Below are 60,948 nucleotides of genomic sequence, written 5' to 3'. Positions count from 1 at the left end.
AATTTATATTATATGATACATTCCCCTTGGGATGAGTTTGGCCATTGTTTCCAAGTATGAGAGTCATACTGAGAAGTGCAGTTTGCTGTGTGCACTTACAAAATGCTGACCAGGGGAAAAGTAATGAGTTTTCTGTTAAACAATAATATACACTAAGAATCTTCTTTAGAAAAAAAAGTAAAATTAAATTCTACATCCAGGAAGATTACAAATGCACAATTTTTTATAGCTGACTAAAACTAAACAGAAAAAAGTAGAACCCATCAAGAAATAGGGCCCCTCCCATCCTGATCAAGACCTCTAGACACAACTGTAACACAAAATATAATAAAATATTTTTCAACTTTCTAAGAGCAAAATATTGCAGTACCTCTGAAATAAAGTGATCGCTGTGAGCGGAAAAGACAACGTCCCAGGTTTACAACAAGCCATGAGGCAGAGTGTAATCCAAAACTCTACATTGAGGACAGAATAAAAAGTCATTTTAAAAGGTCCATGAGGCCTTCAGAAACAAAACCCAAAAAGTCACATTTAATAACAATGCAGAAATAATTTCTGGTTAAGGCATTTAACAAGTACCTAAATGGCTATGAACTAGACCTCAATGTAATATAATAAATAATTCTTTCTTTCTTTATAAAGCTATTATAGTACACACAAAAAAATCTAGCTGTTGTGTAAAAGGACTGTGTCATTACTCTCACGATTAAACCATTCAACACATGATAGTAATTGGAGTAAAAACAGTTCCAGGTCAGCGTGTGGTTTTTGAATCCCAAAGATAACATGTGAAACACCCTAAATTTGCCCGCCGCCATAAGGGAATACAGGGCCCAACCGTGCCAATTATAGCAAATGGAAACAGGAGCAGGCTTTTAATGATGTAGGCAATAGGAATTAGCCACCTAAAAAACCTAGGCACTTTTGAACATTTTACACCATTAAACTCCACAGCCAGCACAAGAAAAATGTAGAGGTCAATAATTAAAAACTACAATTAGTTTGTCCCAGGCTCAGGCCTCACTTCCTGAGCTGACAGTCTGGGGGTCATTGGGGGGGGGGGGGGGAAAGAATTCCACATTGAGCTCATGAGTGGTCAGCATCCACCAATTTTTAAGGTTGTGGTCTGAAACTGAGAGATACCACAGGTTCTTCAGCTAGAATCAAAGTTGATTTTATGTTGCCATTCTTGTCCTGCAGTTATTGTCAAAACACTTTAGAAAGCCTGTGGCAATACAGGACCGTACCAGCAATTTTCCTGGCTATTTCCCCCCCTGTATCCCCTTATTTTGTGTGTAACCCAGAGCAAGTCACGTCGCTTATCCGTCCCTTAGTCTCTCCAGCTATAAAACAAAGTTGACAATACTGCAATGATGAACCTTAATCAATTCTTTGGAAAGCACTTTTGGATCGCCAGCTGGAAAGTACAAGGGAAACAAAAATAAAAATCTTTACTGGATCATGTTGTGCTCTAGCCTGCTCTGTGAAACTACTGTCTTACTGATGTTGCCCCAGCCTTCCTCTACTATTCTCTTAACTTCACCTTGTCATGTTAAAAATTAGTATGTAAGCTCCTTGGGGCAGGCATCATATCCTCTGACTGAATTAGGAGGTGCCTTGTACACTATTAGGTGGTGTCAAAATAAATAATAATGGTGTTTCTGTGCTCAGTCAAAACTCACAGTCTCACAGCATGCCTGCAATAGCTTTATTGGCTGAGGAATTGGGGGTTGGGGGGGGCCAGTATCCCAGAGTTAGCCGTTACTCGTTCTTAAAAAATGACTGAACCAACCAGTTCAAGTGGACAAAAAGAATCCTGCTTTAGTGTCTCTGTTGCATAACCTAGTAATGAAAAACTTACAGTGAAAGCAAAAGCTCCAAATAAGTGGTAGACTGTAAAAAGAATTATTGAAAGCTAAAAGCATGTGGAAAATCCTGACGTTATATATTTCAGCGATCATAGAAATATAGGACTGAAAGGGACTATGAGAAGACATCAAGTTCAGCCTCCCTGTGTTGCGGCAGGACTAAGGAAATCTAGACCTTTCCTGACAGGTGTTTGTCAAACATGTTTTTAAAAGCTTCCAATGATGGGGACTCCACAACCTCCCTTGGAAGCCTATTCCAGAGCTTAACTACCCTTAAAGTTTTTCCTAACATCTAACCTAAGACACCCTGCTGCAGATTAAGCCCATTACTTTTTGTCCTACCTTTAGTGGACTTGGAGACCAACTGATTACCATCCCCTTTATAGCAGCCCTTAACATATTGAAAGCCTGTTAGTGGAGCCCCTCAGTCTTCTTTTCTCAAGCCTAAGCATGCCTATTTTTTTTTCATCCTTTCCTCATAGGTGAGATTTTTCTAAACCTTTTATCATTTATGTTAGCACTTGCCCTCCCCATTGTTATGTTTCTCACCCTTGGATGTATATATATACCTCCTATCTGTGGTTTCCACTTCATGCATCTGATGAAGTGGGTTGCAGCCCACGAAAGCTTATGCCCGCAGAAATTTGTTAGTCTTTAAGGTGCTACAGGACTCTCGTTGTTTTCACTGTTTCTGTTGCTCTACTCTCCCCGGTTTTGTCCACAGCTTTCCTAAACTGTGGTGCCCAGAACTGGACACAGTACTCCAAACTGGGGCCTCCCTAGTGCCAAGTAACATGGGATAATTACCTCATTTGTCTTACAGACAACACTCCTCTTAATTCACCCCAGGACCACATTAGCCTTTTTTGCAGCTGCATCACATTGACAACCTATTCAGTCTGTGGTCCACGTTCCCCCCCAGAGCCTTTTCAGTAGTAATACCACCTAGACGGTTAGTTCCCATTTTGTAATTGTGCATATAGGATAGGAACTGCTCCTAGACTGCGAGGTTCTTCTTTTGAATGCAACCATGATGGAAGTCCTGTCAGTCCCCGTTCTTGTAAGGCGACTGATTACTCAGCTGCATGAACTGAGGTGAATCTTAGTCCACTAGACTAAGCCTACAGCATTTATAGGTTCAAATCAGTTGGGATGGATGGATAGATCAAGAAAAGTTAGCTCTGAATTAACCCACTGACAAAGAATAATTCACAGAAACCTGCCCCCCTCCCCCGACACACACAAGAACCCCCCCACCACCTACCCCGCTCCTCAGGGACACACATGACCCGTTCCTCGTCCCTCAGACACATAGGAACCAGCGCGCGGCTGCCCCGCCCCCAGCACACGGAGAGCCGCCCCCGCCAAGCACAAAGGGCGGGTAACAGGACGCCTCAGCACTTGACAGAGCTAGCGACGCTCACGCGAGGGAATAGGCGTTGTGGGCGGGGCCAGGGCGGGCAGGCCCGTCCAATCCCCACCCTTCGCCCCGCCTCTGGGCCGTCACATCGACCCTGCTGCTGCTGCGAACCGCGGCGGTTTCCGGTTGAGTGGTGGCTCGCGCTGTGTTGTTCGCTGCTAGTGCCCCTCCAGACTGTTCGCCCTAGGAGTCTCGCGCCCCCGCCGCCAGCATGTGAGTGTGGGGCCGGGGTCGTGGGGCTTCTCAGCACGCGCTACTGTGGGGCCAGGGGGCTAGGGCCGCTGGGCCTGCGGGAGGCTGGCGGGCGGCGTGGCCTGGGGCTGGAAGCCGGCGGGGCTGTCGGTGCCTCCCTTCCCGTGCGGAGGGCTGCCTGGTGCCGTCGGGCCCGCCCTGCTGTGGAGCGGGGCCGGGAGCCGAACGAGAGGGGCACGGCACCGGGAGCGCCAGAAGCGGGAGAAGGCCGCTGTCCCCGTGACGGCCAGGCCAGACCGGGGCGTGGCCCTGAGGCGCGCTGCAAGGACATGAGCCTGTGGGACATGGGTGTCGCCGGCTCCCGGCATGGCTCACCCACTGCCTTGCCTGTTGCACTGCTGCTGGTGTGCCCGTGCATAACGGTCCACGTCTCGGGCTCGACGCTGCAGGGGTAGGCAGGGCCATGCCTGTGGTCCCGATCTGGCCCCGGGTTATCTCCCTGCAGAGCGGCTGAGAACTTCAGCCAATGTGGATACCACGCCGTTGCTGGCATAAGGTATGGCTATTAAATACGCTAGGTGGATTGGACGTGCTGTGGGAACGTGAGGGTGCAGCTGGGGAATAGATACTGCACTAGCCAGTGTGTCATAGTCCTGCCACAGCTAGTCTCTGCTTCCTAATGTGGCAGCTGCTCTAATTCATCTGTTGTGTTGTATCTTCTAGCTCAAGTAGGAAGGATTACATACAGCATTAATTTAATTTACCGCTGTGTTTTTAGGGCAGTGATTGAGTCACATGGAGTTTGCTAAGTCACAGAAAACTCATGCTTTACTGCTGCATGCTTCTTAAGGCTCACAGATGTGACTTCTGTAAGGCTGCCTTTACATAGTAGAAAAGAGTAACATGAATGGCATTAAGTCTTTAATTTTGGGCAATTTGTTTGGGGATTTGTTTTTCCTATCAAATCATAGAATATTAGAGTTGGAAGGGACCTCAGGAGGTCATCTAGTCCAACCACTGCTCAAAGCAGGACTAACTGCAGCTAAATCATCCCAGCCAGGGCTTTGTCAAGTCGTAGCTTAAAAACCTCTAAAGATGGAGATTCTACCACCTCCCTAGGTAACCCATTCCAGTGCTTCACCACCCTCCTCGTGAAAATGTTTTTCCTAATATCCAACCTAGACCTCCCCCACTGCAACTTGAGACCATTGCTCCTTGGTCTGTCATCTACCATCACTCCTAGCTCCATCCTCCCTGGAACCCCCTTTCAGGTAGTTAAAGGCTGCTATCAAATCCCCCCTCATTCTTCTCTTTTGCAAACTAAACAATCTTAGTTCCCTCAGCCTCTCCTCATAAGTTCTGTGCTCCAGCCCCCTAATCATTTTTTTTTTTTAAAAGAATCCTGTAGCACTTTAAAGACTAACAAATTTCTGTGGGCATAAGCTTTCGTGGGCTGCATGCATCTGACGAAGTGGGTTGTAGCCCACGAAAGCTTATGCCCACAGAAATTTGTTAGTTTTTAAGGTGCTATAGGACTCCCGTTTTTGCGGTATACAGACCAACACAGTTACCCCTCTGGAACTAATCATTTTTGTTGCCCTCTGCTGGACTCTCTCCAACTTGTCCACATCCTTTTTGTAGTGGGAGGCCCAAAACTGGACACTATTCCAAATGTGGCCTCACCAATGCCAAATAGAGGGGAATAATCACTTCCCTCGATCTGCTGGCTATTAGCCTTCTTGGCAACCAGAACACACTGCTGACTCATATCCAGCTTCTTGTCCACTGTATCCTTTTCTGCAGAACTGCTGCCTAGCTCGTAGGTCCCCAGTATGTAGCTGTGCATGGGATTCTTCCATCCTAAGGACTCTGCACTTGTCCTTATTGAACCTCATCAGACAGATGCTCTTTAGAAAAACGTTTTAAAATAGATTTAACACTAGTGAAAGTGGTCTAGAAACTAATACTCCTGTTTGTTCACAGAATTGATAAATTGTGAATTGTAAATCTTGTGTGACTCTTGCAGACAGCTTGATGCTGTGCTGTTAAATGATGAGTGCGAACTAGCCAGTTTGTATTAAATTGACAAATTAAGCAAAATCTTCTTTATTTCTAGATTATAGTGTGCTGGGATGGTAAACTCTGTGATTCTGCTTAGACTAGTGATTTTAAAATGAATGTAGGCACTCCTCTGAGTTATTCGCTAGCAACTCAGGAAGCCTTTTAAAATATACTAGCAGAAGAAAGGGATAGCTTTTTAGTTCTTTAGCCTCACTGGTTGGAAGGGAGGGGGAAGATATTGAGAGATTGTGTTCTTATTTCGTTTTGGTTTTGTACTGTTTTATTTTACAACTTAAAGGAACCTGGTTGTTTGTGCTGTTTTTAAAAGGTGGCATGCAAATAGCAATGGAAAATTAATTCTGTAAGTTGGCCACCAGAGGGTGTTTACAGCTCCAATAGTAGGTTGAGCAGTGAAAAAAGGTATTAAAGCATTTTAAAATGCTTAGAGAAAATGAGGACTTAGTTCAAAGATTTCTCCAAAAATAGATGTTATAGCAAATATGATCTTGGTCCAGAAGGGACCATTATGTTTATCTAGTCAGACTTCCTGCATTGTCCGAAAGAACTGCATCAAATCCATAATCTCTGTTGGAGCTATAACATAAGAATGGCCACACTGGATCAGATCAATAGTTCATCTAACCCAGTATCCTATCTCTTGACAGTGGCCAGTACCAGATGCTACTGAGGGATCCATCCTGTCCTCCATTCCCATCTTCTAGAGGTTGGAGGTTTAGGGATCCTGGAGCATGGGTTTGCATCCCTGACCATCTTGGCTAATAGCCATTGATGGACCTATCCTCCTCGAATTTACCTACTCCTTTTTGAAACCCAGTTATACTTTTGGCCTTCACGGTATCCCCTGTCAATGAGTTCCACAGGTAGAATGTGAATTGTGTGAAGAAGTACTTCCTCTTGTTTTAAAGCTGCTGACTGTTAATTTAATTGTGTGATCCCTGGTTCTTGTGATATGTGAAGGAGTAAATAACACTTCCTTATTCACGTCACACATTCATGATTTTATAGACCTCTATCATATGCCCCTTAGTCATTTCTTTTCTAAGTTGGAGAGTCCCAGTGTTTTTAATTGGTCCTCAATGGCAGCTGTTACAAACCTTCTAATCATTCTTGTTGCCCTTCTGAGTACCTTTTCCAATTCTAATACATCCTTTTTTGAGATGGGGTGACCAGAACTGCATGTAGTATTCAATGTGTGGGCATATCATGGATTTATATAGTAGCATTATAGTGTGGGTTTTTTTCATTTTATTGTCTATCCCTTTCCAAATGTTTACTAATACCGTTAGTTTTTTTTTTTTTGACAGCCACAGCACACTGGGTAGTTGTTTTTAGAGAACTGTCAATGATGACTCCAAGATCTTTCTTGAGTGGTAACAGCTAATTTAGACCACATTATTTTGTATTTATAGTTAGGATTATGTTTTCCAGTGTACATTGTTACATTAACAACTTTGAATTTCAGTTGCCATTTTCTTGCCCACTTATCCAAGTTAGTGAGATCCCTTTGTAACTCTTCACAGTCAGCTTTGGATTCAACTGTATTGAGCTATATAGTGTCATCTGCAAACTTTGCCACCTCGTTCTTCACCCCTTTTTCCAGATCATTGATGAATATGTTGAACAGCAGTAGTCCCAGTACAGATCCTTGGTGGACCCTGCTCTTTACCGTTTTCTATTGTGAAAACTAACCATTTATTCCTGCTCTTGGTTTCCTATTTTTTTTAACCAGTTACTGATCTATGAGAGGACCTTCCCTCTTCAGCAAACTAAGCAGTCATGAGATAAGAGCATTTTGGTGTGGAGCCTTGTCAAAGGCTTTCTGAAAGTCAAAGTACACTGTCAACTAAATCACTCTTTTCCTTGTTTGTTGACTCAGTCAGAAAATTCTAATAGATTGGTGAGGCATGATTTTCACTTTACAAAAGCCATGTTGACTTCCCCGAAAATATTGTGGTTATCTAATGTCTGATAATTCTGTTCTTTACTACACTACCAGGTACATTGGTTGAAACTAAAGTTGTGTTTACTGGCTTGTAATTGTCAGGATCTTCTATGAAGCCTTTTTTTTAAATCATTGTTACATTAGTTATTATATAAATCTGGTACAGAAGCTGAGTTAAGTGATATGTTGCATACTACAATTAGTAGTTCTGCAATTTTGTATTTGAGTTCCTTAGGTGAATACCCTCTGTTTCTTGTGACTTTCTCAACTTGTTCCAAAACCACCTCTATTGACGCCTCAATCTGGGACAGTTCCTGAGATTTATCACCTACAAAGAATGGTTCAAGTGCAGAGATCTTCCCCACACTCTCTGCAGTGAAGACCAATGCAAAGAATTCATTTAGCTTCTCTGCAGCAGCCTTGTCTACTTTGCGTGCTCCTCTAGCAACTCGATTGTCCAGTGACCCCACTGACTGGCCAATTTCCTGCTTCTGATGTACTTAACAAAATTGTTTAGTTTTTGTTTCTTTAGCTAGTTGCTCTTCACCTTCTTTTTTGGCCTGCTGCCTAATACTTTTCCACTTGACTTACCAGTATTTATGCTCCTTCCTATTTTCTTCAGTAGGATAGGACTTCTAGTTTTTAAAAAGAGGCTTTTTTGCTTGTAACCACATCCATGCTGTTTGCAGACATTTCATCCTTGTGATTGTTCCTTATAATTTCTATTTAACCAGCTTCCTCAGTTGTGTATAGTTCCCCTTTTGGAAGCATACCTCTTAGAAAGATATTCAGTCTTGATTTCAGGACCTCCAAGTGATGGAGAATCCATCCCATCTCTAGATAAGTAGTTTCCATGTTTAAGAATGCCTAGTCCCAGTTGGTGTCCTGTCCAATGTCCTATCTAGAGTTGTGTTCATAATCAATATTGAAAGGTGGTACAACAAGCAAATGATAAAGGCCAAACACAGGATATATTGTAGATATCTTGTGTATACAAAGTGTCAATGTGTCTGTTCCTCCATTGCTCTTTCTTTTGGTCCTAGAATTCTAATCCATCTTTTTACTTACACTCTCACGCTGTTCTGTCAGTTGCAAATCTTACTTCCATGCAGAATATGAAACTTATTGAGTATTAGCCAACCAATGGTATCATTCATATATGAGTAATATAGAAAAAATCAGTGGCATGCCTGACCTGGAATAAACTGAAACGGAACACAATAGGTGTAACAGAGATGGGCAAAAAAAAATTATAGGAGCACTGAGAGACTGCAAAGATTGGTCCTCCTTAATCTAGAGAGGACATGACCGAGGTATTAAAAAAAGACTTGCCGCTTCTCTTGCCGCTTTTCAGTCATACTGAAAAGACAGACAAAACTGGTAAAAGGAAGTAAAAAAAATCACACTGCTGGAGATTAAAAAGAAACCTGACCATGGGGAAACATCACTGCCTCTATATTCTGTGGTGAACTTTTAGGAAAACAAGTAGTGTGGTGCATGCTTCTAGTAACTGACACAATCTTTTTCTGAGTTTACATTCTTTTTGGAAGCTATTGAATTCCCACGTTCAACAAAGAGAAAAAAGTGCCCACAAGCTCATGTGCTTTTTATTGCAAAAGGGGGGGAATCCTTAAACCCATGTTCCTGGATGTTCAAGAGCAATTATACACTCTGCTCTGAGCTGTAGTGCTACTTTCCCTCTCTCATCTGGTTCTCTGCTGTCCAGTGGCATTGGTGGCAAGTTTGGAACAGTGCTTGAATTCTGTGGCTAATGCTTTCTGATAAAGCCTCACTCCACCATTGCAAAAGAAAAATAACTTTCTCTCTTCTGCTGCATTTTAGCTTGTTGGAGGCAGGGGGCGTATCCCTCCTTTCTTTGTTATGACTTGGTGTCTACATTTATTTTCATTGGTTTGTATACCCTTTCTCTGCAAATCACCTAGCGTACTTCTAGGTGTTGTATAAATATAATATTGTTAATTACAACTGTCTCTACACTGCAGGTCAACAAGTGGTCCTGGAAGCTTAAGTAATGCCTCTGGCAGTAATCGTCGCCTTCAGCAAACACAACACCAAGTAGATGAGGTATGGTGCTTTGTATACAGCAGCCCTACCATTCCTTTGACCTTGGGAAACCTGACAGAGGGAGGCATATGGAAATGTTATGTGGGCAAAGTTTTAAATATGTCTGCTTCAGTGTATGAACAAAAAGCTAGCATGTCTTCACCATTTTTTGTTTGTCCCTTTTGCAGTCTGAAGTATCATCTTGATACTCATTGCAGGAAACATGTGATACTTTCCAGTTGTTAACCTGCTCCTGGAAAGATGCATATCTTGTGAGCCAATGTGTTAGCTGCACGCTAACTGCTGTATGAGACTCAGACAGCTTGGTTTCTGACAGAGAATGAGCTTTGCCTTCTGGAAATCCACAATTGCCTTTGGGTTTCTAGTTGTGTATCAAAACTATGGCAAAACTTCCTGTGTGAGCCAAAAGCCATCCTTGGGTCAGAGTCTCATTTCTTTCTGGCTGAATAGAGTAGCACATAATTTTTCCTTTTCAGAAGTCATAGGTGCTTTGTGTGTCAAAAGAAATATTGTATTGCTCAAATGCCAGTTGAGGCATCCATAACAGAGTTTTTATTATACAGTGATGACCCTTCTCTAATATGCTAGATTATTAGTGGTACACTTAGGTTTCAGTAGCAGTAAGTGAATGAACAAAGTTTCTGATATTGAAACCCCAAAGTAGGCATTGGCAATCTCCAACTCAATTACTTAGTTCCACAAATAGGTTCTTATGTTAGTAAAAATAAGTTTGATATTAGCTAGTCTTAATAAATAAAGCAGAAGATATTGCCTTTTTTTAAAAACAAACACTTGAATGATGTTAATGTTCTGGAAGGCTGTTTGTTAGGATCTGCTGAATGCTTCAGTTGCTCAAGAGTGAGAACATCTAAGATATGAATAACTTACTGTGAATCTTAAATCACTGTAGGTGGTTGACATCATGAGGGTGAATGTGGACAAGGTGTTGGAACGAGATCAGAAGCTCTCAGAGTTGGATGACCGTGCTGATGCATTGCAAGCGGGAGCCTCCCAGTTTGAGACCAGTGCTGCCAAGCTGAAAAGAAAGTATTGGTGGAAGAACTGTAAGGTGACTATGACAAGTATTTCCCATATAAATTACCTTATTAAGAACTGTAAGTAGCTGTACACTACACAGAAGGGCAAAAATACATGTGACTTTAATCATGAAAACATGGCCAATTTATGCAGCCCTTACTCATGGTGAATAGTACCTAAGATTACAGCATCTGATCTTTACTGAGCATCTGGCTTAGTGAACTAGATGAACTGGCCAAAAGTTGGGTGGCCTGGCTGCATTCCTTTACACAAAACCATTCTTCAAGACAGAAATGTGACCAAGGATAAATCTTTGTACTAGTTTAAGGTCTGGAGACCTAGGAGGAAGAAATTCATTCATGTGGGTTGAATGACAACCCACAGAACCTTTAGTCTCTTACAATCATGTCTGCTAATTACAGGAAGGGCTTGGAGCATACTCTTTATCTGCTGAGCAGCTAAGACAGAGTGGAAAACATCAGTTGTAAAACCGGGGAGCAGTAGTTGCGTCTAGAGAAGAAGCTTTTGCCCTCTTTAAAAATATCTAAGTAATGTGTGCACGTGTGTGTGCGCGCACACACCCTCAGACGGGCTGTGCATGAAACTGAACAACCAAAACAAAACTTTACATGTGCAAAGCCAAATTTGGCCAATATTTGGATCAAGACTGCTGTAGAGCATGTTTTCAGTTCCTATCTTGTCATCTGAAGAGTAGCATACGTTGCAGGGCTATATTGGTATTGCTTCTTCAGTTATATACCCTAATGGTCCTATTCTGGGGGTGATGAATTGTTTGTAATAAATTATGTGCTTTTTTTTAACAGATGTGGGCAATATTGATAGCAGTTGTTCTTGTCATCATTATAATCATCATTGGTAAGTGTTTACTAAAGCACTGTTTCTTCATGTAGGTGAGGCATAGGAATGTAAATTGAATGCAAAAAGTTGTTAATGTAACATTCTCTGGTTGTGACTGCCAGTACATTGGCCAGGATATTCAAAAGTTAAGGTTCACACAGTCACTCTAACTTAGCCATATTGCATGCTTGACAGATGCAGTAGTCCAAAATAATACTTAATCTGCTAAATTGATACTTGAATGTAATGTGTGTGAGGTGGTGAGGTTATGGCTTCTGTGGAAACCTTAACTGTTGAATTTCAGACTCTTGTGCACTGAGTGGAAATGGGACCCAGCAGGAGACTGGGACTCCTGAATCCCAGTCCCAGCTCCACCAATGACTCACTGTGAGTGTGACTGGGTCACTTGACCACTTCTTTGCCTCAGTTTCCCAATCTTTAAAATGAGATAATGACACATACCTCACAGGGGTTTCTGAAGAGTAACATTAAGTGCTTTGAGAACCTTAGATGACAGGAGTTGAGGACATACAAATTTCTCAAATTATCTTCCATAATATTTGTACATTACTGAACCTGGAGTCTAAAGGATTAATCTTATGTCACGTCTCTCTTTTTTGCAAAGCAGTCTGGTCCTTCCCTGTTAGGTCACTTCCTTTTATTTAATTCCAAGATGGTTATTCCTAGCCAACCAGTCTCCCCTTGCTGTCTTCCAGCCTAGAAGTCAGGCAAAACTAACACAACAAAAGAAGTATGGAAGTTTCATATGAGAGCCCTCTACAGTCCTCAATAGTGCTTAGCTAGCAAGGTAGTTTAAGCCAGGTCTACCCATGTAAGCTTATAGTGTATAACTACGTCACTTGGGTGTAAAAAATACACACCCCCTGAGCAATGCAGTTATACCAACCTAACTCCCAGTGTAGGCAGTGCTGTGTTGACAGTAGGGTTTTTCCCGTCGACACAGCTACTACATCTCACAGAGGTGGATTAACTACGCTGATGGGAGACACTCTCCAGTCTGTATAGTAGTGTCTTCACTGAAGTAGGACAGAGTCACAGCTGCACTGGTGCCACTGCAGATCTATACTTTACAGGCAAGGTTTTGATTCGGTCCAGGCAACAGCCTTGATCTGCTTACCCTCACTTCAGTGCAGAAAACCCCACTGACTTCATGCACTAGCTTTCCTTCTGGAGCAGAAGTCTGGGAAAAGAGGAGGACTGGCAATTCCCAAGGATTCATCACTGTGAGCAAGCTGGTTTAAACCTAAGTGTATACCAGTTGAAGTTTTAAGAGGAAAGAAATTCATGCCCTCTTGCCTGATATCCAGATTTCACTTATCCCAACTTCTGAATCTTGCCAGATGCACCCTTATGTATATAATATCAACAAGCATGTTGTTATAACTGGTAACAAACCTATAAATACAAATGCAAATGGAGATCTTTCTGTTGCTCGCAAGGAAGACTATGGACTCCTACTCTGGCCAATGGAGCCAGTGAGCTCAGAACTACTTACGCTGCTTTGTGTTCAGCTGTTTGAATTGGTGATGTAGCTGTTAAAAAGCTTTCCAGTGGGATTCATTCACTCTTGAGCTCTGACAGCATATTCATTTCTCATCCTTGGGTCTGTTTGTAACCCAGTCTACAGCAACTAATGGTGATGCCACAAACAGAATTGTGACCATAGGTGAGAAATACACAGTACATGAATTCTAAAAGTAAATCCTATGCAAGAATGAAACTGTAGGAAAACGAAACACTGGAAATTATTTAGAATTTCCTTTTGTTGAATACTTTTGAGTATTCAGTAAGTCAAGTTTTTTTAAGTTGCAGGATTGTTTTATGCCTCTTTGACAACGGAGGGTGGGGGAGAAGAGGACTGTCACTTTTTCCAATCCTTACTTTTCTATTTATAGTCTGGAGTGTGTCTTCATGAGTCACAAGAAGAAATGCAAACCAGCAGAAGCCATCTCCCTCCTTCAAATGTGCTGTATTCTCAAGCTCACCTACTGATGTATAAAGCAAAATTATTTTGATTAGTTGTGTTAACTTTCTCTGATTTATAGGAAATGTGCCTTTATTTAAGAGAGACACTCCTAATTTTAAACAGCTAATAAGCACAGCCCACAACTTGCACAGTGCCTTAGTAATCTTGAGTATGAGCTCGTGTAGAGGATTTCATAAGTTCGTGTTTCAGAATCTAGAAGCAATGTATTGTTTGCCAGTGACTACAGCATTAATTTGAAGAATATGCAAGGGTATCTGCCCTCTTTGCTGTCTCCTCCCTGCCCCAGTTTAAGTGTCTCTTCTGATGCACACTAAGGGGTGGGAACCAAATCTTGAATTTGTGCCTTCTTGGAAGAAACTCTTAACCGTTTTGCCATTTGAACAGACTTTGCCTGCCTTGCCTTACTCCATTAATGCCTTCTGACTAGTTGTGGAAGAGCCTGACATCCTTGTAAACACTACTTGTTGTTCACTGCTGTTTTATGAATATGCAGTTAAATTCTAATATTGAGGTTCTGATGATTGAGCACTGAATGGTTAGTGCTGCATTGTGGTATTTGTGATTAAACATGTCTCTTAACCGCATAAGATGTTTACATCCTCTTCATAATCTTTTTGGTGTGTCAGTTTAATGTGAAAGGACACCTTTTAAAATGTTTTTTGTAATGTAGACACTTAACAAAGTTGGTTTTGTTTTGGGGTTCTTTGTCTTTTGTCAAAAAGTAAAGTTTAGTGAAGGCTTAGCCAGCAAGATGGTTCCATTGTAGAATCAGTGCCAAATGTAGTTAAATTTTTATATTTTTATATGTAATCTCTTTGCATTACTTCACAGGCTGTCTTCCATCTAAACTAGTCTGTAGAGTGAGTGTTTCCCTATGGTAACAAATGCTGCTGCCTCTTCCCTCTTATCACCAAACTTTTTCAGTATGGGTGACTAAACTGGTATCCCACAACTCTCCATGAGGAGGGAAAGAAACAAGGTGGTGCTCCACCCATTAAGGAGTCACCACTGTGTGTACCCTTTAAACTTCTGTGTTCCTAATTTCTTCCTAGTTGTTTCTACTTCTCCTTGGGGTTTTTTTTTTTTTTTTTTCTTTTCTCTTACTTTAATATTTGCAAGTAGCTACACTATAAAATTGAACCTAACCATTACAGCCAACTTCTAGAAGGCAGGGTGTTTTGTGGCGGGTGCGTTACCAAACAAAATGTAGCCAAACTCTCTTGTTGGACACCAGAAAGGGGCAGTAGATTGCTCAGAAGGTGGCTAAGTCCAATGGTTGATTTATATAAGCACCTAGGAAGAAATACTGAACTCTTTACCCTAAAGTACAAGAGGCTTTAGAATGTTTTTTGCCATTGAGTGTTTTGTAAAGTTACTCTGTTGGTTACAATTAACTGCTATTGAAAAAGTTGCTTCTTTCTGTGAGGATGAAGAGGGAGAGAAATGTAAGGATGGCTGTCCCTGCTATAACTTCTGCTCTACCTTCCATACTGCAATGCCTTCTTTAAATGTACAATGTCTAGTGGGAAAATAACAGTACTGTAACAATACACCATGGACCAGTAACCAAGCTCAATGTACACACTAAACTCTTATTTACTGACACGTTAGAAAATTTTTACTATTGGTATAAGTGTATGCTGCAGCTTTTTAAGAAATAGCACCTCCATTTACTAATTCCTCGATGGTCAGCTGTTTCCTAGGTGTGTCACTACAAGGGCATGTGTGTCCCTGTACAGCTATGATGAGAAAGAGGCCCTTGTAACATTTAATAAAGTGGCTTTTGAAACTTCTGCGTCTGTTCCTCTTCACTGCTGGGGGAGGCTGGTACCAGACACGTAGCCTTCCCTCCTGTGTCAGGCGCTGCCGTCGAGGGAAGGTGGGATGGGGACAGGCGGCGCTGGGGGCGGAGGGGGACCGTGCGCCTTATTCAGAGCGGGGCAAGGGCTCCCCGCCGTGGGGCGGTTGCTGAGTGGTGGTAGGATCCAGCCCCGCATCCTGGCGGAGGAGGAGGTGTGACCCCCGCGCTGTGTGATAGGGGCCGGGGCAACCCCCTGATCTCTCCGCTGGGCAAGGCGGGCGGAGCTGGTCTGCGGCGGTGGGAGTGACCTGGGACCCTGGACTGGTCCATAGACTCGGTCTGAACTTTCTGGCCGGGCCCGGCCCGGCCCGCAGGATTTTGGGGGCGAGGCACACTGGCAGCCACGCTGCCCCGCCGCCGAATGGGAATCCGCCAGACCCCGCCCCAACTCGCTGCCCTGTGGGAGCGCGGGGTGAGCGGCCCGGGACCCAATGGGTGGAGGGGTGAGGTCTGGGACGGCGATGGTCAGGCCAGGCGGGGACGGGCACGGGCACGGGAGTCGGCGGCTGCTGTCTGGTAAGTGCAGGGGGAGCCAGGGCGGCGCCGGTGGACCGAGGAAGCGCGAGGCCCGAAGTCTGGGAGGGGGGTTATGGTTTAAGGGCTGTTGGGCTGAGGGAAGGACTGCGTAGGCTTCAGGCGGCCCCTGGCTGGCCGCGCGCCTAGGTGCGGTTGGTCTTGCTGTGAGCAGGGGGTCGGGCTAGATGACCAGACCTAATGTATGATTCTGTGACTGGAGAGCAGCCCCCCACCCCCCGCAATGGAGGCTGTAACCCTTGGCGGGAGTCTAGACCCCTCCCGCCCGGGCTATGGGGGAGGGAGCGTGGAAACCGTAATAACCCCCCAGCCCCGTGTTGGGGTGAGTGGGGCTATATAATCCTCCACTGAGCCGGGGGGAGGAGAGGTGCTTGGTAGGGGTGAGACTGGGCCTGTGTAACCCCCCAGCACTGAGAGGGGAGAAGAGGTTTGGGAGGACGGGTCGGGCGAAGTCTTCAGTTCGTCGGTCTGGGGCTGAGGGAAAGGGAGGAGGAGGAGTGATTTGAAAGGAAAAGAGTAGGTAACACACCGGCCTAGCGTGAATAATGGGCCCAAACAAAAAAAAGCAGACCAACGTTAGGTTCAGTTTGGACAGAGACTTTGTTCAGTTTTTCTCACCAAAACAAACCAAAAGTAAGTTTCAAGTCAAACAAATGTTTCCTTTGACCTGAAAAGAATGGGATTTTGGGTGGAGGTTTTTTTGGTTTAGTTTCAGGTTATTTTCAGATTTGGAGTTTTGGGGGCGGGGGTGGTTGGTTTTTTTGGCCAAAGCTGTTTACTGAATTCAACCCAAATTTGAAAATAGTTTCAGTGCCTTGAAAAATTAAATTCTCAACCAATTTCCTATTTGCCAAAAAAAAAAAAATTGCCCTGTCCTAATATATAATCTTCTTCAGGTGGGAAATGGGAAGGGATTGTTGAGGGGAATATGGTCCCCTTGGTTGTGGCAGAGTGAGGGGGAGGAGAGAGGTATGGTGCTATATAACTCTGGATTGAGGAGGAAGCAGAGGAGTTGGGAACTATGATCATTTTCCGCCCCCCAAACCCCAGGGTCAGGACTACGTAACCCCTGAGGTTGCAGGGAAAAAGGGGGGTGGGGAAGACAAGGCAGGGTTTATATAACTCTCCTGGGCTTTGGGGAATGTTTTGTTGTTTTTTTTTTTTTTTTAAATGAGGGGGAACGTTAACCTGCCTTGAGAGGAGTAGAGAGATTTGGGGGGATGTGGGATGTAAGCATTTTTAGATATTCTCCCCTGAGGTGGTTGTCTGTTCCTGATGGTGTTGAGGGGAGGTGGCCCTACTGCACCTGCCAGGAGCTGGGACTGAATGCCAGGAGATTGATCACTCAATAAATTGCGCTGTTCTGTTCATTCCCTCTGAAGCATCTGACACTGGCCACGGTAGGAAGACAAGATACTGATCTAGATGGACCATTGGATTGAACCACTGTGGTCATTCTTATGTTCTTATGTAAAGTGTGGGTTAAAGTAGCTTTTATCATTTTGACAATGAACTAGAAATAGCTATGGTGCCGGATGATAAGGATGCACTCCATAAAGTTGCAGAATGATGTGCAACTTCTCCCTTGCTACTCATAACTTTTACTTCTAAATCTAGTTGCTGGAAATACTTATACCTGTTACATAAAAAAACTATATTAAAATCTATTGACTAATGAATTATAAGTGATTAAAACAAAGAAAGGGAATTCACACAACCAAAATGATTGAAGTTGAAACTGATAGAGTTGGGATGAGCCTTCAGAAGCCAGGACACTTGTGAGGGAAGATTGACCCTACAGTATTTTAACCAGTCAAACTCAGTATTGCAAACAACTAGTTAAGGGACAACTCATATTAGGCAAGTACTTTTTGCAAGTATGGGTGTGGCTTTGGATTTCTTGTCCCTGAAGCAGTTTCTCTCTTAGTTTATATTATAAACATACTTTTAAAAATGCTTTGTACAGAACAGCAAGTGTAAATGTAAACATGGTGAAGGTGGCAGACATCTCAGCCTTTGGGCTGTATTTGCCATGAACTGGTATACTGTATGTTTTATGGAAACCTGTGAAAATCACAAAGCTAGAGTTGGCTGGGGACGGACGTGGATAGCTTTCCTCAATTCTTATGATTCAAAATCTCTAGTGATCACCTGTCATCAGCAAGATATTGCTTCATGTCAATATTTGGAAGTCAGTGGGTGACTGACTTGACCCCATTGAAGTCACTGGCAAATGCCTATTCACTGCTAGTGATTGACTACTAGTGGGCATGGGGTGAGAGGCACTTTAAGACAAAGTGGCCTATGGATCACAGACAGGAGGGACATAGTACTATAGAACCAGCTCTCGGGCAGGGATGTTCAGAGTGGGTGGTTAGTTCTTGAGAAGGAAGGAGATTGTCTTTTTCAACTGCCAGAAGGGGACTGGAAGGTACTTTAGATTTCACACTTACTAACCAGAGACTGATATAAAAGATGGATTCCCTGGCATGACCCGGGACACCTCATTAGTAAGAATCCCAGCACCCTCCTCTTCCCAACAGTTTGGAGACTCTAGAAAGGGCTCCTTACTAGCGCTTTGACTTTATAACTTGCTAATAATTCCCTTTCCATCATTGGCTAGCCAGAGGCTGATACCAGAGTTTAGTACATTTCCAAACCTTCTTTGTACTCTGCCATTGTGCCATTGTCTAGGTCTTACATAGGAGGTTTTACATGCCTGAAGCATCTGACGTTGGCTACTTGTCAAAGACTGATACCAGATTATATGGAGCATAATAAAACTGTTGTAGTATGAAAGTGTATATTCGTATTCCTACCTTTGTGCAGTGTTTGGTTTTGGCTGGTGAGAGGTGAGTCAGGGAGGAGAATTTCAGGTTGCATGTTAATGAGGCATTTTTTTAAGTGATGTTATGTAACCAGGAGTAAAAAGACTAGAAAAGATGTCTGGAAACCATAGTGCAGAAGAGAGAGAGTGACAACAACAGTACACATAGACAGGGGGAAGTTCATAGTGCTGAGTGTCCATGCAGCTTTATTCCAGATATTTTTTAATGGCCCACAGGCTTATTACTGTTCTGGTTCAACCAGATTAATCGCAGGCAATCACGTGATCACTGCCAGTCTGTGACAAAGCAGTATCCCCTTCTAGCCTCAAGCCTCTTCAGATTGGCTGACAGCATTGTGAAATGCCTTCATTGGTAGTGTATGTTCTAAGCAGGATACTGTGTTTCCAAGTCATTATGGGTTCTTGAAACACATTTGCTCACTCACTATCATAGTAATTGCAGGTTATCTGCTATATTCTTTGTTCTATTTCTCTTTCAGTTGTCTGGTCTGCTTGAAATAGTAACTTTTTGATGTATTTCTTGAGGAGTAGTTTTTTCTGTCCCAGAGATGCCTCTATATGCAGCTGTATTTTTTAATTGAAAATTTACAAGGTGGTGAGTTGTTTGTTTTTGGTCAAACTAAAAAGCCTGTCAGCTATTGAGGTGAAGCCTGTTTTGTTGAATCTGCAATTCTTTAGAGCAGAGCTGCGTCATCTCTTGTGTTTGTACAGACCTACTCCAGGAAGGTCTCTGCGGTACCCTAATGTAAATATTAAATAACAGTAGTGGAAAAACAGTCAGCTGTGTGGTTCAGTTTAGTTATGTAGAAATGTGCAGTTTGCACAAATTCAATCTAATCTTCGTAGTTTCTTAAAATCTTTTGTGGGTTTTTTCACTTGGTACTGGGAAATCCCTGGTCCAGGATCTATTATACATTGAGTGCAACTCCTTGAAAACGGCAAAGAGTGCCATGACTTATCTTAAAGACCTCTCAAAGTGGCTGTTTCACTGTAGTCCTGTACTGTGCACGTTATCATGCTGTTTAGTTACAGACACTGAGACACAAAAAAATTAAGTGACTAACAAGAACTTCTGATGGATCTTTTTTGTAAAAAAAATAGAAGCACATAATGTCCGTCTAACTTTTAAACTGTGAAGCTGCTATTCTAAACTAATCCTCTAGTAAGTTGTGCTCCCATATTTGCCTTTATTCTCATTGCAGCTTCCAGTATTATTTGTTTGACACCTGTTTTTGTGCTTCCTTTTACAGGGTTAAAGCTGAATGGAAGATGAAGGGGATTAGAGTTAGAGAAGAATGAAGCCAAAGTAAAGAGAACTGAATAAAAATGAATGCAATCTAAAGGAGAGAACAAGGTATCTCTTCAACAAGGAAGGATGCAGTTGCTTTTTAAACTATACCCTTTCAGGTTATTTACTTTTTTTTTTTTAAGGTGAAGTGACAAGGTTTAATTCCTCAAGTAGAGTCAAGTGATCCTTTTCCCGACCTGGAGAGAAAAGAACCTGAACTCGTCAGTGTGCCAGATCATAATATTGAAAGCTCCCGTATTGTAACACTTCACTGATCAGTTATGAATGTGAACGCATTCTAAGGTGATTGCTCAGACCAGAATGAGAATTGGTCACCAGCCACTACTTCTGAGACTGGAAACCAGCAAGGAGAGAGACTTAACTCTTCTGGTTCAGGAAAGCAGGAGAGTGAACACCATAAAAATATGCAAATACATTGCAACATATGTACTGGAACCAACTCCAGTGGAAATTAGTTTAATAGACCAGAGTCTAATGAGATTAATTTCCACAGCCAAAAATCCAAGGACAGCTCAAGCAGAAGTTTCAGGAGACAGAGCAGATCCAGCAGGTAGTTCTTGTCCGGATAATGAACTAACTGATCTCTGTTATTTAAGAGCTGGGTGCTTCTACTGCAGCAGAGGTCTATGGAGTAAAAGCAGGGACCTGTTGCACCTACAGTACCTGAAATTCTCTGTCCCCCTCTCTGACAGATTGATGGAGCTTGCCTGAATTGCAAGTTGTGATGCTTCTAGTCATCTTGAATATAGTGTGGATTGCTATTACATGATTCCTAATAAATTGTTTGGGCACAGAGTACACCGTCAGCACCAGCCCCAACTCGGCACCGCACCTCATCTCCGGTGCCGAAGAAGAAGTGGAAGCAGCACTCAGAATGCGTTCACTTCCCCCGCACCATCCAAGCTGGTGGGGTCGAGCATTGAACTGCACCGGGGCCGGACCACGGAGACCCGCTCGCTGGAGCCAGCGTCTCCAATCAGGAAGCCACTCCCAACTCCTGGAAGGGGAGGAGCCCCTCTGCACCTGCCTGCGCCTTAGAAACCGGAGGCCTTTCAGGCAGCAAGAGCCTTGTTAGCCTTGCCTACATCACCTTCGCCCCGATCTCCACTGAGGGAGAAGGGGCCAGTGTCACAGGGAAAACCCGCAGTGGGACCCCCTGAATGGCTCAGGAGATCCCCGGTGCGGAGAGGAAGATCTCTGGCTGGCCGGTCGCCTAGAGTGGAGCAACGCCGTTTCCCTACAACTCGTTCCAGGTCGTGGTCATCAGGCCGACCTACGTTGAGGCGGGAAACGGAGTTGCCCTCCTGACGCCAGTTTCAATCCCCAGCACTGGAAGAGGTCCTCCCCAGGAGGCGGCACCGGTCATGGTCACCTGCAGGGCACCACTCCCCAGACAGAACCCACCGTTCCCACTCTCCGGCACCAAAGAGTTCGCGCACACAGAAGTGGCACCAAACCTGGTTGCAGAAGTCCAACTCGACATCGAGAGGCAAGCGGCGCCGCAAGTCCTCGGTACCAAGACAACGCTCCAGAACATCCGGCTCCTCGGAGCACGGTTCTGTGCACCGGAACCACTTGCAGCATCAGCATCAGACCTCGGCGGTGTCGAGGTTGGCGTCGTCAAGAGGACGCTCTACGGAACGATGGAGCACCCGAGGATCGGGGCACCGCTCTCCCCGGGCTTGGTGCTGCACAGTGGGAGCCTCTGAGACTGCCCCACCATGGTCGTCTGTTGGTGCCTCGGTGTCCTCCCAAGGGGGTAGTCACAGGGTGAGTCATCGTCTTTAAAAGGTGCCAAAGCCCCCGGCGCAGGTAGCCTCCGGATGGCCTCAAGGGCAATGGCCACCCCAATGGCCGTATTGGAGCCCCTGGGGTTTCCTGGTGGGTCCAGGACCACAGTCCATCAAGTCCTCAGGTGTGCAGTCAGTGCCACCGGTACCGGGGAGGGGCCACCACTCACCCTCGGTCGACGATTCGGACCTACAGAAAGGGATTTCTGTGGGGATTGCTCATTGGCAGGAAGGGGTATCGCCTCCCACTGTGCCCCTCCAATCTTCCTTCTCCTTACCGGATGAAGCAGTCTTCCAGGGTCACTCCACGCCACCGGATGATTTCAGAGCACACCAGGAGCTGCTCAACTTAGGGCTGGAGGTGGAGGAGCTAAAAGAGGCGTTGGACAGCCTCTTTAATGTCCTAGCAGCGGTTGCCCCAGCTCAGGTAGCCCTCCCTGTCCATGAAGGGGTGCTCAAGATAGTAAAGATCTTGTTGCAAACTCCCTCTTTCATAGACCTGACATCTAAAGGGTCCAAGAAGAAATATTACATCCCAGCCAAGAGGTTTGAACTCCAGTTCAGCCGCCCCTCCCCTGGGACCCTGGTGGTGGACGCTGCCAACCAAAGGGATAGGCAGGGGTAGCCAGGGTCTATTCCAAAAAAATAAGGACAATAAAAAGCTGGACTTGTTTGGGAGAAAGATTTATTCCATGGCAAGCCTACAGTTTAGGATTACTAATCAGCAGACTCTCCTGGGAAGCTATAATTTTAACCTTTGGATTCACTGAGAAGCTTCGCTGATGCTTTACCCTCGGACCAGGTGCTGGATTTTAATGCCATTGTGAAAGAGGGTACCACGGTGGCTAGAGCAGCACTCCAGGTATCCTCGGATGCGGCTGACTCGGTGGGCAGAGCCATAGCCTCCACCATCTGCATGCGCAGATGCTTATGGCTCCAATCCTCTGGGCTGTCCCAAGAGGTACAGCAGTCCATCCAGAACCTTCCCTTTGATGGGTCAGCCTTGGTCTCAGACCAAAAGGATGTAAAGTTGAATGATCTGAAGGACTCGGGCCACACTGCCGCAGTCCTCTAGGCATCAGTCACGTTCCCAGAGTCAGCAGCAGCAGAGGTATCAACCTCAGCCATTCACGAACTATAGACAACAGGATAGAAATAGGGGGTCTAGGAGATGCCACCCGCTCCCAAGTTCCATTTCAGCCCCTCAGCAAAGGTCATCTAGGAGGTTTGTCAATCAAATGAGGCCTTTTTGGTGGTGTGCCCAAGAACAGTGCCCCAGCCTGTTTCCTGGATCCCTCCCACCCCTTTTTAAACCGCCTAGCTCCCTTCCGATCCAAGTGGGCCAAAATTACTTCAGACCACTGGGTCCTTGGCACAGTTTCACTGGGCTATGCCCTCCAGTTTTTCTTCCCCTCCCAACAGCCCTCCCCTCCATCCCTCTTCAGGGACCCCTTTCATGAGCAACTGCTCATTCAAGAGATGGAATCCCTCCTCAGCCTGCGAGTAGTGGAAAAGGTCCCTCAGGGCATGGTGGGAAGAGGGTTCTACTCGAGGTACTTCCTCATTCCCAAAGTGAAAGGGGGTCTACAGCACGTTAGACTTGTGTCAGCTCAACAAATATCTCAAAAGACTCATGTTTTGCATGGTCTCTCTAGCTTCCATAATCCATTCCCTGGATCCAGGAGACTGGTATACTGCCCTCGATCTCAAGGACGCATATTTTCATATATCTATTCTCCCCAGCCACAGGTGCTTCCTTCGCTTTATGGTGGCAGGCTCCTACTGCCAATTTACAGCTTTGCCCTTTTGCCTGTCTTTGGCCCCAAGGGTGTTTACCAAATGCATGGTGGTGGCGGCTGGGCACCTGAGGCGGAAGGGGGTACAAATTTTCCCCTATCTGGATGATTGGCTAATTAGAAGCAGGTCCAGGTCCCAAGTCCAGAACAGTGTGAGCCTGACATGGGCCACTTGCTGCTGGCTGGGCCTGCTGATAAACAAGCAAAAGTCCACATTAATGCCTGTGCAGCGCATAGAATTAATCAGTGTGATCCTGGACACCTCCCAGGCCAGAGTCTTCCTGCCCCACCTGCGCTTTGAGGCAATGTCCTCCATTATTGCCTGCCTGCACCAATGCCCTACAACAACAGCCAGACAACTCCTACAGCTGTTAGGACACATGGCAGCCTGCACCTAAATGGTGAGACTGGCTCGCCTGAAGCTCAGACCACTTCAAGCATGGCTGGCCTTGGTGTACATTCCAAGCAGGCACCTTCTGGATTGGGTGGTCACAGTTCCCCCATTCGTCTTGGCCTTCCTAGACTGGTGGAGGACCCCTTGGGCAGTGTTAAGGGGCTTTCCAGTCGAGGAGCTAGTTCCCTCGGTTACCCTGGTATCGGATGCCTCGGCTATAGAGTAGGGTGCCTATATCAGTGCCGACCTCGGCACATGGGGTCTGGTTGAGGGAAGAGAGGTGCCTGCACATCAATGTGAAAGAACAGTGGGCCATTCGCCTGGCATACACAGTGTTCCTCTGCTTCATTGCGAGCAGGGTGGTACAGGTGCTGACAGACAACACAGCGGCCATGTACTACATCAACAGGCAAGGGGAAGCCCGTTCCTCAGCCCTTTGTGGGGAAGCTATCTGTCTGTGAGACTTTGCGGTGAAACACGATTTTCACGTGATAGTCTCTCACCTTCCGGGAGTGAGGAACGATGAGGCAGATCACCTCAGCAGGTCATTCTTACCCCATCACGATTGGTCGTTACACCCAGAGGTGGCATCTAGGATCTTCCAGAAGTGGGGTGCTCCCCAAGTGGACCTGTTCACATCAGCCTGGAACAGGAAATGGCCAAGCTTCTGCTCTCTCTGGGGTTGAGAGTCCAGGTCGATTTCTGACGCGCTCCTCATGGGCTGGATGGGGAGCCTCATGTACGTGCATTCCTGCCCACTCTGCTCCTGCTCAGGGTCCTTCTGAAAATAAAGGGGACAGAGCAGATGTGATACTAATCGCTCCAGCCTGGCCCAGACAGCACTGGTTCAGCATGCTGCTGGACCTTTCGATCGCCCCGCCCCTGGAGCTCCCGAGGTAGTACGACCTTCTATCCCAGGGCCATGGTCGCCTGTTGCACCCGGACCTGGATTCCCTGCACCTCATGGCCTGGAGGTTCTGTGGCTGACGGAGGGTGAGAGAGCCTGCTCGGTGCAGGTCCAGCAAGTCCTGCGTGTCAGCGGGAAGCCTTCTACACAGGTCGTATATCGGGCTAAGTGGAGGCAGTTTACTTGTTGGGTGGAGTCCTGGGGTATGCTGCCCAGCCTCTCACCTATACAGGCGATCCTGGAGTACCTGCTCCAGCTAAAGCTCCAGGGTGTGACGCTGGCCTCATTGAAGGTTCACCTGGCGGCTATTTTGGCCTTCCATCAGCCACTAGAGGGGAGATCATTGTTCTTCCATTCCATGTCAGTTGTTGATTCTGGACACTTTATGATCAGTGTGGATACCAGTGAGACAGAGTATGCCTGATTTTCAGATCAATAAGGTTTAATGTGCAAGATTTTCTATAAATATACTAGTTAGATACAAAGCCTAAAATTAACTACAATCTATCATCCTCACTAAGCCTGGAGAGCTAAGCAGTTACTCAGAAGGCTGTATAGAGGAACGGCTTTCTTCAGGGGTCCCGCCAGGGAGTCAGTGGATCCTCTGGTCCAACCGGCAGCACCTCCCGCAGAGTCAGGTGTTGATGGAGCACCCCCTTTTGTCTAGGTGGTGATTACTTATACCCTTCCATAAACCTAATTATCCTAATTATCTCATTATCATTTATGCTAATTACCTACATTGGGTTTCCACCCTTAACTACATTCCATTCTCACCATGATAATTGGGGTCGTCAAAACAACATCTGGTGATAGGAGTGGCGGAGTAAAAGTGTGCCCCTTGGCAATAAAACAGTGTACCCCCAGACGTTCAAGGATAACTTGTTTTCATCACCATTATCTATGTGCAGCTGCACTGTATCTGTATCTGTGCTGTATCTGTATTTTGTCTTGATATGTGCCATGCTATGCAGAAACCGAGACATCTATAAGGTTAGTCAGTCTCTGCCAGCTGGAAGATGTCATGCTACAGGGGTCAGAATAGCCAAGCAAACAACTGAAGCTATGCTAGACGGCGTGTAGAACAGTGGTCAAGCAACTCAAATTGTACTGGGCCTCCAACAGGTCAGGTTGAGGGGTGGAGAGGCTTTTTCCGTAGGTCCGTAACCCGGTGCCTCCCTGGGATCTCAACCTGGTCCTCTTGAGACTCATGGGGCCCCCCTTTGAACCCATGGCTTCATGCCCTCTGCTTCTGCTTTCATGGAAGGTAGCCTTCCTTGTGTCCATTAACTCAGCTAGGAGGGTCTCCGAGATTAGGGCCCTGACCTCGGAGCCCCCTTATATAGTGTTCTTTAAGGACAAGGTTCAGATGAGGCTGCATCGGGCCTTTCTGCCCAAGGTGGTTTCCCAATTTCATTATAATAAAGATATTTTTCTCCCCGTTTTTTCCAAAATCTCACAGTTTGGCAGAGGAGAGGAGATGGGCATGAGACGAGCCCTGGCCTTCTACATCGAGTGTACAAAGCTGTTCTCGAAATTGATGTAGCTCTTTGTCACAGTAGTGGACCAGATGAAAGGCTCACCTGTCTCCACCCAGCGCATCTCCTCGTGGATTACATCATGCATCAAGTTCTGCTACAAGCAGGCAAGGGTGCCGCTTCCAGGAACACTCACAGCGCCCTCAACCAGAGCTCAAGTTTCGTCTACAGCCTTCCTGGAGAGAGTGCTCATGCAGGACATCTGCACAGCTACCACCTAGTTGTCAGTGCATATCTTCACATCCCACTACGCTATTGTCCAGCAGGCGAGAGAGGACGCAGATTTGGCAGAGCAGTGCTGAGGGCAGCTCATTGGTAATTCTGACCCACTTCCAAAGGTATTGCTTGTTAGTCACCTATAGTGGAATGGACATGAGCAAGCACTCGAAGAAGAAAACAAGATTACTTACCAGTAACTGCTGTTCTTAGAAATGTGTTGCTCATGTCCCTTCCACAGCCCACTCCCCATCCCCGCTGCAGGAGTTGGCAGAAGGAAGGGACTGAGGGGGCATAGGGCTGGAATGTGCCCAGGGCTCCAAGGGGTGCCGGAGCCAGCCCTACGAGATCTGCTAAGGGGGAAAACGTTCCGGGTAACCGTGCATAGAGGTGTTCACACACCTTTAGTGGAATGGACATGAGCAACACATCTTGAAGAACAGCTGTTACTGGTAAGTAACCTTGTTTTCTCAGAAAGTTTGGAAGGTTCCATGAGATTCTACAAAGGACTAAAACATTCTAGGAGGTTAGTGAAAAATGAATCCACAGATGGAATATCTGAAACATTTTACTTCAAACCTTCTGTTTTCCCTTTTGTCACTGACTACAAAAACAGCATCCCAAGCCTGTCACCTGAAGCAGTCGCCTGCCCTAAATCCAGCCCTGAGTTTAGGCACCAAAGTTGGAAAACCTTACCCATAATTTATAAATATCCTGTGTTAACATTATTTTTAAGTTTTTCCCAAATATGGAGTAGTCAGGTTACTTTATAACTAAATGGCCTAAAGGATTTACTGTAAAACATTTAATTCATCTGTACACAAGATGTTTCAATCAACCCCTTTAATTTCACTGGGAGGCCACTGAACCAACTTTCCTATCAAATTAGGCAGATAAAATCTTTTGGATTACATTCTAGTTACAGGAAGCAGTTAAAAACAATAGCTGCTATTTGGGGGGAAAAAAGAAATGAATTAGAATAATCCAAGGGATGATTGCTGTTTTAAGGAGAGCATAAAAGCATAAACCAGGGGGAAAGTTTAAACCATCACTCTCATTGGATGGGATTTCTTATTGTCCACTTGCCGAGGAGGAAATGAGATTGCTTTGAGACACTTTAGGAAGCATGCATTTCATTCATTGTTTGTGGCAAATGGGACCTAATATATGAAAGTTTTTATATGAAAGTTTTAATATGTACTTAATACTCGCTTCCTTTCATCCATAAACCTTAAAGCATGTCACAAAGTTGGGTGGGTATTGCTATCCCTGCTTTCTAGAAAGAAATCACTTGCCCCAAGTGCACATAGCGAGTCCATGGCAGAGCCAGTAATAGAATGGGTGTCCTGAGTCACAGTACAGTGCACTATTCCCTAAATCATATTGATTATAAATGCATTCTCTATGGTTGAAATTTAACAACACAAAAATGGCTCGATTATGGAAAATCTGGCCTTTTTGAATCTGTGTTCAAGAAGATCACTTAATGTCTAAATCTTAGACTGTTATTCTTACAATGCCATAGGTGTGCCTGGTACACTACAGCCATATAAAGTGCAGGTCCTACCCCTAGGATCTTGCAGTTGAAGATCTTGATCCTACAGAGACTTAGGTATATGCTTACTGATCAAGGCCTAAATTAGCAAGAGATGTCAAACAGGATGAGGAAGTAGATATAAGGAGAACAAAGACAAGAAGAGTTATTTTTGTTGTATTCAAGGAGGGAAAACTCAGATATTGTAATCCAGTGATTTACTGAAGGCTACAGTTTCAATGGCAGAATCATGATTAGAATTAAAACACCTGGTTTCAGAGCTCCCTACTCAGTCCACTTAAACCACGTTTCTTCACTGTGGAGCATTTAACAACTCATGCAGAAAGCACATATGAAAACCTTTCTTTCAGGAGTTTATATTTTCCCTTGGTTTATATTAGCTCTTCTACTTTTGTCCGTAGTTTGCCTGTGACACCTAAGCTGAAATCCATTTCTGATCTGAAAGACAGGCAGAGTATAGATTATAGCCATATTTGCAAACTCTGTCTCCTATGGGGCTTCACCAAGCTGGGAATTGGGTTGGTGGAGCTTATGATTCTGTGTTATGTGCAGAGCTGCAAAACAGGACGTTAAAACAAACACTTGTTTGTGCTGATATTTACACAACATTACTATGAATGAGTGATATCCCAGGGGTGGTTCTGACGAATTTTCACAACATGCCACAGAAAGAGAAATGTGCTTTGCCTGTGGGATGACGCCACCATTGCATTAAACTTTATTACAAATCACCATTTGAATAAATGTTATGTCAGTTGAGTTTATGATCAGCTGTGGTTGAATTTATTCATACAATTTTTAAATTGATTTTGTTTTTATAAAAAAAACTGGAAAGCAAACTGTGAAGAACTTCTTGAAGTGTGTTCTTGTTTTGGTTGTTTTTGTGGGGTTTTTAGAAAAGTAGCCCCTTCCCATATGTTCTTTGTAAATGTTATTACACACTTCGTTGGAGGTAGTGACTACAATAAAGATGGTCACATAGCATCAAGCTGTTTTATTTTTCTATCTCACTTAGCATTAAATGACAAAACAACATTTGTTGGAATGGGTGAAAAGTTCAATCACAAAGTGGCAGTATGATGTAGTATTTGCTAAGTATAAAAGACTTTTTTTGCAGGTATAAACTTTCTGGGTTCAGCATGCAGAATTTCAAACTTGTATTTGTATTGGTTGTGTCAGAAAGGCAGGTAAGTGTGGAAAACAGTCTGAGAACACCCCAGGCTCAAAGTGTCCAAGCTCCCTATCACCAGAGAAGGAACCCACCTGTAAAGCCACAATGGCAACTTCCCCGAGTGGGCCTTTTATCTGGAAGGGATCTCATCTGCACGGTAGAGGGGGGATTTCATTCTAGAGAGGTTGGTCGGCCCCCTCAGGCAAGCTGAGAGGGAGGCCACACCCCCTCTCTACCCTGCCTCAGCAGGGGTAGTCCCAGCTTGGGCTGGGGAGCAGTCCCCGAGCTTTACTTAGTTCAAGGCCCCCTTGGCAGGGCAGTAAGCCGTTTGTAGGCCCCCAGCGGGGCAGCAAGCAGTCTAGCTCCCCAGGTGGGGTAGCACACAGTTCACAGGCCCCAGCAGGGCAGCAAAATGGTCTAAGGGTCACTGGTGCGGTCGGGGAAGGGGGAGGGGGACGCAGGCCCACCCGACTCCACTGCATCCCAGCCCAGGTCCCTAGCCGTCGCGGAGGGATGCACTGCAGGGTCAGCGGGGTCCCAACCGCAACGCACTGATTTGCCGTCCAGCTCCTCAGCTCCTGGTCCATGTGGCCCCTCCCCTGGGCTACTTCCTTTCCCTCAGGTACCTGGGATTCCGGTGTCCAGTCACCCTCATCAGGGTGAGTGTCCAGAGGCAGATTGTAAAACCCCTCGATCTTGTCGGGGGGTGGCAGGTCGGGCAGCTCTTCGGGGCCATCAGCGGGGGGTAGCTCCTCCAGGTCAGGCCCAGTCAGGGCCCATGCCTCGCCATCGTCCCCTTGTCCTTCCAGGGGCAGCTCCTCCAAGTCTGGCCCCCCGTAGGGCCACTTCCTCCACGTCGGCATCAGGCAACTCCTCCAGGTCCTCACCCCTCAGAAGCCCTTGGTCCGACGGGGTAGGGAGATCCGGGGATACCGCGGGGCCCCAGGCCTTGCACTGTTCCTCCGCCTGCTCCTGGACACTGGCCCTGGTCCACTTCCCTGGGTACCTGATTTCAGTTGGCTCACCTGGGTACCAAGCCACCAGCAACCCTGGAGGGCTAGGAGGGACATCCTTCCCCTCCAGGAGCTGGGCTTCAACTGAGCTCCTGGGCCTCTTTTTTGTACTTCCTTCCCTGCCCCCTCGCTTCTGGGGTGGTAGACAGGCAGGCTGTAGCTCTGCCCCCACTTGCCTGGTCTGATTCTGGCAATCTGGTGAGGGAGGCCACACCACCTTGTTACATTCATAGAAAGTGATTTACTGACAGGAATCTGAAATAGATTAGAACAATTCCTATTCACTCCACAGAGAAACATTTTCTACATGAGTTGATCTTTTCCTGGTTCTGGATCTTTAGACAACCTCATCCAAAGAGAAATCAGTGACAGCAGCAGTAGCTAGAGAAGTCTACAGGAAAAAGGTAAATCTATTACACTTCCTTCAGTGACCAGACATATATTTTTACTGCAGTGTCATTAAAATCAGAAGTGGAAAAGACAATGCTAGTTAAACATTCAACTGAATAGTCTCCAGGTGATGCAGTTGCTGCAGTTCCACTAAACGTGGAGACCAGTGAAGTCTGGTTTTAGCCATAATAAGTCTATTCTTGCCTGTTTATTCAATGGAGGTTTTGGACACATCTAAATGGAAAAGGAGCAAGTTCTTCTGTGAACACAGACATGCCATCATTCTGTCTCACATAATTGAAATAGGTTCCATAGGCAACAGACTGTAAGTCCCACACTGTGCAGTTCATCCAGGATTGTCTACAGGTCTTCCTGATGGAGCCAGTTTTCTGGCTGTGTGCCAAATCGCACATTGTAGTACTTCTCACAGGCCTCTGTCAGGGTCCAGGCATCAGGATTCAGTGCTGTTAACACTTAAGGTATGCCAACAAAGATTTGAAGGCTTGCCTGGGAGCAAGACTCCCATGATGCTTCACAATTAAGACAAAGTTAACATTAGAAAGTGGAATTTTACTGGGAAGTAACTCTTAGCCTACTTTGAAAACTTGTAGGAGATATTTTTGTGATGTACTAACTGCAAGATATTAAATGAATTGCAGTGGAACAGGGAACCTTGGCAATAGCCTGAGATAAGAAGTATGTACCACAAAGAGGGAATAGATAAGGACCAGAATTATACACAGCAAGGGAAATAAAGGTTTCATTGCCTCTAAATCGCAAGGGAGGTAATACCATTGGCATACTAGAACCAGGCTGTAATACCAGCCAGGGGAAGGTCTGCTGCAGCTCTGGTAATTGTATGCCTGTCTGTGCTGTCTTTACTAACTGTTAATCAATAAATCCAGTCAAAATTGACTTATCCAAAGTTTGTTGTTAAACTAATCCAGACTTGAGAGACCCCCTCTCTCTCAACATATAATCAGTTATAATTTGTATCAATTATTGATTATCAATCAATTGGTTATTGATTATTGACAAATTATTAAAGATCAGTTACTAGTTATTAATTGTGCCCAAGCTGGGAAGATACATGTTATGAGAACATAGGTTTGTGTTTGCTGGTAAATAGCTCCTACATTGTTAGTCTGACAATACTATATGCCAGCTTTCAATAGCAGCCTTTCTCCAGTAGATCCATGTTCCAGCTCACAGCTGAGATGCTGAAACTCTCTCCTATTGGTTTGGTCGGAGAGTGATGAGCTACAGCCATGGAGCTTTTAATTCCTACCCTAGGGAAATCCCCATTGGCAGGACTGGTCTACAGGACCAAACAGAGAAGGATGTAATTTCCTACTGCAAGGGTCAGGGTACTGAGAGTGAAGCAATGGATGTTTGTGCCAATATCACAGGCTTAAAAATCCTGTAACATCTCTTAAAACTGCATCATTTGAAGAACACATTTGTTGACATGAAGTGGCAGGAAATGAGAGATTTCATGAATCAGCTCTGCCTTGGCAAAACTGGGGGTGTAAGAGGACGAATTTTTACTCTGTCCAGAAGATTTAAGATGGATGCATTGTACATCCAACTGCTCAACATTCACAAGTACATTTTTCTTAGCTGTAACTGGTTCCATCAATCTTAAGAGTGATGAAAAATGAACAGAATTTATTTGATCTGTAGGCTGTGTTTAAGCAACCTAGTCAGAGATTTATGATGTGCATCAATGAGATCAATGTAATGTATATCAGTGCTAGCAGTAGCTTTAACTCAAGATTTACTGGAGTTCTATTTGTGCCTTTTATACAAAGCACCTTTTAAAGAAGGCAGTGTTCCCTGAAATCTTTCCCCTGGTCTCAGAGCTCATGTGATGCACCGGCAGCACCCACAGTGCCCGCACCCAAAAGCAACTCAGAGATCTTTAACTGTCTTCAGAGCACTGACATAAGCACTGCTAGAAATAGCTTTCAGCTGGAAAAAGCATTCTAGGTACTAATATGCAAATAAATTGTATGAGAAACCTCACTTGCTGTAATGGAACAAGCCAAGGCCCGGGAAAGCTACCAGTAGCTTGGGTCCTGAGTATTCTGAACAGGCCCTTCCTTCCTAATTCAATGGTAGGTGTCAAGATACATTTTAATGCACAAAACCTACATATTGAATCACCAGCACCAAGTGACTGAAGGTTAAAGCTAACTTTCATCCTCCTGAGCTCAATTTGTGTCCTATAGAAGAAACCATTGCAGAGCTCCAGTGTAGGTTTTCTATGGAATAATTGCTGCTTCAAGGAAGGGCCTGAATTCTTCAGTACTTGTTCTGTTTACTGATAAGTTTATATAAAGGTTCATTTCGGGGCACTTCAAAAATTGCACACAAGGTTGCTGAAATGCAGCCCTCTGCAGCACATCAATAGGATTACTTATTGTTTGTAGTGTAGACATCCCAAAATGTTAGGGGCTCTCCAGACCGGAGCCAGCAACTTCCCAAAGAGCTTAGTGAGATGAAGAGGGATGGATACAATATGGTGATCATTGGGGTGGCAGGGACATGTCATCTTAGTTCCAGGAGTGATTTTAATGTGGTTTTTGTAGATAGTACTGCAAAAGGGAGTGAATTAAAGGAGGCAAGGGTAGAGGACAGATGAGCAAAATAACATTGTGAAAATCATTTCAAGTAGACGGTAACCTAGAAGGAGGCACGGTAATTATTATGAAAGGAGGAGCCCAAAGGTCTATTGAGGCTGGGATGTGGATGTGAAATGAGACAGATGGGACCAGTGGCTGTTCATTTTTGTATGAAGGGCAATGGGAGAGGCGGTGATGTCAAAGCAACAGGCAAAAAAGATTGATTATATCAGGGTGATGCAAAAGTTAGGTCATCATGCTCCTCCACCATGATTGTTCAGCACTGGGGCCTGTTTGTGCATGACTACAATGTTAGGAGAAGAGAAATGAGACAGGCCAGTAAATTGAGTTTGGATAAACCCATTTGGATATAGATGATCTGGAGTAAAGGGCCTGATATATTGGGTACCTGAAACATAGCATGACGAGCAGCATGGTTTCTTCATTAAAATTATTACTACATGCTGGAAGATGCTAGCTTCTGCTTGTCCTAGGCAGCAAAGTAATAGTGATGGTGAGCCATATGCTTCTTATCCTTTGCCTTTGTCACCCCCTGAAATGGAATTGATCTGAAATGTGGGAACTGGCACTTTTCCTTTGTGTGATGCTTGCACAGTGCTTTGACAATTACTATACCAGTGCTGAACACTGTTAAACGGCATTGTTTATTGCGTTGGCACAGGCTGCACAAGATATAGAAGTGCAACTGTACCCTTTTGTTCTGGGACCCTCAACACACACAGCATGTGTGCAGTGGAACCAGACATTCTCTCACGGTGGGGTTTGAACACTACTTTTCTCTATATAACACCTGATTTAAGTGACAAACATGATAAGAAGACAAGCCCATGGAGCAGTTCTCTGGAAAATCCTTTGCTAACAGGCTTCCCTGCAGTGCCAATTAGAGAACTGCCCATGTAATTCAGTGAATCCTGCCACCTCTGAGGCTGGTTGTGTCCCCAGTCACAACCTCTCCAGCCCTTCTGTAACCTGCAGCATAGAGGTGAGTGTGTGTGTGTTTTCTCCTCCGTGCCAGAGGTGAATGTGAAGTGCCTGTGTCACTATCAACTCCTCATAGAGAGAGGAAGAGGGAGGGCTGCTGCTCAGTGGTGTTTGTGGGCTCTTAGCTAACTCATCAACAGCGTTGTACAAAATCCAGCAGAACCAGGACTGAAATGAGGCTGCATAAATATCAGACACCATCCTAATACCTGTCTCCAGTGAATGCCCCTTACACCTCTAGTGTGCTGGGCAGGGTTTGGAGTGTATGCTGAATGAGTGAAAGCAGAGAGGCATGGAAGGCAAAGCAATTGCCTGCTGTAGGCAATTGCTTTGTTTCCTAATATGCATTAGGTCAGAGTCCCATGTCCCTCACTTTTTTATGAGTTCTCTCCAACTCTTCCCCATCTCCACAGCTTCTGGTATTCTGCTCCCCCTCAGATGATTCCTCTTGGGGGTGATCCATATAATTACCTTTTCCCTTTGCTAGTATTGATCTGGTACTGTAGTTAACACAGCTGGGGATACAATTTGTGTGAAATACTATCCAAAGTGGTGTGGCATAGTGCCATTTCATCCCTCTGCTTAGAAAGACAATCCTGTAGAATTCCTGATTTTCCAGACTGCTCCCTTTCCATCTGTCTAGTTGGCCTTCTTGTCCCATCACCTATTACCAAGAGGGATGAAATCTCTGAAGGAAAATAACTCATTGCTCACAAGATATTTGCAAAACATAGAGGATTTATTAATCTCCAAACAGCGTGGAATGTAGAATTAAGAGTCAGCTTCACATTTCTTTATTCTCCTCATGTTAAAACAAGCAAATCTATGTACATGTTTCCAGGCCAGTTATTAACATCTCTATAAATTAAGCAGCCAGGATCAGGAAAGAGTACCCCCCAGGTTACACACAGTATTTCCAAAAGCACTCAGAGAGGTTCCCACGTTTCTTATACTGTTTCCTGTCCTTGGCCAGCAGGTGGCTCAGCAAAGCAATTTGAGGGTGACTTCCATAGAAAGCCTAAAATCAAGCAACATCAAGTGGATTAGTGAGGCGGATGGGATTAATCCTCTGAAAAATGCCTACAATGAAATGCAGTCCTCTGCCATCCTTCACCAGGCCCTGCAGCCCCATGTTCTGACTGGCCCAGATAGACAGCCTACCCAATATGCATCTGTGATCCAAAATGCTAATCAAACTCTCCCTGCCTTATTCTTTAAAGGATCAGTATGTGATAAATAATGATTTCGTATTATCAATTAGCCCATTATCATTGTGCTAATGTTACACACTGCAGTGGGAAAGGTGACTTACGGAGTCCTTATTTAGTCACAGCTATATCCATGCACGCTCTTTATCCAGGCCTGCTGAGGTTGGAACTGACCGTTTATTTAGAAGGCAATTTTTCAGGAGGAGGATGGATTTTAAAATGATGCTGAAATGTTCTCAATTTTTCCCCTATCTGTGTTACTACAGTCTTGAAAATATTTTATAATTATGCAAATTAGTGGTCTGTCATTATCGTCTACGTTCTTTTTCTGCTCCAGAAAGATGGGTCATACATTGATCTACACTATTTTTAAGGGAACTGGATCTTTAAAGGGTTTCTTGTTACCACTTCTCCTTAGTGTAAAGTGTGGGTTCCCAGTTTCTCATCTTGACAAAAGCTAGTCATTCACTTACCTCTTTCACATTTTCTCTTGGATTGTAGCTGCTAGGGCTCAGACCTGTAAAAACAAGATATGAAATGCTCTTCATTTAGAAATGGAGAAGACCATCCATGTCATTTCTGATTCCCACCAGAGGGGTAAAACAGAAGTTCAGAGGATCAAATAGCAACCATCTCTGCTGATGTATGGTCAGTCCTTGTTGAAGCACATTATTGCTGATGGGTCTATAATAGTGGGGCTGCAGCATGTTACTTTCTGAAAACACTGATGCTTTTCAACAGATTGTGACATTTGCACAGCCCAGTTAACCTTTCCCAGACCAAGTCCCTGTCTTGCCTAGAGGAGTTCTTGCCTCCTACTCATCAGCAACCACAAAACAGCAGTATGAAGTTCAACAGACTTTTATCCCAGGGACTCCCAACTCAGACTGTCACTGACTTAGAGGGCTGCAACTTCCTTTCACTGTTAGTGAGTTCTTAATGGAATTGTTCCTGACAGTTCTTTGATTCTCTTCTCTGACTTAAGATATTCCTGCTGGTGGGTTTGGGGTTGTCTGCAGACATTGAACTTTGGCTGTTTTCACAATGTGCAGTCTTCAGTTCAGCTCCAGGAAGATGGATATTGCACGATGTTTCTTATTTCTTGTGGTCAAAGAAGCTGAATTTTCAGAGGGGACTGTGGGCATTTTGTACCTTGGAACACCTCTACGTGTAAACTGGGTGGGAGAGGTTTACCTGCTTTGCTGGGACTGTCCTCAGTGTGTGCTCCCAGGAGCCGTGGCAGAGTTTGAAGCAGAGAAGCTCTCCCCAGGCTGTCCAATCGCTCCAAATTTAATCTTGCATCTTCATCAGCTGTTGGTAGAAGAAGACATTTAAAGAAGACCTCAGTCTCTATGAGATGACATCTGTCTTTGGATCCTATTTCCTTTTTGAGTAACATCAATTCCATCAGAGGGCTCCTGAACAGGCCTGTGTGCCCCATGTGCTGAAGACTTCAGAAGGCACCACTAGCTAGTCACTCATCTCTAGTTAATGAGTGTGAAAGAGGTGGTGATTGCCCCTTTGGGCACCTCATTCTCCCTCCTGATGTTACATCTATCCAGTCTCTCTCTTTTCACTCTTCTAATAGATCCACCCAATTAGGCACAGTAAGCCACCCATTCATTGGTTTGAGGCCCAAGGTAACTATAGCCCCAAGCACAGAAACACCTGCTGTTCAGAGTGTCTGCAGTGCTAAAAGACACACAGTGTGAAAGTGGCAGTCTTCCAAATGATTACATGGAGCAGCATGTGGATCACTGCTAGAATGAACTGGACAGGCTAGCAAAACAAAATCACAGACTGTCTGAAAGGAAAGAAAGGTGGTATTTAACAAGATAAGATGATGATTTCTAGAACTTTGTGATACTGAGTCAGGAGAACCTAAATGTATGCAAGCTGGGGGCCTTTAACACCCTGAAATAGCTGGCTGATTTAGAGACGATCTAACAGATTATAGGTGTCACATATTTGATTTTCCCACAAAACCCTTCTTTATTTAAATGAAATTTAAAACATTTTAATCAAAACAACAAATCCAGGAGGAAAAGGGAACAGGTTGGCTCAGAGGGCTGAATATAGAATATGGAGGCTCTCTAGGTTTCAGGACTGAATCCAACCCAGTTCAGTAACAACCAACTGTCATTGGTTGGCCATCGGATGGCTGTGTGGTGGCCTATATGAAGTGAATTGGCCTCATTCTATTCCTTAACAGACAGGTATGTGACAAAAACTAGGTGACAGTTTCTTCAGAATGGCCAAGGGCTGACTGCTTCATGATGGCTTGCCCTATACCTTCTTATTCCTTCTAAAAGAGGATACAGTCCATGGTCCCACCAGAACTGAGTGAGATCTTGCATCCATTTCTCGATCTACCTATATGGTCCCATCATCATTATAGTATCTGCAAGCCATGATACTATCTATGCTGTATCTTTTCTGTGGACAAAGACTGAACTTCAAGCTCAAGGCTTGTCAACCTATTCCATTTTACGAGCATTAAATGCAATATAAATCTTGTAAATGTAGGAAATTGTGCAACACGTTTGGCAGTTGTACTTCCCAAATATTTCTATCATCTCTACCATTCACTACAAGTCAGGCATGTATGGTTACATACTGCATTTTTTTCCCCCTGAATAAGAGAGAGAATTGTATTTGCAAAGAAAATGAAATAAATTGTTCTTAGAATAGTCCATTTCCCCAGACAGATTGTCACCAGAGCCCTAAGCGCAAGTGGCATGCTATATGTGCTAGCAACGTCTTTATAAAATGGGCAGCAAATTACATCTTTGCTAGAAATAGCAGGTATATAAAATAGTGGGTGCTGAGACAGATAAAGTCTGAGTGGACAGAGGAAGGTAATCTTGCAGTCACATATTGGGTATGCAGTTCAGTGTTCCGGTTGCTCAGGAAGTGGGGGCAAATTGCATAGTTATTAATTATGAAAAATGCACTTAAAAAAAACCACGAGCAACTAAAAATGTCTTTTCCATTTGAAAAATTTGTTACAAAGATTTTTTTTAAAATCCCAAACCATAAATTAATACTTCAGTTTTCTTAGTAACTTTGCAAGAAACACTAGGAAGTTTCAGAAATGAGTCTTTGCATAAGACAAACTGCTATCTCCATGTGCAATATGCTGAGACATTTCACGCAGTTATTCTAATATACTTTGCCTCCCCCTAGCAATGCTGGCATACACCTTTGGTTTGAGATAAAAATATATATTTGAATATAGACTCCTGATTTTGTCTTCTGTTCTCTTGAGGGTTTTTTGTATTAGTAGAAAAGATTTAATAAGCTTAATGCATGCCTCCGAACAAATACAGTCAATACCAGTGGTTACTGCCAGCTCATTCACAGTATGACGTGATGGATGATATCTGGACTGAATGACAGCTGCCTGTAAACTGTCTGCAAGTTACACAGTAGAAGAGTTGGAAAGACACGTGTTTAAATTTTGGACTTACTAATATTTAGAAAAACGCTTCTTTGTAAACTAACATAGCAGCAGTGTCACCAACAAAAGAACATGAATTACTTAGGTACAGGGCAGGTAGGCACAGTCCCTTCTTTGTGCACAGCTTTCTGACCTACAGCACTTCCTGATCTTCCAGTCTTGAGTCCTGGGTCAGAGTTCTGCGCATATGCTTCAATCCTGACTACTCTACTCCACTTTTGAACTCCTATACTGTTTTACCTATGTCCCTCAGTCCTGACCTACTTTACCTCTAGTTTTTCTAAACCTTGGATTTCCCAAGCAGAAACTTCTCTTTCTAAACTGAATGAAGTAATCTTAATGTTAGCAAATATCTACTAGGTACTAAATGTGAGACTACTAAACCCATTTTCCTTGCTGCCTTAAGCCAAAGTTGGACTGTCCTCAACTCCCCCAGATGGGAGTGGAAACAATTAATTTCTGCAGTACCTCTCCCACTTTTTCTAGGTATTTTTTAATTTTAAAAATAATGAATAACAAGTCTTAAAGTATAGCGAGAGGAACTGGCCATGCAGCCAAGTTACTTTAAATAGAGTCAAATGCCAGCTAACTCACATTTCATGTTGCATAGTTCAGAGAGTTTGCATTCTGTATCTGAAGGCAATAATAAGGGATATTTAGGGCAATCTCCATTTTATGAGGACTTGCACCCAACTGCTGGTTCTAATTGCACCCCTAGCATCATGAAGAAATATTTGCTTTTTTTCACAGCTGGAGAGCACAGATAGAAAAAGGTCCTTTCTGAAAGAATTTCTCTGTTACTTGTCTGGCATTACTGCCCAGTACCCTACTAAGCTCCTGACCACTAAAAGCAAAAGAATCTTACCTGAGAGCTGATAGGACCCCTCACTGGAGTCAGTAATGGGGAGAGACAAGAGAGGACATGAGAGGCTGATGATAATGAGACAGCAGAATACCAGCCTATGCATTGTTGCTGCGAGAATATAATTTGTCTTTGTTGACCCCTGCCGTGCAGAACCGCTATAGGACTGGTGCTTCTCCTCCCAGTTTCACCCATTATATAGCCACTCATGACCTCATAAATATCATCATCCAAAAAAAAAATTGAATGAATTTATTGCCCATTGATTCTAAATGGAAACCACTTTGCATTGATGTAATTTTTCAAGGTAACAGTTCATAGACAATAAATTTACTGTCTCATTGCGTAGTGTACAAAGTGGATATTCTATCAAACCGGGCACAGTAAAGTTTATAAATCTGGCATAAAAAATAACTTCCAGTTATAAATCATGAGTTAACGAAAGGGTCAGACGTTGGTTGAAATGACCAGGGCAGTGAGATGGCTGATTTATGATCCTTTGCAAGCTTGACGCAGAGCATCTGATATGAAATAGTTTTTTTTTTCCTTTTGTGAGTTGGATGGATGAGTTGTCATGTTGTATTGGGGGTTCTCGTGCCAGGAGAAGGAGAAAGAACAGAGGTTAAAACTTCCATCCACTTGTTTAATTTGCAAAGAAAAGCTGAGCTGAATTTAAGATGTGGGTGTTTTTCCCGTAGCATTTCATGTCTGTTTATTTTTCCTCATTTGCACAGGCCTTTTCCAATATTGCCCTAGAGAATTGCCTTGGCAGGTGGATTGTGACTTTGATCTTCCTTTACAGTTAGATGGAGACTCACTCAATACATGTAAACTAGTTTGGGAAATGTTAAATGTAGGTCTTTTATTAGCCTGTGAGAAGCACTGACCCTTTCTAGCTCATCTACCGCCTGTTTCCCTCCTCTAAAGAAATGCACTTGATCTTGTGTTAGATAATGTGCTAACCTCTAGCTAGCTAGCTTTTTTTCTTTTTAAAGCTAATATTGTAGGTACCATGCAAAACAAGCAACCTCGTGACTTCATTCTGTTCCTCTATCCATTCATCCACCTTGAATCATGTCACCTCTCTTTGCAATCACACCGGTCTTTCCTTCTAGATTATGAACTCCTCTAGGTAGAGGTTGGGAGTTCATTCAAGCATCAAGCACACCCCTGTATACAGATATTAAATGGTAAACTGACATATTTATGCTATAGAGCTTTGTTTTGGGTTATATTGTGAACATGAGCTTTCATTCAGGTGTACAAAAATGAGGGTCCCAGTTCAGGCACACTGTCCCTGAACATAGCTTTCCTGCCTTCCAACACTCTGGAAAAACAAAGTGAGATCTGATCAACTAATAGGGCTTTTCTGTTTCCTTTTGTCTTTACTAATTAGGTTGATCTTTCATACTGTACATTCTATAGCTTCAGGAGTTATCTGAAAATTAGCAAGGCTTATTCCATGTAATTGGAATTCACCAGATGGTGAAACAAAAAATTAGATCAATCACACCTGCATCAGCTTGAGATACAGGTCATCTGTCCAAGATGCAAAGACATTCTGAGCAGCACAGAGAGCATATTAGAAGGTAAACACATTAAGGAAGTATAACCATTCATTTACCTCTGCAGCAGCATACTAGCCAATGGTGACTCAAGAAAGAAGTGACATCCAGGATTGGAAAGGCATCCATAACATTCATTTAAAATCAACAATGTATGAAAATCAAAGATATACGGTACCAATCCAAAACCGTGAATGTTCAACTAAGACGTTATCTCACTCAGCGTTAACATATGGCTCTAAGAACTAGAGATCTATTACAATGTTAGAGAGAAAACTAGATGCCTTTGAAAATAAGTGCCTGAGAAAGTTTCAGGACATTGGACAGACTTTAATCACCAACAAAGAGATCTGATAAATCATCAAGCAGCAGCTTGTCTCCACTAGAATTAGAAGAAAGCAGTGGACATATCTAGGGGGCGTGTACTCTAGATGCCAACACACAGATTCCCACATGAAACTGTCAAGTGGAAACCAACTGATGTGAGGAAACATGGGCACCCAAGAGAAACCTGAAGAAGATACCTTTGCAGGGAGGGCAGAAGAGATGATCTCAGCACCATTGAGCAGATGGAAGCAACAGCTAATGGCAGAGATGGATGAAAGAGTTTACACCCTGTGCACCAACGTTGGCATGAGAAAGATGGGTACATTGCATGTAATGTATGTCTTACTACTACCGATGTCTGTGCCTGTGTCTATATTGATCAATTCTGCGGGATCGATTGAGCAGCAATGGAGGCCTGCTCAATCAATCTGGAATTCGATGCAGCTAATCCACCCCCCACAAAAAAGGGTAATGCTGTGTCAACGGGAGGGCATTTCCCATCAGCGCAGTGTAGTGGGGACGTCGCGATAGGTAGAAGTTAGGAAGTCGATGGGAGATACACAAGCTACATAGAGTAGCTTGCGTATCTCCCATCGACTGCCGCCAAATTTCGCCGGCAGCATAGACATGGCCTGTGTGAGAGTATGTGTGCATAGGGGACATACAGTAGAACCTCAAAGCTATGAACAACTAAGGAATGGAGGTTGTTGGTAACTCTGAAGTGTTTGTAATTCTGAACAAAACATTATGGTACAGTATCTTGCAGTCGGCGTCTTCCAGCTAAGGTTGGGAAAGTTCTCTGCAAAGGTGGCACCTGGTAGCACTGCCTGGTTTGCAAGCAGCTCCCTGCCCTATTCCTGTTTCTTGCCTTTGAGCTGAACTGGGGGGGCCTGCCCCGCACCCTTGGCACTACAAGCCCCAGCCCTCAGCCGCCTCTCCCCAGGGCTCGCCCTGCTCGTGACAGGAGGTTGGTGCCAGCCAGCTGCCAGTGCCCCTCTCTCCACTGACCCTTGCACTCCCAGAGGTGCTGGCAGGATCCAGGAGCGCAACCATGGGCAAAGCTTGGGCTGCATCGGTGCACAGGCTGTGGCCCTTTAAAACTCCTCCAGAGTGCAGCTGACACCGACTCCCACTCCAGCTCCAGGCCAGGCTTTGGCTGCAAAGTTCAGTTTCTTTCAGTAGCAGCAGGAAGCTTTCTTTCCTGGGCTCTGGAGTGGGGGTGAAGAGGGAGTGGTGAAAACAGCTTCCCCCTCCCGGTGGGGTGGGGTGGGATGGGAGGGGGCAAAACAGCACCCTTGACTTACAGGAACAGCACAGACCCCAGACTGTTTCTGTTCTGCATGCCAAGTTGCAATACAGGCACAGTATTTGCTCCTCCTGCCCTCCGCTGCTGCCTGATTTCTTACTTTGGTTTCACAGAGTATTCGGTTGACCAGTCAGTTCATAACTCTGGTGTTCATATCTTTGAGGTGCTACTGTATATCAATTTGTAAAACATCCATTGTAGGTGCCTGTGTTTACCATTTCCTATTTCCTGGACTTCTCTTTGCTTGGGTGGATCAGTCAGAAAGAAGAGGGTTCTACAAAACTAAATTAACAAATTCATGTACCCTTCTCCCCATCCTCTTTCCTGACAGGAAATGTAAGTGACCTGAAGGAATGCTTCCCTCCTGGTCTATGACTCATGCACCTTCTCATTCTAAGATTGCAGACAGCAATTAGGCCTGATTTTGCTGCATGACCTCATTGTTTAAGATGATGCTGGATGCTCAGTATAAACACTTCTCCTTCAGTGAGCTATCAATGACAATGGCATCATCAACATTCACTCAGCACATCCTCCAAGGAAAACTAATGAAGGAAGCACTCTCCATAAGCAATTTTTGTCCTTTGTCTTTCCACCAGGAAAAGTGCAGCCTCTTACAGCAATCATGTAGTGCGTCATGTAGAAATTGGGCACCTTGCCCACATCTTATTGCTTTCTACTCAAGTCTTGTATTTGTCACCTATAAACTCTCCTTTGCTGGGGTGCCAAAGGCATTCAAGAACAGGGTACACGTCATCATGCAAAACAAGGAAACAACTCCTCTAATGAAGGTACAAAAACCTAAACATATGGATGACAAAAGTGGATGTGAAAGGTCAAAGTCTGGGGGATTGTTTATAGGAGAATTTTTAAATTTTTCCAAAACCATTATTCTTAAAAAGATAATAATAAAAAATCTCTAATTTGGCCTTAGTATGTTGGTAGATTTTGCTTCCACTGGCAATGTTTCCCTGTGAGATAACAAGGCAATTTCAGTTCTGTTTAATTACTGAACTTCTTGTGGGATAACAAGGACAGACTAACCACATTACTGTACTTTCACTATTGAATAATAATCTTTATTAACCAGCAGGACTTGCAAACAAATTATCTTTTGATGACCAGGATGAATTGCAAACTAAAAATTACTAATAATGCTGAGGAAATTGCAGAAAGTGGTTTACAGAAAATACATTTGAACATTCTGATCTAGATAACAATGACCAAAGTTCTGATCGACTATGAAAGTTCCTTTGTCCCTATTTTATAACATTTTCAGATTCTTCATTAATAGTATTCTATGTAAGTGCAAAGTATAATGTATTTATCTAACCCAGTATCCTGACAGTTGTGAGTGGCAGAATCATTTGAGGAACAGGAATAAAACCTCATAATTTTGCAATACCATGCCTGTAGAGAGAAGTTGCTCCTTAACCGCAAGTAGTAAGTAATTGGCTTATTTCTTGGTTAGATACAGTCAGCAGAGTAAGCATATTATCTATGCTATTATCCAATTCATTGATAAAGATATGAAATAGAACCAGACCCAGGACAGATCTTTGCAGGACTCACTACATGTGAACTTCCAGCTTGGTTGTGAACCATGGATAACTACTCTTTGAATATGGTTTTCCAGCCAGTTGTGCACCTGCAGAGAACTACACTTAGGAAGGAAATATCAATTGTACAAATAAAAAATGGAAAATGATTGCGTAGGAAGGAGTACTGCAGAAAAGGATTTGGGGATTATAGTGAATCACAAACTTAATATGAGCCAGCACTGTAAGACTGTTGCGAAAAAAAAACCCCAAAAAACATTATTCTGGGATGTATTAGCAAGAGTGTGGTAAGCAAGACATGAGAAGTAATTCTTCCACTCTACTCAGAACTTAAGGCCTAAAATGGAGTAGTGTGTCCAGTTATGGGCACTACATGTCAGGAAAGGTGTGAACAAATTGGAGAAAGCCCAGAGGAGAGCAACAAAAATGTTTAAAGGTATAGAAAACACAACCTATGAGGAAAGACTGAAAATACAGAGTTTGTTCAGTCTGGAGAAGAGAAGACTGAGAGGGGACATGGTAGGAATTTTCAAGTATGTAAAAGGTTGTTATAAAGAGGAGGGTGATAAATTGTTCTCCTTAACCACTGAGTACAGGATAAGAAGTAATGAGCTTAAATTGCAGCAGGAAGATTAACATTAGCCATTAGAAAAAACTTCCTAATTGTAAGGGTAGCTGAGCACTGGAACAAATTACCTATGGAGGTTGTGGAATCTCTGTCATTGGAGGTTTTAAAGAGCATATGAGACTTATCAAGGATGGTCTAGGTAATATTTAGTCCTGCCTCAGTGCAGCAGACTGGACTAGATGACCTCTTGAGGTCCTTTCCAGTCTTACATTTCTATGATCCTAAGATTATTAAATCTATTTTACAGGTGGGTGATCTGGCGTAGCTCCTTGTCCAAGTCATGCACACTAAATTGTATTTCCAGTCAATTATATTTTACCTATATACTGTGTCTATATACTGCTGTAAACCTGAGCATACAAAAAGAAGTAATAATGGACCTGGGATACTGAAAATGGGCTATTAGGAGACTTAGAAGATCAAACAAAAACCCTAATCATAACATGGGCCCTTCCTGTTAACTTTCCTTTTTCTAAGATGCTTGTTAGCCCATTGTGTGGGCAATAACTGTAATCTGTCACAAGTGGTGTGTCCTGTGTGTAACCAAATAGTATTTCTACTCTTCGAGTCTGAGAGATAAGTTGCAAGGGTTGAAAGTAGGTTTTCTCTTAGCTGGGGTGCTGAAAGGCATGCATGTATTCATGCATATGGGTGACTGAATACGTGTTTGTATGAGTGAAAATGGCAGGACCCTAAATGCTTCTGCGGATTTTTTCTTTTGCAGATACCTGGCAAACAGTCCCTGGGACTTGGGCTAACACCAGATCCCAGCTGCCAAAACACTGCTCCTTTATAGGGCAGTTTCCACCCATTTTGAGAAAATCCTTTTTGAAGTGAGCCCCGCTGGGCTCGCACACTGTGTTCTGGGTTTATTCTCTCCAAGTGAAGCCTGACAAACTGGTCCCTATTTCTCTTGTCCACCCAACACTAGAGAATTAACAACTAAAACCTTCATGCTGTTCAACATGAAGGACAGCAAGTCTGGCATGACTGGAGCTTGGAAATGTTACACATCGGCCACCTATGGGATTCAGATTCCATGTTATACATCTACTGGAGTACAGTCAACCGACTCAGAATGAGGCTGTTTTTGTCCCATGGGAATTAAATTGTTCCACACAAAATATCATGGAGCCAAAAGGAAAATTATAGTTTATTTTTGAAAAGTAAAATGGGGAAATGATGCCATTGGCAGAAGGGGTAAGCAAAGAGAGAGAATCTCTATTGCAGTAAAGAAGGGAATCCCCTTTCTTCCCCAAGTGCACCCAGATAATCTGCTTTAACCCAAGTAAGAAGCTGTGGCCTGAGGAAACAGTGTTGTACTGAATCAAAAGCAAATGTCCCAGTAGCAAAAAAAGTGAAAGTTACTCACAGGAAACTAAGAAAAACATTATATCTTACTGAAGTAATTTCTCTTGCCTACACATGGGTCTCTCTATAGCTGCAAAAACACAGACCATTCTTAAGAATTTTCCTTTGTCATATTACTCATGTTCTGTCGAATGACAGCTGCCATTTATATCATGTCCATCACTGAAGTATCTGAGCACCAGAATAGTTTAGAGCTATTAGTCATCTTTGTTTCTGCAGATGGATGGATTATGTACCAGGTGCCTTTGTCTATATGCTAATAATTTTAGGGAAATCTTGTACTTACACTGGTGCAGCTCCAGTGGTGCTAGCAACAGTACTAGTGTGGACTGGCCACTACCATTTTTACCACAGTATTGAGTCTCTCTTGAGAATGAATCTCTTTCATTATGAGAAAATGTGCTGCAGAAAAAATCAAGTACATTCAGACTGAATGAACAGACCTGGGTGCCTGTGCTCTTGCCTTTGATCTGCTGATGATGGATAAAGTCAGGAGTCCATATGGATCATGCTGAATCTATTGGCCGCCTTTGATTCTATTGATCACAGTTGTTGTTATCTGGATTGCAGTATCCCCAAGAGGGACTTGTTGGGAATCAAGGCCCCATTGTGCTAGGCACTGCCAAAACATATACAATGAAAAGATGGTCCCTGCTCTAAAGAGTTTACAGTCTAATTTGCGGTGTTGATTCACCTGCAAACCCACCCTACCAGAAGAGGTAGCATTGCCCTTTAGTGACTTCATTTCTTCCTCTTAGGCAGCAGGTCGGCAGGGCCCTATATACAGTGCCATGGAGGCACCAATCCAGGGGGCATCTGCACCGACCCAACAGGTACTGCTAGGGGAAAGACCTTCCGACAACTTGCGCTCACCTACTTGATAGAGACAGGAGCAACACATCCCAAAAGAACAACAGTTACGAAGGTAAGTAACCATTTTTTTCATTTGGTGACCCCTAGGTGTTGTGTTATGAGAAGGAGTAAATCACACTTCCTTATTTACTTTCTCCACACCAGTCATGATTTTATAGACCTCTATCATATCCTCTTTTAGCCATTTAATTTCCAGGCTGAAAAGTTCGAGTTTTATTAATCTTGCCTCAAATGGAAGCTTTTCCATATCCCTAATCATTTTTGTTGCCTTTTCTTTACTTTTTCTAATTCCAATATATCTTTTTGAGATAGAGTGACCAGAGCTGCACATAGTATTCAAGATGGGGATGTACCATGGATTTATCAAGAGGCAATAGGATATTTTCTATCTTATCTATCCCTTTCCTAATGATTTCCAATATTCTGTTAGCTTTTTTTGACTACCACTGCACACCGAGTGGATGTTTTCAGAGAACTATCCACAATAACGCCAAGATCTTTTTCCTGAGGGGTAATGGCTAATTTAGAGCCTATCATTTTATGTGTATAGTTGGGACTATGTTTTCCAATGTGCATTACTTTGCATTTTTCAACAATGAATTTCATCTTCCATTTTGTTGCCCAATCACCCAGTTTTGTGAGATCCCTTTGTAACTCTTTGCTGTCTACTTTGGACTTAACTAGCTTGAGTAGTTTTGTAACATCTGCAAATTTTGCCACATCACTGTTTTCCCCCTTTTCCAGGTCATTTATGAATATGTTGAACAGTGCTGGTCCCAGTACAGACTCCTGGAGGACACCACAATTTACTTCTCTCCATGCAAGATAATGGCAAAACACTGAAGCTCACTTATTCAATGGAGTTTCTTGTTGGGTTCTCAGTTGGGGGCCTCTTTAGTATGGAAGCAGGGTGTTCTCTTGGAGGTGTACTGAACTCTGGAGTTCATTTCCCCTGCTATCCAAAATAACCCAGATCTGTTGCTTTCTGGGCATACTGTGGAGTCCCCTCTTTCTCCCCTAGATTTCGGGGAGGGAGAAGTTTGCAGGGAGGCTGGTACTGTTAGATGGGTTTTCCTGCCTTTGGTTGTGTGAAGCTGCTGGTTTTACTTTTGTTTGTACTAGTGTGGTTGCATTTTTTGACACATGGTTGAGGTGCCTAGAGCCATGAACTGGAACTTTGTTTTCTTTGAATTTATACACTATAGTACAAAAACTCCTCCTTTCCCTCTCTTGTCCTGTTTTTTAGCTAAGTCTTTCTTGTACTTTATATCCCTAAAAGAGATTGGAGGTTTAGTATCCCTTCCAAAATTTTTATTATCATTAAGTGTTATAACTCTAGATATTGATACCCATGTGAATATCCAATTCCTTCTACATCACATCCTGTTGTCAAGGTTCTGCCTTAGCTTCCCTCCAAACCCCTCCTTTTGTCTCCTTCATTCATTTCTGCCTCTTTTCCTGCCTCCGCACTTGGAATGGCAACATCCACTAAATGCCCTCCTTTTTCCTTCCTCAAATCACCACTACCCATATATTCATGAGACCTAAGAATAATGCTGACACAAAGCTTCTCTCACCTACTTGTGTCAGCTGTTCTATATTCACTGTCTGTTCACTTATATAGAACAGCTGACACAAGTAGTAGAGAGAGGAGCTCTGTGTCAGCATTATTCTTAGGTCTCATGAATATATGGTTGGGGTGATTTGAGGAAGGAAAAGGGAAGGCATTTAGTGAGTGTTTACAGTTTTGTGGGAAGAGATTTTGTCCAGTTGCTATGCATTTTTCCTTATGTAAAGCATCATGTCATAAATAAATGACATCTTACATTCATAGCTGATTGGGGTGGTGTGAGAGGAAGGGAAATTCAGATCTGGCCCAGATCTGCCAACCAGCTCACAACTTGAAGGGTGAGATAGAGTTATTGTCTCTTAAGCCTGCAGATCTATGTATTATTTTTGGCTAAACTATCCAGCTATTAACATCTGACCTCCTGAGGCACTGTCACCTAGAGGTTGCCTACACACTGGGTAAACTGGTATAGGAAAAAGTGTCTGGCTACACAGTTTCTGCCATAGCTTAGCTGAAGGAGCTTTTCTTCTGGGTTTTGCCTTTATAAGTCCAGCAGCTGGGATGTTCTTTTCATATGTGAGATGCACTTGTTAATTTTGTTACATGTTTTCCATGCAAACAGGGAAAGAAAGTGAGCCTCATAAAATATCTCAATGAAACTCAGCATGGCCTGGTTACCAGCAATGTGAAAACCACCCTATCAGCTCAGCTCCTCTAGGCCAGCCCCTCTTTACCCCAACCCAGACGGAACACAAGAAAAGTGATTATGAAAGAAGCTGAAAGTTACGGGGGTTAAGTAAAAATTTTCTATAACCCAAAGTTAATGATTGTTCTTGTTGCGGGGGAGGAGCGCCAACAGCCGTTCTGCCTGCGGGGCTCCCCGGACATCCTCCACGTCTGCCTCAGGACACCCGCTGAGCACTCCCAGCCTCCGCTCATCCGGACACCTGGTTCCCCGCTGAGCACTCTCCTGCCCCCCTCTGTGCCCGGGCGGTGCCAGTGCCCCAGAGAGCGACCCGGAGGCACGCAGTGAGTGAGTGCGGCAGTGTGGAGCCGCAGCTGTAATGGCGGGAGTGTGGACTGAGGGCTCCCAGGTGGGGGGCAGTGCTCGCGTCCCGCCTGCCCGGTAATAGGAGCCTTCCTGGGCTGCAGCCCGCTGTGAGTCGCAGGCTCCAGTTTCTCTATGGACAGAGAGGGAGACCGACAGACAGACAGACAGACACAGTAGGCATTATAGACACCCAGGAAGACAGGAACAGGCACATGCTTCCAGACACCAGGATAGATAGACAAATAGGCATGTATCGACACCCAGGACAGACAGACACACGGAGCTATAGAGTGCAGATGCAGTCACAGAGAGATAGATGGAGACACGGAAACACACAGACGTAAGTACAGCGAGCTCCATATACACACCCACACTATCTTCTGTTGTTTGCAGTGTGGTAGTAGCTGTGCTGGTCCTAGGATATTAGAGAGACAAGATGGGTGAGATCATATCTTTTACTGGGCCAACTTCTGTTGGGGAGAGAGACCAGCTTTTTGGGGAGAGCGGCCTCTCCACGTGGGAAAGGTACTTAGCGCATTGCAGCTCAATACTGAAGGTGGAAATATTAGCTAACATATATTCTAAGGGACCATTCAAGGTGAAGTGGTCAGTTAAAACTTTTGCAGTCACAGCACAAAAAAGGAAGGCTAGTGGGTTTCAGATTGGTGTACTGAACCATAAATCCAGTGTCATGATTAAGTCTATTATTTTAGTGTCTAGCAAGGTTATGAGTTTAAGCTCCCAGTCTCATCTGTGAAAGTGGTGTGCAGGTTTCTTTTAAGGATGAGAACTAAGAGGTCAGATATGGAGTGATAGCTTCATGAGAAGTGTTCACCCATGCGTGAAACAGTGTTTTTGTCTTTTTCTATGTGAGTGCATCTGAGAGCATAGTGACTGTTTTGTTTCACCCACATAGCTATTATTGGGGCATATAGTATACTTGATGAGATACACCACATGTTGTGATAGGTATGTGTAGGACCCATGGATCTTAAAGGGTGAGGGGTGTTGATTATCATAGCAGTGGAGATATGTCTACAGGTTTTGCATCTGTCATTCTGGCAGTCTGGTGCCACTTTGAGGTGGTGTGTCCTGGTCTGTGGGAAGTTGCTTCTGTTGATGAACTTGCTGAGGTGGGGGGTTGTTTGAAGGCCAGAAGAGGGGGTTCAGGAAAGATTGCTTTCAGGATGTGGTCGACTATGGGATATAATTATTGAATGACACCCCATATGGATTCCAGTATGGTGTAGTAGGTGATACCTAGAGGTGTGCGGTTGGAGGGTTTTTCCCCCCGTATGGAAGCAGGTTCTTGCGGAGTAATGGATGGCTAATCCATGATGTGATCTGCTTCTCTGGTGGAGTAACCTTGCTTGGTGAAGGCTGTTTTAAGTGTGTTAAGGTGTGTATCATGGACTTTCTTCTTGGAGCATAGTCTGCAGTATCTGAGTGAGTGCCTAGCTGTCGCTAACAGATTTCTTGGTGTGTTTGGGGTGGTTACTGGATCTGTGAAAGTAATTCTGGTGATGCATGGGTTTCTTGTACATAGTTGTCTGTAGGGTTCCATTGCTGAAGCTGATTTTGATGTCCAGGAAGTTGATGATGGTATAGCTAATCTCTCAGTTCTCAGACTCAAAGGAAACCTGCACAATGCTATCAAAAGATGAATCTGGGAACTTAAATTCAGAGCTTTCTCAAGACACTGGATGTCTGGTTTATTAAAGTAATCTGTTACACAGTAATCCCACCTCCCCTTCTTGTTCTATGATTGTTCTATGCAGATGTGTTAACTGACCACTTCACCTTGAATGGTCTCTTACAAAATGTATTTACTTATGCTAAACAATCGTTCCACCTTGTGTATTTAGCTGTTACACTCTCAGTGTCTTTCCTAGACCTGAAGAAGAGCTCTGAGTAAGCTTGAAAGCTTGTCTCTTTCGCCAACAGAAACTGGTCCAATAAAAGATATTACCTCACCCACCTTCTCTGTAATACAAAGAGAGACACATAGATACACAGATGCAGACTGAGAGAGGCTGACATAGAGAGAGACACAGACACATATAGACACACACAGACATCTCTATGTGGCCTCAGCATCTTTGCCCTCCTATGGTAGTTACTTTCCTGGCCCTTTTCCAGGGTGGCATTAGTAATTCTGCCGCGTCTTTAGATTTTCACTTGGAAATTATGCAAACTCCAGGATAAGACTGTAAACTTTTGGGAAGAGCAAAGAGCAGGATGGGAAAAATTGGTGAGAGCTATACATGCTTTGTGATTATGTTCATGATATGCTCATCTTAATTGCTTGAAATTCTCTTTAGTTGCATCAGGTTTTGAACCTTTAATTGGTTTCATATTTGGAGTACTCTTTGTTCCACAAGACAGAAGAGACTTTAACAATGTTGGATCTTTGCCATGCATTTGTTGTCAATATTCTGTCCAAAGTTCTTATGTTGTATCCCTTCGCAGTAGTGTCAGAGTGCCTCCCAAGATTCAAGAACTTCCAGAATTCCATTGTTGTAGTCTTTAAATCAAGTTTTCTAACAGCTATGTTGTAGCTCAAGTGAAAGTTCTGGATTTAATGCAGAAATCACTTGGGGAGTTCTGTGGCCTGTGTTAGACAAGTCAGACTGGATGATATAATGGTAATTCTGGTATTTAAATCTATGAACAAGGTATCTCTCTCTTCATACCCTGCTGGCAAGAGACAGAATTAAGTTTTATTTTAATAATTCTTAGTAGTATAAAACTGTGGGACTGGACGACAGGGTGGATCACTCAATAAATTACCCTGTTCTGTTTACCCCCTCCAAAGCATCTGGCGCCAGCCACTTTTGAAAGACAGGACACTGGACTAGATGAACCGTTGGTCTGACCCACTATGACCATTCTTATGTTCTTATGCTGGTCTGTGTAGTGTATTGTGAGAAATCTACAGCGAAACAGTCAAGATTTGCATTTAGCTCTGAATGTGGTAGTGGTCATTCTTATTTCATCTGGTAGAGTGTTTCATAGCTTTGGTCCAGCTCCTGGGAAGGTTCTGCTTCCTATACTAATATTTCAGTCAGTGTTATTACTTATACAATTATCCTAGAGCTTATAGGGATGTTTCATGCATGTTTATTTTGTGCAAGACCTTCTTTTCCTTCATCAGCAACCAATCTCCCTTATGTACCCACAGGTCTCCTTCATTTTCCCCTCTGTTCCCTCAATCTTCCCTGCTTGGGATAGATATTCAAAAGTGTTTGTTGCACTCTTGGCAAATGTTTTGGACTCAGTCTTCATTCTAAAATCTGAAATGAAGGCCTTTCTTTAATAAATGTTTGGAGCTCCTTGCTTTATTTAACTTTGTTTTCATTCTGTGAAGTATATTTGCACAGGGCCAGCCCTATGCAAGTAACACATGGGGGGCCATCTGCTACTTCCATTTTATGACTTTACCGTCTTTACTGTCGCATGAGTGTGCCACTCTGCTCACTTCTTTCTTGTGATCCTGCTTCACAACCACCCTAATCACACCACATATTTGTTTGTGAGACTTTGCACCCTCTGGTAATCTGCTTACCTGGGCTAAAAAGCTAGGAAGTGGAGCCAAAGCAGAACTTTAAAAGGGGAGCCCAGGAGGATTGTGTTTTAATTCAGTCACTGTCATGGCCCAGTGGAAAGGACCATGGACAGGGGATCAAGGATGACACACTGGCTGGCTAGTCAGATATGTGCATGTGTTGCTGATCCCTATGTAGGGCCCAAGATCACTGCTGTATTTATGACACATGCTATATAAATTAATAAACAGTAATGACAGAAACTAGTCTCACTAGGTGTCTTCTCCAGGTAAGAAGGTGAGCAGAGCCATCCTTATCTTCCTCTATAAATCAAGAACAGCAGAAAATGCCTATAGACTGAAGAGCCATTTTCTGCTCTCCCGCTCTTGATCCTTTAGGCACACCACTTGTTCAGTGCACCTGAGCTCCAGCAGCTCTGACAGCAAGGGTCTTTCAACACCTGCCTCTCAGTACCTATGCATTCCTTCCTGCTCAAAATACCTAGAGTATTGTACGTAATTTGTTGTTACATACATAGCATTGAAAAATAGCTGCTAAACAAAACATATAACTATGTGGCTATTGTTGGTCCCCAGGATTTTAGTTGTATGAGTCCCATCAACTTTAATTAGCTAGGATCCCACATGACTAAGGTTAAGATTTTGTCTTGGTTATTTTTAGTAAAAGTCAGACAGTGGCGTACCAAGAAGGGGGACAGAGGTGGGTGCCGGACCGGCCCTTCACAACATGCAGGAGGAGGGGGATGCAGGAGGCTCTGAGGGACGCCCCTCAGCACCTCCCCTCCCCCCCGGCCTATCATGAAGGGTAGGCCTGATGCCCTACCCCAGGCCGGGATGGTGAGGCCACCCCATCTGAGCCAGCATTGGACTGCAAGGCTAGAGCAGCAGATAAGCACCGGCCTGGCCCTTCACAACGGGTGGGGGTCATAGGAGGCTCTGAGGAGCGCCCCTCAGTGCCTCCCCCCTGTGTGTCATGAAGAGCCAACCCAGCCCCCATCCCCAGGCCAGGGGGTGTGGCCGCACAGTCCTAGCCAGCACCAGGCTGCGGGGCTGCAGCGGGATAGGTGGGCGCCATGCGGCGGGTATGTGTGGGAAGGGGGGCCAGGAGACCCAGGTCTGCATTTCTGCCCCCCCAGGTCTCATGCCTCTGCCTGCAGGTACAGACACACACCCCCGGGGCAGCTGGGGGGCGGTTCCAGTACCTCCCCTGCCCTGCGTAGGGAAGGGGGGGTGCAAATGTGGGCTTGGCCCCTGGGCACCGGAAACCCTTGGTACACTACTGAAGCCAGATTTTCTTGAGGTAAACTACAAATCAAATAGACTTAAGCTATACTATGCCTTGGGTGTTAGTAGCTGGTGTACTGAAAACTAGAAGCTCAGATCTTGTCTATAGAACAGCATCATCATTTTGGTTTGAAATGTAGGGTGTAATAAATGAATATATAATTAAATGAATATGTAACTAAAATGAATGACTATATAAATACAATGAATTAAATGTCCTAAAATTGGTTAATATGCAATATATTAATACACATTTATTATTATGTAACTAAATGCTATTAATTGAATATACTACATTATGTCATTAAAAAGGTTACATGCACAATTAAACTGGTGAATATGTAATTAAATCCAGTGAACAGCACTGTGTGCACACACTAAACCAGCATGTGAGAAAGTGACATTTCATTTTACCCAGAGGCAGCACAGGTCTAGAGCAGTAGTTCCCAACCTGTGACCCGGGGGCCAAAAGTGGCCCATGAGATCTTTCAAAGTGGCCTGCCGCTCCTCTCCCACTTGCTGCAGAAGGGAGCTGCTGCCTAAGGACCCAGGCAGAGTACGTTGCCACAGGGCTACAAGACCAGTGCAGGTGCCTTGCTGCAGCCAAGTGGACGGGAGACCAGCACTCCACTCCCCTTCCCCTGGCTGTAGCAGGGAGCGTGGCAAAGCACTCCTGCCTGGGTCTCTAAGCGCTGGGGTCCCTGCTGGAGACAGAGGAGGGGAGCATTGATCTCCCATCCCCCTGGCTGCAGATGGGAGCCACTGCCTAGGGACCCAGGTGGAGCACACGGACCTACAGGATGCATGCGGTTTCTCTGCTGCAGCCAGGGGCACGGGAGATCAACAAGAAGGAAGCCTCCTTGCTGAACTCCTTCTATCTGATTGCAGTTGGGGGGAGGGAAGGGCTGCTGCTGGAGCAGCCAGGACCTACCATGCATGAGGAGGAGCAGGACTTTAAAAATCAGTGCCTTCCGGTTTGTCACCCACTGTGACTTAGCTGCCAGGCCATGTGCTTCAGTATGTAGTGACAGTCACTCATCTACACTAGCGCTTTGTCTGTGAGTGTGTGACATACTGAGAGTAATTTGTAAGTGTAAAATAGTGAATGTAAAAATGAGCACAGTAGCATCAAAATGTTTACTTTAAATAGGTAGTGATTTGTAGTCCTTAATGGTGTATATGTCAATACATTTTTTTTATGGGTTGATAGACTGGTGGCCCTTCAGGGTTGTAAAAATGATATTTGTGGCCCTCGAGCCAAATAGGTTGGGAACCACTGCTCTAGAGCAATAATTACAAGGTTGATAGTCAAGGTCTGTGGAGTTCTGGTTCCAGCTAAGCCACTGACTTGCTGTTTGAATCTTGGGAAAATCACTTCACCTCTCTGTGCCTTGTCTTCTCTATCTGTAAAAAGGAATTACTAATACTTACTTCACAGGGGTATTGTGAGGGTTAGCTAGTTACTGTTTGTTCAGCTCTTTGAACATACAAAGTAGCGTGTTAACTGCCAAATATTTGAGATTCCTCATTCTGGATACTCCCTGGCATCTGATCAGTTTTATCATCCACCAACCACTAGCCCCTGTTGAAAATGATCAAAGAAATCAAAGAAATGTAGGACTGGAAAGAACTTCCAGAGGTCTTGTAGTTCAGTCTCCTGTACTCAAGACAGGACTAAGTATTCTCTAGGTATTATCTAAGACAAATCTCCCTGATAGGTGTTTGTCTAACCTGCTCTTTAAAACTTCCAATGACAGAGATTCAACAACCTCCCTAAGTAATTTGTTCCAGTGCTTATATACCTTTACAGTTAGGAAGTTTTTTCTGATGTCTAATCTGAATTTCTCTTGCTCCAATTTAAGCCCATTACTTCTTGTCCTGTCTTCTGTGGTTAAGGAGAACAATTTTATCACTCTCCTTTTTATAAAAGTTAGTTATATACTTGAAGACTATTATCATGTTGCCCCTCAGTTTTCCCTTCACTATACTAAACAAACCCATTTTTTTCAATCTTTCCTGGTAGGTCATGTATTCTAAACCTTTAATCACTTTTGTTGCTCTCCTCTGGACTTTTTCCAGTTTGTCCACATCTTTCCTGATGTGTGGTGCTGAGCAAAGTGGAAGAATTACTTTTTATGACTTGTTTACCACACCCCTGTTAACATAACCCAAAACAATGTTGCTTTTTTTGTTTGTTTGTTTGCAACAGTATTGTATTGTTGAATTATATTTACTTTGTGATCCACTGTAGCCCCCAGATCCCTTTCTGCAGTACTCTTTCCTAGGCAGTCATTTCCCATTTTGTATTTGCACAATTGATTATTCCTTCCTAAGTGTAGTACTTTGCATTTGTCCTTATTGAATTTCATCCTATTTAATTCAAACTATTTCTCTTGTTTATCAAGATCATTTTGAATTCTAATCCTGTCCTCCAAAGCGCTTGCAACCCCTCCCAGCTTGCGATCATCCGCAAACTGTATAAGTGTACTCTCTATGCTATTATTCAAATCATTTATGAAGATATTGAATAGAACTGGACCAAGGACAGATCCCTGTAGAGCCTCACTCAATAAGCCCTTCCAGCTTAGTTATAAACCATTGATAAGTACTTGCTGAGCATGGTTTTCCAACCAGTTTTGTACCCCCCTTATAATAGGTTTATCTAGGCTATATTTCTCTAGTTTGTTTATGAGAAGATCATGTTAAACAGTATCAAGAGCCTTACTAAAGTTGAGATGTATCACATCTACTGCTTCCCCACTATCCATAAGGTTTATTACACTGTCAAAGAAGGATATTAGGTTGGTTTGACATGATTTGTTCTTGACAAATCCATGTTGACTGCTGTTTATTACTTTATTATCATCTAGGTGGTTACAAATTGATTATTTGTTCCATTATCTTTCTGGGTTCCGAAATTAAGATGACCGGTCTATAATTTCCTGGGTTGTCCTTATTCCCCATTTTATAGATAGGTGCTATATTTGCACTTTTCCAGTATTTTCCAGTATTCAAAGATAATTACAAATGGCTCAGAAATTTCTTCAGACAGTTTCTTGAGTATTCTAGAATGTACTTCATCAGGGCCTACCGATTTGAAGATATCTAACTTGTCTAAGTAATTCTTAATTTGTTCTTTCCCTATGTTAGCCTCAGATCCTATCCCATTGGATGTTCACTATGTTGATTGTCCAATTACATGCTAACATTTTTGGTGAGAACTGAAATAAAAAGGGCATTGAACACTTCAGCCATTGCTGCATTTTATATTATTGTCTTTCCCTCCTCATTGAGAAATGGGTCTACCCTGTCCTTGGTCTTCCTCTTACTTCTGATGTATTTGTAAAATGTTTTCTTGTTACCCTTGAAGTCCCTGGCTAGTTTAACCTTGTTTTGTATTTTGGCCTTTCTAATTTTGTCCCTACATGCTTGTGTTTCTCTTTTTATATTTATACTTGACCTAGTTTCAACTTCTTGTATGTTTTTTTTTTTTTTTTTGAGTTTCAGGTCGTTGAAGATCTACTGCTTAAACTAGGGTGGTCTCTTGCCATACTTGCTATCTTTCCTTTGCAGTGGGGTAGTTTGCTCTTGTGCCCTTAACAAAGTCTCTTTAAAACACTGCCAACTCTCCTGAACTTTTTCCCTTAGACTTCCTTCCCATGGGATCTTAGCTACCAGTTCTCTGAGTTTGCCAATGTCTTCTTTTTTGACATCAATTGTCTTTATTCTGCTGTTTTCCCTCCTTACCATTCCTTAGAATCATGAACTCATCATTTCATGATCACTTTTACACAAGCTCCCTTTCACCTTCAAATTGTCAACCAATTCCTCCGTTTGTCAGAATAAAATCTAGAATAGCCTCTCCCTTAGTTGCTTTCTCCATCTTCTGTAATAAAAATGTCTCCAATGCATTCCAAAAACTTGTTGTATAACCTGTGCTCTGCTGTTTTATTTACCCAGTGATCCCCATGATCAAAAGTCCTGTTGATTTTGGATGTTCTCTCAATTTATTGCTGAAACAGGAGATCCGGGGCTTCCCATACAATGCTTTCCTGCCTAACAAAGCTGTCGTGAGGATAGGTTAAAGATTGTGAAGATCGCAGATGCTACGGCAATGAGAGCCATATAAGAACCTTGGATAGACTAACATTTTCTGCTTTCAGTGCAAACATGCTGGGGCAACACACTTTCTAAATTTACGACGACAGCCTGGTCTTGTGTAATATACTGCCATTGACATCTCTGAAACTTGCTCAAGTTATTTTTAAAAAAAACCGAGCAGAGCAGTGACATACTTCTTTTGTCTTTGTAGATTGTGTCTCTGTATTAATGCCAGAAGACATGCCTAAGGGCTGTTAGTTATAGAGATGCAAAGTTGTGGCCCTGAAGATGACTGAGGTTCAGATAGATCGCTCTTGACGCCCTCTGGTTCAGGAAGGTAAGGCTTGATTGATGTTGCAAGTGGGAAGGTTTTTTTACAAAGGTCTCCAAACTCAATGTTTATTATTTACAAATAAATTCAGATTTGTGTGATTAGTACAACCGTATTCACCAATAATGAAGCAAGAGTTCAAGGCAGCAAAAGTCCCTACTGTGTGTGCTTGTGTTTGTCCGAGTATATATGTGTGTGCATTGCTCCCTCCATGTGCTCCAGGCATCAACATTATGCCACTTCTCCTTCTCATTTTATACTGTGGAATTGCAGAGGGGGTGGCACAGATGTGGAGTGACACCAAGGCTTTTTTGTTGATTTTAAAAATTGAACATATACTTAAAATCCTGCTTCATGTAATTTACTAAATGGATTTAAAATAACTTCCAGTATGTGTTCTAGTTAATAAATGCCCAATCCCAGCTGCTCCAAGGGTAACACTATACAAAAGGGCAAACAGCCTTGGTAATTCTACCACTGGTCTGTTTCATTACTTGGTTTAATGAAGCCCTCAGTAGATCATGTGCTGCACTGCGTTAGCCCAAGAGGTCCCGAAGTTTTCTTATGCAGTTTCAGGGAAGGCTACAACCGTTTCTGCATAGCTCTCTTTGTATATGTGGGAGACGCTGTCTAGTAGATTATCCCCAAGTTTGATCTATAGTTGGTCTGAAAAAGGTCCTCTAGATTCTAAATATCTGATATTAAGATTACTCTATCATATATCATTGAAAAACAAAAATCAGCCATTTAGGTTGTAATGAGTCCTACTAAAATGGCATTCTACTACTTCAGCTGGCTCTTCAGCAGAAGTTAACTAGCAAACATAGAGGCTCAGAGGCTCAGTTACTATAGTTCTGGTGGCTCCAAGAGGCTGCACAGTGCAGAAAGGAATGTCTCTGAAAGAGATCCTGCCATCATATGTTCCAAGACTCTGATGCACTGGCTTTACTAGATCCTAGATTTCCCAAGAAAGTTAGGGCTTTCTCAGACCTTGGTTGGTCAGATGGTTGTCCCAATTAGGGTGTCTGTTTGGCCAACCCCCCAGGAGAAGCTGTCTGAGGATTCTGGGGGAGGTTATGCCAGAAGACCAGGTACCAGGAAGTGGTGCTGTTCCTCAAATATTGCTTCATGAGATCTGTCAGAGCTCTAGGACATGGCTTTGGTGCTCTGACCCAGCAGGAATGAAGATTATTTGAAAATGCATGAAATCTTGATTGTTGACTGTTTCCCAAGTTAAAGCCATTTTGTAAAGAGGCAAAGGTAGCCTGTCAGTCCAGATATAATTCTCCATGAGAAACAATCATTGCCAAAATCATCTTTAATTTTTTTAAGGCTAGTATGTCATGCATACATGCTGTAATGTGGTCTTGAAGTTATGTCCAAAGGCACAATCAGTGAGGCCAGTACTACATGCATGTCCAGTAACTATTCTTCACAAGTAAATGT

The 60,948-nt window shown here is 43.7% G+C and overlaps 2 protein-coding genes across 2 annotated transcripts; one reads left to right on the top strand and one right to left on the bottom strand.

Moving 5' to 3' along the window:
- The first annotated feature begins 3,301 nt into the window (after positions 1 to 3,301).
- On the top strand, positions 3,302 to 15,286 carry VAMP3 (vesicle associated membrane protein 3). The gene is made up of 5 exons (XM_067567035.1): positions 3,302 to 3,501; positions 9,508 to 9,589; positions 10,500 to 10,658; positions 11,452 to 11,503; positions 13,402 to 15,286. Coding segments are annotated over exons 1-5 (315 nt in total). The 5' UTR covers positions 3,302 to 3,499; the 3' UTR covers positions 13,422 to 15,286.
- A 19,942-nt stretch (positions 15,287 to 35,228) lies between these two features.
- UTS2 (urotensin 2) lies at positions 35,229 to 40,100 on the bottom strand. Its single transcript, XM_067566971.1, has 4 exons — positions 39,975 to 40,100; positions 36,844 to 36,960; positions 36,123 to 36,166; positions 35,229 to 35,459 (listed from the first exon to the last, which is right to left on the bottom strand). Exons 1-4 carry the CDS (start codon positions 40,075 to 40,077, stop codon positions 35,343 to 35,345), a joined length of 381 nt encoding a protein of 126 aa, XP_067423072.1. The 5' UTR covers positions 40,078 to 40,100; the 3' UTR covers positions 35,229 to 35,342.
- Between the last annotated feature and the right edge of the window lie 20,848 nt (positions 40,101 to 60,948).

This window comes from Emydura macquarii, unplaced genomic scaffold, assembly GCF_026122565.2.
Source record: "Emydura macquarii macquarii isolate MOO-44397 ecotype Brisbane River unplaced genomic scaffold, CSIRO-AGI_Emac_v2 contig_2768, whole genome shotgun sequence".
NCBI lineage: Eukaryota > Metazoa > Chordata > Testudines > Chelidae > Emydura > Emydura macquarii.
This window is presented reverse-complemented; position numbering and strand designations above follow the sequence as displayed.

Excerpts from the sequence above, each read along its gene's own strand:
- VAMP3 (XM_067567035.1), top strand. Across the intron at positions 10,659-11,451 it reads ATTGGTGGAAGAACTGTAAG|ATGTGGGCAATATTGATAGC; the intron begins GTGACTATGACA and ends TTTTTTTAACAG. Across the intron at positions 11,504-13,401 it reads CATCATTATAATCATCATTG|TCTGGAGTGTGTCTTCATGA; the intron begins GTAAGTGTTTAC and ends TTCTATTTATAG.
- UTS2 (XM_067566971.1), bottom strand. The coding sequence starts at position 40,077 with ATGCATAGGCTGGTATTCTGCTGTCTCATTATCATCAGCCTCTCATGT. Across the intron at positions 36,961-39,974 it reads GGGGTCCTATCAGCTCTCAG|CTGATGAAGATGCAAGATTA; the intron begins GTAAGATTCTTT and ends TTCTACCAACAG. Across the intron at positions 35,460-36,122 it reads CAAGAGAAAATGTGAAAGAG|GCTTTCTATGGAAGTCACCC; the intron begins GTAAGTGAATGA and ends GCTTGATTTTAG.